General features: G+C 39.0%; 5 protein-coding genes across 7 annotated transcripts in view; 4 read left to right on the forward strand and 1 right to left on the reverse strand.

Moving 5' to 3' along the window:
* The window catches only part of LOC116034207 (tetraspanin-5), an 11,522-nt gene extending 4,929 nt beyond the window's left edge, over positions 1 to 6,593 (forward strand). The window contains exons 6-11 of the mRNA XM_031276760.2: positions 1,823 to 1,870; positions 2,823 to 2,939; positions 3,027 to 3,088; positions 4,492 to 4,544; positions 4,669 to 6,277; positions 6,348 to 6,593. Of these exons, the coding sequence (XP_031132620.1) occupies positions 1,823 to 1,870; positions 2,823 to 2,939; positions 3,027 to 3,088; positions 4,492 to 4,504 (240 nt within the window). The 3' untranslated portion in view covers positions 4,505 to 4,544; positions 4,669 to 6,277; positions 6,348 to 6,593. The remainder of the gene's footprint in view (positions 1 to 1,822; positions 1,871 to 2,822; positions 2,940 to 3,026; positions 3,089 to 4,491; positions 4,545 to 4,668; positions 6,278 to 6,347) is intronic.
* A 3,838-nt stretch (positions 6,594 to 10,431) lies between these two features.
* On the forward strand, positions 10,432 to 23,744 carry LOC116034305 (microsomal triglyceride transfer protein). Its single transcript, XM_031276923.2, has 18 exons — positions 10,432 to 10,702; positions 12,374 to 12,561; positions 12,779 to 12,922; positions 14,947 to 15,054; positions 15,150 to 15,266; positions 15,356 to 15,495; positions 15,578 to 15,728; positions 16,574 to 16,731; positions 16,852 to 17,020; positions 17,738 to 17,845; positions 18,034 to 18,246; positions 18,367 to 18,578; positions 18,753 to 18,850; positions 19,073 to 19,194; positions 19,453 to 19,680; positions 20,355 to 20,479; positions 22,505 to 22,675; positions 22,784 to 23,744. The coding sequence occupies exons 1-18, from the start codon at positions 10,648 to 10,650 to the stop codon at positions 22,929 to 22,931; spliced, it is 2,655 nt and encodes an 884-aa protein (XP_031132783.1). The 5' UTR covers positions 10,432 to 10,647; the 3' UTR covers positions 22,932 to 23,744.
* A 4,239-nt stretch (positions 23,745 to 27,983) lies between these two features.
* LOC116034267 (uncharacterized protein C4orf54-like) lies at positions 27,984 to 40,547 on the reverse strand. The gene is made up of 2 exons (XM_031276861.2): positions 36,124 to 40,547; positions 27,984 to 32,667 (listed from the first exon to the last, which is right to left on the reverse strand). The coding sequence occupies exon 1, from the start codon at positions 40,480 to 40,482 to the stop codon at positions 36,148 to 36,150; it is 4,335 nt and encodes a 1,444-aa protein (XP_031132721.2). The 5' UTR covers positions 40,483 to 40,547; the 3' UTR covers positions 27,984 to 32,667; positions 36,124 to 36,147.
* A 6,564-nt stretch (positions 40,548 to 47,111) lies between these two features.
* Positions 47,112 to 53,361, forward strand: LOC116034268 (leucine-rich repeat LGI family member 2-like). The gene is made up of 8 exons (XM_031276862.2): positions 47,112 to 47,415; positions 47,605 to 47,676; positions 47,916 to 47,987; positions 48,463 to 48,534; positions 48,666 to 48,737; positions 49,358 to 49,527; positions 50,200 to 50,364; positions 50,950 to 53,361. The coding sequence occupies exons 1-8, from the start codon at positions 47,240 to 47,242 to the stop codon at positions 51,783 to 51,785; spliced, it is 1,635 nt and encodes a 544-aa protein (XP_031132722.1). The 5' UTR covers positions 47,112 to 47,239; the 3' UTR covers positions 51,786 to 53,361.
* A 998-nt stretch (positions 53,362 to 54,359) lies between these two features.
* Positions 54,360 to 65,733, forward strand: LOC116034260 (coiled-coil domain-containing protein 149-like). 3 transcript variants are annotated; one of them, XM_031276839.2, is made up of 13 exons: positions 54,360 to 54,586; positions 55,523 to 55,684; positions 55,833 to 55,871; positions 56,885 to 56,992; positions 57,262 to 57,378; positions 59,198 to 59,370; positions 59,866 to 59,938; positions 60,128 to 60,212; positions 62,500 to 62,647; positions 62,760 to 62,836; positions 62,964 to 62,999; positions 64,670 to 64,735; positions 64,833 to 65,733. In XM_031276839.2, the coding sequence occupies exons 1-13, from the start codon at positions 54,536 to 54,538 to the stop codon at positions 65,399 to 65,401; spliced, it is 1,704 nt and encodes a 567-aa protein (XP_031132699.1). In that variant the 5' UTR covers positions 54,360 to 54,535; the 3' UTR covers positions 65,402 to 65,733. The 3 variants fall into 3 exon arrangements, with proteins under 3 accessions (XP_031132699.1, XP_031132701.1, XP_031132700.1); XM_031276840.2 differs by having other exon boundaries at positions 54,361 to 54,586; positions 55,541 to 55,684; XM_031276841.2 differs by lacking the exon at positions 62,964 to 62,999.
* Positions 65,734 to 66,982: the final 1,249 nt, after the last annotated feature.

Consider the following 66,982-nt stretch of genomic DNA (forward strand, 5'->3'; position numbering starts at 1 on the left):
TAATCCACAGCCAATTCATTTCACAACAAGCCTATGGGTGTAATTTGGTGTTTCTGTGTCTTAAAGTTGGAGAGCAAATTGAGTAGGTCACTTTCTAACATGTTGGAACCTTTAGTTTGAGGGAAATTTGTGAGGGTCCTCCCTGTGACTCATTGCTATGTTATCTGCATCCTCCAAAAGGCTGGTAGCCGCTGTCAACTATCATGGCTGGTCTCCAAAATGAACTGGAGGCCTCAGTGTTTAGTCCTATCAGACTCTGCCAGCACAGCAAAGTCTGAAAGTGACTGGTAGGGGTTATCTTGACCAGGGCTTTTTTTTTTTGGCAGAAAAATGCTCAAACTGCTGCTCTCTGTGTAAAACTGGCGTGCTTCACTGTAATGAAAGTTGCACAAGAGTCTCTTTTATTTGCTGACCCAAGGACATGCTGTTCCACCCAGGTCATCCTCTTTGAGAGCAACACTTCATAACAATAAGCATGACTATAAAATATAATAATATTATTATTAATAATAATAATAATAATAATAATAATAATAATAATAATAATAATAATAAGCTTTATTTATACAGCACTTTTCAAAACAAAATTACAAAGGTGGTTAAAACAGGAACAAAACTCATGAAATCAGACAATCACAACAATACAAATTTAAAATGGAAATAAAATCAGGCCCCTGGGTAGCTCACCTGATAGAGCACGCGCCCATATATAGAGGTTCACTCCTCGACGCAGCGGCCACGGGTTTGACTCCGACCTGCGGCCCTATGCTGTATGTCATTCCAGGCTGCACTCTGGCTCCTAGGGGAGCAGCAGTTTAGCAATGTAACTGGGAGCCGAACCCAGCTTTAAAAGTAATCAGTGAAATCTTTCATGATCTGATATGATCTTGTCTTCCAGTGTTTGTTAAACGCAGAGCAGATGTGTTTTGTTCCAGCTGAAAGTGTGAGATGTTTTTTTTGGCTTAACTCTGAATATTCAGTGCATTGCAATAATCTAACCGAGATGAAATAAAAGCATCTGGGACCTTCTCGAGATCAGGCGGACAGAGAAAAGACCTGATTTTTGAATGCTTCTCAGCTTAAATAAACATGATTGAATTACTTTTTTTTTTTTTTCAAATGAAAGGTCATCACCCAGGTTTCTGGCTGCAGATTTAACATTTGTTGACAGGGAGCCAAGATGTTTTTGTAAATTAGGGCTCGACCGGTGAAAATTGTTTCTGATTTGTTTTTATTTAGCTTGAAAAGGTTTTGGGACATCCAGCACTTTACTTTCTGACAGACACGATTTAACAGATGATTGTTGCCTCGTGTTAAATGGGAGTTTAACACATTTCAAAATGAAAACACAAGAGTTCTATGCAGAGGTCTTTTTAGGGCTTTGAGGCAAGTCACAATTTTCCATTCTGCAAGTTAAGTTTCTGCTTGCCTGTTTCATTGGGTTTTACTGGTTCAAAACATTAGTGTTGTCTCACAGCACTCGAGTCCAAATTCCCAATTTCTGTGACCTAAATCCAACTCAAATCCTAGTCTTAAGTCTCAAGTCTATAGCGCTGATCTGTGCAGATTTTTGCAGGTTTAGTTCAGTGGGAGCACTGCTGTCCAATACACATCTAGTTGCCTAATCCACTTCTGTATTACGCTGGACAGCAGTGTTCCTTGGGATATAATGGTACGCCATGTTAACCTCGACAGTGACAAAAATGAGGTGGTTGAAATCAAGCAGCGTTACCGTTTTTACATTTTGCTAGCATATGATCTAAATTTCTTGACTTTACCTTTTGAAAAAAATATATGATCATGAACCATCTTCTCTTCCCAGGAGGATGTCATCAACACTCAGTGTGGCTACGACATCCGAGCAAAAACGGTGAGTGGCTTAACTAGGGCTGTGCTCGATTAAAGAAATTCTTAGTCGACTAACACTCATTCAATTGTATCGACTAATCGATTAGTTGATTTAATCGACAGATCTGTAAATCTGAGTTTCTCTGCAAAGAGTCATGCAAAAGCACCACTTTAATTCTTGTGTTTACCAGAGATGTGCTCGTACGTTTCTTGGAAATAAGTCATTCAGCATGAAAAAAGCATAAAACATGACTAATCGACTAAAGAAATCTAAGTTGACTAAGACCAAAACGACCGATTAGTCGACTAATCGACTAAGAGGGAGCAGCCCTAGGCTTAACAGAAACTTAGATTTATAACAGAGATTGAGACCCTGACCTAAAAGTATAAGCCAGTGCTATAAATCCGTACGAAGAGTAGAAATGGCTCTGGCGTATTTTGCCTCAGGCAGGTTTATTTGGCTACATGAGGTCATCAGGTACTCCACCCTGGGCACAATATTCCTCTTTCAATATGTAACTCCACAGTCTTCCAAATACAGCAGTTGGCTCCCCATCACCACTTTGGACCGTGTGGTATTACTCATGCTAAAGAAATGCACTGGGAATTGAACCCCCTCCCCCATCATTAGCTGTGGCCGTACTCCATAATAGCATAATGTAAGGAAAAGGCTGTTTGTTTTCTTGACTTTAAATTTGAGGAAAGCCAGAGTGAGGTAATTGTTTTTTTGTTTTTAACAAGAGTCGAAAAACAGTGGGCTCACTGTGTGTGTTAACAACCAGGCAAAATTAGTTCTGAGAGATTTTATTGTGAAGGGCTTTTGAGGAGACCACAGAATGAAAAGGAGAATTATGCACTACCGACAGTAACTCTGAGATTTAAAACTTTTAAGAGGATAAACAAAGTAAAAGCCAAAACATTTCATCTGCACTTGATTGTTAGGCTATAAACCTGCTTTTTATATGTTCTGTCAGGACTCTGAGCAGCGGACCTTCATCTATATTAAGGGATGTGTTCCTCAGTTTGAGAAGTGGCTTCAAGAAAACCTGACAGTGGTGGCAGGCATCTTTATAGGGATTGCATTACTACAGGTGAGGAACACTGCGAACGGTTTGGTTTATTATCTCATCTCTGTCGACTTTTAATATACCTAATGTGAAATTTGTTCTTTGTTTTAGATTTTTGGCATCTGTTTAGCACAAAATCTTGTGAGCGACATTGACGCCGTGAGAGAGAGCTGGTAGGTGGCACCTTTGTGTTCATTCAAGCACAATTTCACCTGGTCTGGGAACAATGATGTAACAATAATTAATGGAGTGAAATTGGTAAATAAAATAACTTTTTTACTTTAGCTGCAGAAGTGCAGGAGCCTTAAAATAGCTGGATGGTACATAAATGTGGTACCAACATTAATATTCCCCTCAGGATGGTGTCAAAAGCATCCACATTCATTACTCAGGTAGAAGTATAGATACTATGGTTTAAAAATACTTCTGTAGAAGTTGAAGTATCAACTCAAGCTTTTTACTCAGTAAAAGTGTAAGTAAAAGTAATGTAAGGGGAAAAAATGCCATTAAGGACAAAAGCTTAGGCAGCACCACAGGGGCCTATAGTGCACTACCCCACCTCCACAAAAAAACATTTTTCTAAAGGCCATAACGCCTGGCCAATAAATGCTATTGAAGGGCGGGGCGGGTCTTGGCGTTGCCATAGTGGGATTCGTAATATCGCTATCCGCATGGTGCGATTTATCTGGATAGGTTTTTTTTGTGTGTGTTTTTTTTGAACGATGACAAGCCGGAATGAAAACAAGCCAAACTGAAATAGGAGTAACGAGGCTATTTTTAAAACGTAAGGAGTAGAAAGTACAGATAATTGCGTGAAAATGTAAGGAGTAGAAGTAAAAAGTCTGCTGTAAAATAATTACTCCAGTAAAGTATACATACCCAAAATTTCTATTTAAGTAAGGTAACGAAGTATTTGTACTTTGTTACTTGACACCTCCTGAACTTTTTTATGTACATCATCTCCAGATATCAAAGTTTTAATTTATTTTGTGAAATATCGTAACATCTATTGGATGGATTAGCACAACATTTTGCTACATACATTCATGGTTCTTAGAGGATGAACCCTACTGACTTTTCTTACAGCGCCACATTGAGGTTGGCATTTGTGGTTTTGAGTGCAATGTCCAATACGTTTAGTTTATCACCAAATACCTGCCATCTAATGACATTCCCACCATCCCCAGCTGCACTTTGTGTTTACTGCTAATTAGCAAATGTTAGCATGCTAACATGCTAAACCTAAGAGGTTGAACATAGCTAAAATTAAAAAAGAAAATGTGAGCATGTCAGTGTGCAGACTATAGCATTTAGTCCAAAGTCATTGTGGCTTAAGTACAGCCTTAAGGGTCAAAACTCCAGCGACACTTGTAAGATTCATAACTCCTAATTGTGAGACAGATGCATTTCTTGTGGCCTTCATCAGGGTCCATGCACCTTGCATGCAGGTGAAGTTGTGCCAGATAACGTTCTTTACCTAAACACAGCCTCACAGAACTGCCTTGTCATGCAATTGTCAGTTTTATATCTTCATTTTATTGCATCTGTTCCTAAATCTACCTCTTGTTTTGTGCAGTTTGTTTACCTAAGACCTCCACAGAATCTCCAAAGGCAAGAAGGATGTACCAGGTAAGCACTATTGGATTTCATAATTAATGTTGCGGCATGTAAATATTTGTATTTATATTGATTGATTCTATTGATTTCCCCCTCGTAGATTGCCTTTGCACTGAAATGTTTTTTTTTTCTGCAGGACTCTGCTGTTTGGACGCCACCAACGAAGGGAAATAAATTAATCAGCTAATGCTTCCAGAACAAAGAGTCTCCTTCACATGTAAATAGCAAATGTAGAGTTATTTTTAGACTTATTTGTGGCCCTGTTTCTGAATGAAGCACAACCTCTAAAATGTATTGTAGCTCTCATACAGTACAAAATAAACAAGTGCAATGTAAATGCTTTAGAGTATAAGCAGCTATGATGGTGAAGTGGCTCAAAGTCCCAGTTCAGATTTCTTTAGTTTGTAAACCTGTAAATGAGGAGGGGATAGGGTCATAACTTTTAAACAGGACAGATGATGGTAGATTGGATGTTTTATCAGAGGTAGTGCTTCATTCAGAAAAGAATTGATTTTATATGTCTCACAGCTGCAGTTTTTAACACTGCATGTAAGGGTTGTGTACAAAGATATAAAAGTGATTCTGGAAATGCACTGCATGCCTACTGTCTACTGGTAGGACATTGGCTCCCCTAAATGTATTTCAACAATGTTAAGTATTTTAAAAGTATTTGTAAAATATTGACTATAGTTTAGCGTGAATCGGCTGGTTAGCACTTTGTTGAATGTTTAATGGAATCTACTTAAAGCGACGGAGAATTTTACTTTAGATTAATTTCCATGTGGGACATTATGCTCATATTCTACAGGTACATACAGTTTGTAAGCAGAGTTTTGTGAGGCTAAGGTGGATATAGTAACATGTAGTATCACAACAGGATATGATTGATGCTGTAGGCTTTTCAAAGTTGCAGTTTGTTTGCCAAAAGTTTTGGCAGTGCCATTTAAACAAAAATGTCTAAATATCCTGAAAGAGACCAGAAGATGTGGCATCCAAATCTAAACTCAGCCTTAAGCACTTTATTATTCATATAAGAGTGATTTGTGTCATGTGGATTATTTAAGTCAAGCAGCAGCCACTGGAGGGTGCACTTAAAAGCATGCATCTGTAACTTCATGGGGCTCCATAATGTCAGATCCTTTTTCCAAAAGCAGTTTGACAGAATTTTTTTGATTTTAGCACACTATGCGTGTTGCGCCATTCCTTGCACATTACCTTACTCTCAGTGTTTTTCAGTGATTTTCCAGTCCAGTTTTTCAGTCTTTTAGTTGTTGCCGATGTGTTTCATCAATGGAAGCTGCCTAATTAGATACATTTTGTTTGTTGCGTTAGATATTTTTGATTCGTAAGTTTTCACTGGAAAATTAGGATACAAGCTATTTCCAAAGCACAACATGAACCCATGCTGGTGCTGCTTGGTGGAACTGACCTCAACTGAACATAGAAATGATTTATAGCCTACATACATACATACTTGAAAATGGAGAACACATGCTCTCTCACCAGCATTATTTTAAATGCAAACTTTGGAACTGAGATACAACTTATGTTATGTTTTTCTTTGTAAACATTATCTGAAAGCATATCATTTTGTATCAACCCATAGAGCTGTACAGCATGAAAGTAAAAGCAGCCAATTTATGTATAGGCGGGGTGAACTTGCAGTATGTTACACAGCTTTTCCTTTACAGTCAAATATTCTGCAGCCTTGGTTAATGAACTGAACATCTTTTCAGAAAATATATGTATACTGTATACTATATATATATATATATATATATATATATATATATATATATATATATATATATATAGTGAAAACACATATATTTAAATCTTATAGTAATACAGTAATGGGGTCAAATATCCCTTTTTCCACTAAAAGCTTCATATGATTGTTGACTGATCACACTTTTTCTTACCACTCAGTGCCATATTTGTGAATTATACATACTCCTGATTATAACTTTTGTTTCCTGTGTACTCCTGATTCTTGTAAATAACTGGATCGTGACAAGTTGTAAATATATATCTGAATAAATGTGGGCCTTTGTAAACTTTTGTCTGCGTATACATACTGTATGGTATAGATCTTTGATTGAGTTTGGCCACAGTTCTTAATAAATCTTTATAAACTTTCAAAAATACAGCTTACTCTCAGAGTAAGTGATTATTACAGTTATTGGACTATCTTATTTATGAGAAAATATCAGTTATTGGTCAAAAGAAAACTCCATACCACCATCTAGTGTTTGGAATTAATATGACCAGTCTCAGTGTTGAGCTGCTGCAAGTCAAAGGGAAAAATAAAACAAAATCCATTGCCCCGTCACTGGCAACAAAATAAATCAACATGAGAGCAATTCACTTTTGTCATGCTGTGTGTTTGACATTTGACTTACATTTACTAAGGATTTCTGCAAAGGATCATTATTTCAAATTAATTCCTTTTTAGTTTTTCTGCCTGGCACACTTGACAGCAAATCAAATTGCATCAAGAAGTGATCCTAACTGAAGAGATGGACACTGACATGGTGAAAAAAAAGAACTCAATTGCACATTAGTGTTTGTCATAAACATGACACGACAATAAGTCATGACATCTCTGCTGCATAAGCCTTTTTCACAGTGGACATTTGAACTTGTCATAGAAGGTAAAGCAGAGGTGTCATTAATAACAATAACGATGGCTTTGTTGGGTTCAAGTATTCCAGTAAGTCATGAAAGTGTGACAGTGAGCCTGCATGCACAATACCAGGACCCTGAAACCAAAGCAGCGAAATGGAATTCAGCCATCAAGTCAGAGCGGGGCTTTGTCTCTCTGCTGTTCATGTGTTGTCTCAAACTGTTTTCAGCTCATTAATTGTCATCTGTGGATTAGACTGAGGTGGAGTCATCAGGCCCTATTGCTGTTTTCTCTTAAATTAAACATTCGCAGAGAGAACAACAAAGATTAGTAGGTCACACGCACGCACGCACGCACGCATGCACACACACACACACACACACACACACACACACACACACACACACACACACACACACACACACACACACCTTTCTTTCAACACAACACTTATCATTTGTTATTTAGATACCCAGTTTACATAACGTAAGTGTTTGCTGTGTTATCAGGGATTGATTTCAAATGATCGGACCTTTGGCCAGATGCCTCAGCGTTACTTCCGGCACTTTTCTAGACTCAACAGAGAACAAAAGCAGACTCATTCCTTCTGACGTAATCAACCTTCCTCTTAAACACATTCACAACTCACTCTACCAAAATGCTTTATCAGTGCTAAATATATGTATGTATATATATATATACACACATTTTAATATAACATGTAATAAGTTAACTGTAAACTCAGTACCTTCCTTCGGATCCTTTTATTATCCAGATATTTGATGGGACAGTGACACTTTGATGTGTGTTTCTGACCAAGAATTGTCCAAATCACATCCCTGCTGGAATATGTAATATGTTTTTCCTTCTAACTAAACACTACAGAAGTTGATTTCACTGATTAGCACACAGCCAAGGACACAGGGATAACAACTTTCACATAGTAAATAGATTATCTATTGAGCTCTGACCCCTCTAAGACATTCAGGGTCTCTTTTATTTTATTTTTACATTACAGTACATTTATTTAGCTAACACTTTTATCCAAAGCGACTTACAATACAGGCATTCAATCATGTGGATTTACAACCCAAAAATGGCAAGAATCATGAGACAGCGAAAGCGTTTACTTTGTACACATTACTTCTATTTTAGCTCCCTATTATTGGCCCCTCACTTACTCATAGAACTGATTTAAAATGTTATTGTTAACTTATAAATCCATTCCAAAGTCTCATCCATTCATAGTCTTGCATCAGTGACCTCTTGATCCAATATGTTCTTGTTTGTCACCTGGAGTTTTTAATAGCACCTTTTCTGGATCTTTGCAGTCAGGAACACCTACTTTAATTGAAAAAGGATTTCTACAAGGTGATCATTCTTTGTGCTTTATCATTTCACCTCATTTTTGTATAATTAATGTATGCCTCTTCAATTAACTATTCTTGTTGTTAAATGGTCTACTTTATGTGTACTTTGTATTTCATGCTTTATCTGTTTGAACTATTTTCACAGTCGCTGAAGGAAAAGAAAACATGCTTTGAATTTATTGTATTGTACTGTATGTTATAGTTTTGTACTCTGTATCCATATTCTAATATATTATTATTATTCAATCTGGATTCAGATCCACCTACAGAAACTCCAAACTGGTAACCATCCATCAACAACAGACAAACACTGACACCCACTGGCTGCTCGGTCAAACTCACATTTACTGTAGTGCTGCTGTGCTTTAATCTGAAAGTTTTTTATGTTACAGAGTTCAGTGATGGGAAGTTTAAGTACATTTACTCAAGTACTGTACTTAAGTACACATTTGAGATAACTCACTTCCATTTTATGCTACTTTATAGTTTACTGCACATTGTACATTTCACAATAAATTATTGCACTTCTTACTCCACTACAGTTATCTGACATTTTAACAAGTTTACAAACGCATGCAGCGCTGTGTTAACTGTGTGTGTTGTATCTTATTTACTTATTTATTACATAAGTAGAAGTAAAACTGCTTGTTTACTGTCCTGTGCTGCATCATTGACTAAATATGGATATAGGTGTAAGAACATTTAATCTTCTCACTGTATAATATGTGTATGCCAGTATACTGAGAGCTGTTGAGAACCAGAACTAAATTACTTTGTAGTATGTGTCAACACACATTTGGCCAAAAAAAGTTGATTCAGGTTCAGATTTTGAGCATTATTACTCAACTTTAGTGTAGGATATAAATTAAGGTTTTAATGTGAGGAGACTTTGGACAGAAAGTTTTACCTTTAACTAAAGTGAAGGGGGGGCTGGTGTACTGTAAAATTAAAAAAACAATGTAATAATACAGTGGGATTCCATTTAATCTAAATGAAATCATGAGAAAGTGTGTGAAGTATATTGCTGCTGGTGAAAGTGATGAATGATGCCATTAAGTGGAATTGCCCCTGAAATGCTCCATCCAACCACTCACTCACTCACTCACTCACTCACACACACACACACACACACACACACACACACACACACACACACACACACACACACACACACACACACACACACACACACACACACACACACAATATATATTTCATTAAAGGCAAGGCAAGTGTCTCTCTCTCTCTCTCTCTCTCTCTCTCTGTATGTAGATTAAACATTAAACACCTATTTCTAATATTTTAACTTTACAGACTGAGGTTTCAACTTTTAGGCTATACTTAGCTGTAACTCAGTATAGATTGATGAAGTATGGGATGCATTAATTGGAGAAATCAGCAGTAGGCCTATCCTTACTCAAACAATGAACTCACTGATCTAAACAGATTTGTAAAAATATCACATATTCAGTATTTCACACAGACTGATACCTCTGCTGAAATTTGGCACACTTTTGGGTCCACTGAGATGCTGTAATTTGAGCAGAGGGCTGGTTTCACTGACAGACTGCCCATTTCCTCCAACCAAGACACACAGACAAAGTACTGGCTGTTCATCCCAAGAAGAAATTAGGTGAAAGGTATCCGACATGAGGACGTCTCTCTGCCAACGCTTGGTAAATATAATTTGCATATACATATATATTTTTTTTCTATCAAAATAACTTTATTGATTGTTGACTAGTCAGGGTATGCACATTACCGGAAACCTCAAATCCATACGGCGACTCTTACTTGTCCCTTGATCAATTGAATCAATCAGTTAATCCCATTTCATTTGATTAATCAATCGCATGGCCGCGCGCAGACGCAGATACTGCCCCGCTGTTTTAAAAGGGGTTCCTGTCAAATCTGTGCTCCTCAGGTTAATGATTTGCTGGTTATCTCGTACTTAGTACTTGCGCGTGGAGTTTGGAGTCTGCCCTCCCCTCCGATAAAACTTATTAGGAGAAGCTCGTACTTGCTTTGCCTTTCTTTTTGGCCCTCTAGTGCAGCTTCAGCCGCTGACTCGGTTTTTGTGTCGGTCTTGATTCTCCCGGCTACAGAGAGAGGACACACAATGTTAACTCTAGCTGTGCTCTTGCTTTGTGCAGCCTCCTCTGTCTCAGCTTCAGGTGAGTTGATGTTTCCTTCTTCTTCTGTGAGTAGTGATAGTTAGTGGTAGTGTGATGTTTGGGGCCAACAGACCATTTTAGACGATTATTTAATAAAGGTTGAATTAACTTATTTGGGGCCAGAAAATACCTACTTCATGCTCAGTAAGTAGAAATGTGTCAAAAGTCTTTGTGCTTTGGAGGCTTTTTCTTAGAGGAAAAGTTGGAAATTATGCATGATCTAAGCAGGCCCGCTGTCAGGGGGTGTCAAAGGGCACAGATAGGCCCATGCAAAGATCTATGGTGCTGGATGAGGGGCCCTATTTGGAAAATGTTGTACCCCTGTCCATAATTCCTAACAGCGGGCTTGGATCAAATGTGTAAAGCTCAATTATATTGGGCCACAGAGATTTAAAATGAACTCACAACTTACAATGGGCTCAGTCTCCCATTCATTATAAATGGAGTAGGCTATCTTCACATAGTAGGCCTACTGCTTTGTGACATCACTGACTGATAAGAGGTGAAAGAGTATAGTCAAGAAAGATAAAAACACAACACTACGGAACAAAAAACACATTATTTCTGTTGGTGTTTTGCTTCTGATGTTCCCTAAGAATCTCCGTCAGCTGTTGACAAAAGACCCAGAGTTTTATTTGTTGAATTTCAGCTCCACGTTCCTCAGTGGCCGGTGATGAAATCAAGTACTGACACGTCAGTCTGCCTTCCCTCAGGGCCAAATGTCCTATCTATGTCATATCTCTCAGGTTAAGCACACCTTGTTAAATGGCCGCTGGTTGAATTACCTCAACGCTATGCACAGATATTATTTCTGTTATGGAAACCAAAAATCAAAGAGAGAGCAGTTCTTCTTTGAAAAATACTTTCCTATAAACACAAGTGTATTTGGGAATCTATAACCAGAGCACCTCAGAGGTTATGCGGCCACAAGTGAAAGATAGCTGGAATTAACTGGATAAGACAATGCAACAGCATGTTTGATATTAAATATAACAATACCTTTTTTAAGAGAGGGTTTTAGTAGTCTTTATTATTAAAAATGACCTGAATTATTAGAATTAAAGACATAGAGCTTTCAAGTATTCTAGTTACATTCATAGAAGTAATCTTTATTTGTATTACCGTTGATGGCAAAGCAATTAAAAGTGTGGATTTCTATATTAAATTGATAGCCTATGTATTGCACATATTTGGTAGTTTGATAGTGAGAAGCTCTGAAATCTGAGATTTTTTAAAATGTAAGAAATTACGAAAATGACATTATCCTTCCCACCTTATCCATGTTTGCTCATTGTTTGTTTCCCACTTTTAATTTCTGACCACACAGCCACAGTCACTCACTGCTCACACCTTGTGTTATTACATGAGGATACAGTGACAAACAAATGAAGATGGCTGAATGTCCATGGTGATGGATTGCTATGTCAAGTTTCAGGTTTCTACTAGCTGATATTTATAAGGTACAGACATTAAAATGAAATCAGTGGTTAGGTATGAAAACTGTCTAAAATACTATAGTAGCTTTGGAAAATTTAAAGCATATTTCATGTTTTAAGTCTCCAGTACACTAGCAGACCTGTCTTCACACTGCAATATGATAACAGTCTTATTGCAGATCATTCTCACTTTCTGCACTCGTGCTCAGCAGCTGTGTTTCCTGTGTTTCTTCAGGTGGTGCTGCTGGACCCCGGCTGAACAACAACCAGCTGTACAAATTCAGCTACACCACTGAGGTGCTGGTGGACAGAGCCAAGGGGTCCAAAGAGGGCAGTGCTGGCTACAGGATCTCAAGCGATGTGAACGTCAACCTAGTGTGGAGAGATCCCAGCAGCAAAGACAACCAACTGATTCAACTGGCGGTATGTCTGTCCAGTCACATGTTGAGACAGGACATGATGTCATTTCAAGACTTTTCTTCTTTTCTTACTACAAATACACTTCTGATAAAATTGGTAGTAAAGTCTGCATGCTTCCTTTTTCTTCAGTGTAGCTGGTGGTGTGTTGACAATACATAAAAAATGTTATGCCAAAAAAAATGCAGCCTTTTGCTCAGATTAATTCATCTCTCATTCATAGATCTCAAATGTGAGGATTGACCATGCGACCCACCGATCAGAAAAGAAGAATGTCCTCCATGGATCCACTGCAGAAAGTGTTTTGGGGAAAACAAAACTAGCAGCTCTGACTAAACCTTTTTTGTTGCATCTGAAAAATGGAAAGGTAAGAGCATTCATTCTTTTTTTAGTCTGTGATTTATTAGCAGTTTGCATGCAAAAGTTTCTTTGAGGTTAAACATTATGTGCTACACCACTTATTGCTGGTATTATCTGTACAACCTCATAGTCTATTACTGTAAGAGGTTTGGTAAAAATTAACATAGTTTATAATTACTTTAAATAATAACAGCCGGAAATTGTCCAAAAACAGCAAATCTTATAATATTCAAGAATTTCAGTTTTCGGCTGATTTATGATCTTATATGTAAGAAATGCTTGCATAAGTAATGTTAGAAAGTCAGTAGTGTACTTCCAGCGCTCCACTATTGTTAACTTCAGAGAATTAGTGAGTTTACTTTCATTGTGCTGGAGTGATGATGCTGGCAGGGGAAATACCAGGCGTGCGTGTGTGTGTGGTGTGGTGTGGTGTGGTGTGGTGTGGTGTGTGCAAAGGTCAGCAGTTTAGATGGTCAATGAATGATTTAATAAGCCTGACTTAAAGAGTGGCTCCGGGTTGGTGGATAAGGTTCATGCTGTCGTCTTACTGTCTGTGAGATGTTTGAGTTCAAGCCAAAGTAATTCGCTGTTATCACGTCATAATCACCGTATGCTATTCAATAATGCATACTGGTAATTGCCATCGGAAGAATAACAGCAAGCCGATTGATAGTTATCTCATTTAAAATCTCAGATCCCTTGACACAATGTTTAATGTTTCTTTGGATTACCTGTTGGTCCAAACAGTAAAGGCTTGGGTACTACTTTATAAATAGTTTATAAGTTAAGTAACTAAGGGCTCTATTAATGGTTCATTAATCATTTACAAGTTTTATAGATCATGACTAAAAAGATCCCTTTGACTAATTGTCTTCAAAATCAGTGTATTAACAAATGGATTTGAACATTTATAATTGCATTATTACAAAATAGAAAGGACTTTGGTACAACCTGGCGATCAAGTGTATTTTTATTCATGCTTATAACTGATCTATAAGGCTTTAGTAAATGCTTAATTGCCATTAATAACAGTTGGTAACAACTTATCAACAATTTATTAAGAAGTGGTACCAATATTTCTAGTATGAAGTACAGTCAACATAGAAATGTTTGTTGTTCATATTGGTTTCACACAAGGCCTTCAGTGGTGTATAGCGGTACAATATACTATGTATTATATCCTACTCTGACACAGTTGTGTAAGTGTTGTACAGCAGCTAAACAAAAAGTATGCTTATAGGTAATATGTTTTAGGATGAATAATGTTTCAGTGTGGAGTAAAGAAGGTTGAAGAAGAAGAAGAAGGTTGGACAGTGTGGAACAGGATAGATCAGTGTCTCCCCTGGTCTTATGTTCTTTATACTGATGGCAGGCTGCGGCAGGAAAGATACAGAGTAGCTGTGGACAATCTATTTATGGTGGTCCTAGCTGATATCATGGTTGAGTGCCACAAATAAATTACATACTGTATAGGAGACACTGTTGGATGATGTAATAGGCTGCTTTCTCCACTCATGAGCAGGACACAGAGTCCAATATTGAGCCAGACTGAAACCTCTTGGGAAAACCAAACTGTGTGGTGTGATAAGATATTTCCCAAATTCATTTGACTGAGCTTTGGTTCCATTATTTTAACATGAAATCAGCTACATAAGTAAACATGACTGACTGATATTTCATACTGGTCAGTGATGTGTACTTATGTGTATTGAAGCTATAATTAGAGGTTAAGGTAGACTCTTTTTTTTAAATTTAAAGTGATAATACCAAAGTATTCTGGTTTTGTTTTTGATCTGCACTTCAAAGAATATCTTCTTTCTGCATGCAGTGTAAATAGCATCTGATGTCATGACCATGCATTTGTGTACTCTTAGTGTTTGTGCAAAGACAAACTGACACCTTGAAAGCCCTTGTGAGATGCAGCACGTACAGCACTGTGGGTCGCCTCCCTCTTTATGTGCTGGACAAAATGCCTCGGTATCCCTTGTTCAAAAGCATGAAATTTGGTTTGACATGTTGCTTTCTTTCTAGGCAAAAGCATTTTATTCCTACTGGGCCGAACCTGCAACCATCAAGAACCTAAAAAGAGGGCTGGCCAGCCTACTGCAAGTACAGCTCAACACTGGGAAAGTTATAGAGGTAAATGGCATGCTAATGCTCCCATTACATTTATTAATGCTTTTCATATTTAATTAAATGTAGCTAATGTGAACAAACCTAATGTCTGGGCACAGAATGACGTGTCTGGAAGGTGCACAGTCGAGTACAAGGCAGTAAAAGGTCAAGTGACGAGAACCAAGATCCTGGAGACGTGTAAGACGGCGGAGACTGGATTCACCACACACAGTCAGGTATGTCAGTATCAAGACAAGCTCAGCGTACTAAAATATGAACATTACTGAATCACTAATGAATCACACCTCGATGTGTCAACCTTCAGGTGTTGGGTGTGAGCAGGAAGTCCAGTTCTGTAACAACGTTCACACTTGAAGATGGTTTCATCCACTCGGCCGTGGCTGAAGAAACACACTCACTGGCTGTTAACGCCCGCAGATCTGCTGCAGCTACTGTCGTGTCCAGGTAAATGCCTTAACAAAGAATTAACGTGTGCTGCCATTTCTAATATGGGCACGTATTCAATTTTCAATTTCTTGCTTCCCAGGCAAACCTTCACATTTGTAGGGACAGAGGCTGGACCGCTGGAGGCCGCTGGGAAAGACGTGGCTGGGGTTGTCAAGTCAATCGATGCCAAACTGGCAGCTGTTGGTATCGTTGCGGAGAAGGTCAAATCCCAGTGCAAGGGCTGTCCATCAGTGAGTACCTGTTGACTTTCACGCAACACAGTTTTACTTTTACAAACACATTTTAACCACGCTCTATAAATGGCAATGTTGGTCCCCCACTTTGATTCAGACTGAAATATTAGCATTTAATAGATTGCAATTTTGTACAGACATTCATGATCCCCAGAGGGTGTATCCTAATGACTTTGTTGATCCCAAGTTTTCCTCTAGCTCCACCATGAGGTTGAAATGTATGGTTTTGAGTCAAATGACTCAACAACTATTGGATGGATTACCATTAAATTTGGTGCAGACATTCATGACCCACTCAGGATGAATCCTAATTAACTTAGCAAAACACTAGGATGGTGAACATGGTAATGATTATACCTGCTAAACATTAGCATATTAGCACTCTTATTGTGAGCATGTTGTCATGCTAGTGTTAGCTTTTAGCATGTACTGCAAACTTACAGAGCTGCTAGCATTGCTTCCAAATAAGTTTTGTTAAAATCTGTATGATCATCTGACTGCTTGTTTCCTGCCCTGTTTGACCTCTTATGGCGCTGTCGCTGCATTTCCAGATATCAGGAATCAAAGACTAATGACAGGAACAATGAACCAAACTACAAAAATAAAACTGAAGTTGTAACAAACTGGAATTGTTGTTTTCTTCTTTATTGGAGTTCCCATTATTATGGACCATGTGCTACTGTAAAGATCAGTAACTGGTACGATTCATATATGACCATTATTACAAAATGACCTGAATAACACAGTAATAGTAAATAGATACTGTATGTTATTGTAGTGTAATAAATAGACTGAGGACGGTCTCTCTTCTAATCCCCTGTGCCCTGTCTTTTCCCTCTTAGCTTTTTGAACATTGGCAGACTCAACAGAAGCAGCTGGAGCCAGCGAGCCTGTCGAAAGCCACGGCTCCTCGCAGCTTCCTGGCCCTCCTCCAGAGCATTAGGAAGGCGTCCAAGGGCGAGATCCTCACAGTGCTGAAGAGTGCCAGCAAGACATCTCTGTAAACAGACTCTAGTCTTACATCTTAATTTGCTTACTGACTCCATCACTCTGTTGTTTCTTTCAGTTAGTCTAACTTTATAAACTCACCATCAGTGTGTTTTGCCTTCTTTCTCCTCAGACCTCAGGTGGTGGATGCTGTGACCTCCTCTCAAACAGATGCATCTCTGGATGCCATGCTCGAATTCCTTAACTTCACCGATGCCAAAGGGTTGGTTCTGCAGGAGAGGTTTCTCTACGCATGTGGCTTTGCGTCACATCCCAACGAGAGAATGCTCCAGGTTCTGCTGGTGAGCGTCATGTTGTCAATAACAGAATTGGAATCTTTTCTTGCTTATGAAAGGAAAGAATAAGACCTGCTGCTGTCATCTAGTACATCAGTGAAGAAGAAAAGGTGTGCTTCACCTGCACAGAATTTCGTCTGCTTTTTTTTTACCAGTGGAGCACAGACTTTTTTCTGAATGGAAACAAACACATTACCTAGCAATGGTATCTTCAAAAAATGCTTTATATATAATATATTGCTTATTACTACTATATTAAATGATATGTCTTCAAATTTTTAAACTTTAGTCTTAAAGAACCAGTGTGTAGGATTTAGGGGGATCTATTGGCAGAAATGAAATATAATATTCATAATTATGTTTTCATTACCTAAAACTAAAGAATTGTTGTGCTTCCGTTAGGTTAGAATGATCTCTTTATATTTACATAGGTGGAGTTTGCCGTATTTCACTGCCATGTTTCTACAGTAGCCTAGAACAGACAAACCAAACACTGGCTCTAGAGAGGGCCTTTTGCTTTTGTGTTTTAACATTACCTGAAGACCACCGTAGGTTCTACTACACACTTGGAAAGGGAGGGGTATTCAGTTGGTTGCAATTTGCAACCTCACTGCTAGATGCCACTTAATTCTCCTCACTACTCCTTTATCAATAAGTCTTTATACAATTCAATGCCAATTTAATGTTTTCGGTTAATTTTAATGAGAATTGTTTCCTTTTCAGGATATTTCAAAGGGAAAGATTGGCAGCACAGACATTAAAGAGTCAGTGGTGATCATAATGGGAGCCCTGGTCCATAAGCTGTGTCAGAAAGGAGGATGCAACTTACCGGTGAGCTTCTAAGAAGATGACAAATTACATGTTAAACAGAAATGTAGTGCCTATTTTAAAGTAAAACTGATGTCACATTGTCTGTTTACAGTCCTGAAATTTCCTTTGTGTAATACTCTGGAATCTAAACCAAATTTGAATGAATCTAAGAGCGGAGTGTTGATATCTGCTGTGTATTTACCTCTCAGACAGTGGTACAGGTGAAGAAGCTGATTTTAGACGGTCCTGGCAGCACACAGGTAGAGTCCGAGGTCCAGATGTATCTTCTGGCTCTGAAGAACTCTCTGCTTCCCGAGGCCATTCCCATCTTTACCAAATATGCAGAGTCAGAGGTGGGAGCTTACAGCACCATCGCCCTCACTGCCCTACAGAGATATAATGTCAATCTCATGACTGATGCGGTAAGCCATAATGTACATAATACTTCATTTGAACTGATGTTTATGTGTGTTACTGCTACAGTATGTTGAGCTAATCAGCATATAACAGATACTAAAACCAAATATGTATCTCATTTTTAGGTGAAGCAGACAGTGAACAGGGTTTACCACCAGAATCGACGAGTCTATGAGAAAAACGTGAGAGCTGCCGCTGCTGACGTCATCCTCAGTAGCAACCCCTCATACATGGAGGTCAAGAATCTGCTTCTCTCTATTGGACACCTGCCTCATGAAATGAACAAGTACATGTTGTCCAAGATCCAGGACATCCTCCACTTCCAGATGCCTGCCAGGTGTGTTATGGGACATCCAATGGACCAAAAACCAAAAAATACAACTTTTTTATAGAGGTTTCTGAGCTAAACACGAACATAAAAAGAGATTTTTGTGTGAAAACATAACATAGCAAGATTTTACCGATACATATTGCTGCCATTTATTGTATATTATATATGCATTCTTTTCAGTAAAGTTTTGCGACAGGCTATGAAGGACATGGTTTCCTGTAACTACGACCGTTTTGCAAAAGTTGGGTCATCGTCTGCTTTCTCAGGATTCATGGCACGTAAGTAATCCATCCTCATCTCTAAGATGATTTAGAATCTGAGATGAAATGAAGAAAAATGTTAATGTTAATAGAATTCAAGAGTGACAAAAAAATGTCATGAGTCAACCAAGTAAAATATTGACCTTTTAGGGTAGTTGCACATTTATGCTTATTTGGCTCCTCAAAACTCATCATTTTGAGTCTGGCAGTTATTTGCATTTTAAAACTCCCCTCCAACAGAATCTGCTGATGTGACCTCCACATACAGTTTGGACATCCTGTATTCAGGCTCTGGGATCATGAGGAGAAGCAACATGAATATCTATGGTGCAAGTAAAGGAGCAATGCTACATGGACTACAGGTATAACACCACATAATGAAACTAAATTGCAGTAATATACGAAACAAGCTTAGCAGAAACAGGAACAGGGATCTATTTTTTTATATATATATATATTTTTTTTACCAAAACAAATAAACTTGCCTTGCCTTTAATGAAATATATTGTGTGTGTGTGTGTGTGTGTGTGTGTGTGTGTGTGTGTGTGTATGAAAGATCTGTATGGATAATTATCAAATTGCTGATTTAAAATAATGTGGATATTCTTCCTCTCTTCCAGGTGGCAATTGAGGCCCAGGGTCTGGAGTCACTGATTGCTGCCACACCTGACGAGGGAGAGGGGGACCTGGAGTCGTTTGCTGGGATGTCAGCTCTGCTCTTCGACGTCCAGCTGCGGCCCGTCACCTTCTTCAAGGGTTACAGTGACCTCATGTCCAAAATGTTCTCCATGACCGGGGATCCTATTAATGTAGTGAAGGGTCTCATCCTGCTGACGGATCATTCTGAGGTAAGCAGCTACAACTGTGTCTTCCCATCAGTGCTTGTTTACATGCAGTATGGTTATGCACCAGAGCGACAACCAGTAGTAATGAGTCATGCATGCAACAAGTAGTCCTTGGTAAATCAAATATGAAGTTTATCAAAGAGAACAGGACCTAACAACTGGTATTTGATGCCCAGTGATAAGCTACACAATGCTCTCAAGAAATCTTTATTCTCTTTCAAAACGGTCTCTCGGAGAAAACGACAGCAGAGGTTTAGGTGTAACTGTAACCAAGTCTTTTTAGTTTCCTAAAGTTATTAATGTACATTAAGTAGCAAGACGGTCTTTTTGGGTCATTTTGGAAGGCACTGGCCCACAACCTATTTTGTCATGTAGGTATCAGGACTTGTTTACTTGGTCAGATGTGTACAGTATGTGTACACAGGCACATATGACTCAAGTTAATAACTTCAGTTGTCGAGCGTGGTGATGTGAGTGTAAACAGGGTCTAAATGTGTACAGCTGACACAAGTATGTGGCATTTCTTATGCCTCATGCTGTGGCTACTTTAAAAGTGCTTTTACAGTCTTTTAAACATATGATCTATGATTAAAATAATCTCAATTATCAGGGGAGTCAGACATAACTGAGTCTTCCATTTTGTTGTTTTTCTTTCCCGCTCATGTTCGGCCCTCCAGGTGATCCAGCTGCAGTCCGGTCTGAAGGCGAGTGCAGAGTTCCAAGCAGGGTTAGCTATTGACATCTCTGGAGGCATGGAGATCAGTCTGTGGTACAGGGAGTCCAAGACCAGCGTCAACAACAGGTACAGTCCAGAGTCAACCCAATAAAACGACTGTGGTAGATGTTTTTGTTCTGCAGCCGAATTGGGGCGTCAGCTTAGCTTTTTCATGATGTTGTGTACCGTGTTTATATGTCACAACCTCAAGTACAGACTTAGAATGATAAATTATCTCACTGAGTATGTTTGAAGTGTTGTGTGTACAGTATGATGTAATACACTTGCAGGGCTAAGGCCTTTGTGATAGACAAGACAATTCTTAGAAACAACCTTTGTGGCTGAAAGGAGAGTTGTTTAAGAGGTTCGAGCCAGTGTCACCACACTGCAAATAGTTTTCTGTTGATGTTGGATTCATGTGATCTTTACATGGTCTATAAGTGTTGTCTGATTCATTTGTTCCACCGGCACGTTGGACACGCTCCAGTATTGTGCCTCATGTCTGTCTCAACTGTAGGTTTGTGTGGATATAACGTCAGTTCTGTCTGGTTCTCTATTTTTAAATATTACAGTCAACGCACAACAGTAGCTGCAGAAAATAAAGCACATCATCATGCTGGTCAGTTAGCTTGCAGCATCAGGTGATGCAATGCCACTAATTTTTAACATTAAAATACAGTGCGATTTTCCTGTGCGAGTCAGAGCTGTATATGCACCTCAGCACTTTTAAGTACTGACCACATTTTGTCCATAACTGTCTTCAAAACTAAAACTCAAGAACCAAGTGTTTGGTCAGATTCTTCATCCTGTTCACTTGTATTATGGTCAGATATTCCCTGATTTAATGTATTTTAAGATTATTTTGCTAAATGGACAAAGTTCTTTGCAGAAAAAAATATATACAGCAACATTTAAAAAAAATCCAGAATGAAACTTGGGTTTTGTACTGGCACTGCATCAAATGTTAAGCAACACTGTGCCCTAGTGCCTTCATAGTTATGCCTGCATTCATGATTATAAATTTCCATCGGAATAACTTACAAAATGAGGTGATTTTGATGCTGTGGGATTGATACTTTTGGAACAGCATTCTGAGAAATGAAAATATGGTTTAAGACAGAAAAAAGAAATATATTTCTGTTTTGGGATTTCTTCCCACTTTTCGACCACTGTTAAAGGTCACATCTTGAATTTGAACTTCAGGATGATTTGACCCGTGTGTGCAGCGGAAGGGCAGAGGCAGGTGAATGGATCAGCATAGTTGTACCTCTTCCACTCTGATAATAGACTGGCAGGCTATCTATAGAAACAGAACAAACCACACTGGCATCTTTGCACGTCTCCACTCCACGGGCAAAGTTACAGACGTTGGATGTTCAACTGGCACTGACACGCTTTGATATGAAAAATAAGGGGGGGGGGGGTTGTTGCTTTACATGGTAGTTAAACTCTACTTGTGTTAGTGTCTGAGATATAGTGGACTTTTGGTTACACTTTACTTGAAGGTATCTACATAAGAGTGACATGACACTGTCATGAATGTGTCATAAACATTATAAACAAAGCATAAACGTTTATGACATAACACTTCTTTTAGTAAGTGTCATTTGGTTTTTGTCATGACAAGTTAGGGTTAGGGTTAGAGTTAGAGTTATGGTTAGGGTTCATGTGTCATGACTGTGTCATGACCGTGTCATGACCGTGTCATGTGTTCATGACCGTGTCATGTCACTCTTATGTAGATACCTTCAAGTAAAGTGTTACCGGACTTTTAAACCACTAATACAAACTGTATGATACAAATACATATTCACAAACGAGGACCATAAGCCACAGGATTTGGGACAAGGCTAAAGAAAAGAATCGTTTCTGATTGGCTGGAAGCTGTCTGTTAGAATATTTCAGAACACCTGACACTGAAATCGAAGTTTCGAACACCACTACAAAACGGCAAACTATTTCCGTTTCGAACACAGCTAGTATGTTAAACTACAGGTAACCATAGCAACAGTTGGTTTGTTTTTACATTATGCTTACTAGTTGAGTGGTAACTGCTGGTTAAACAAAGGTTTAAAAACACATTTTCACTTGGTTTTCCCTTTATGGTTTCAGGGGAGCGTTAGTGCTTACTGGCAATGTTACAGTGGACATGGACTTTATGAGAGCGGGCGTTGAGGTCAGCTTTGAAATGGAGGCATCGCTGGACTTTATCACCACTGTCCAGTTTTCCAATTATCCATTCCTGGTATGCATGCAGATGGACAAAACTACCTTCCCCTTCAGGTATTGTGACACCCCTGTACATAAAAATAATTCAGTACTCTTTGGGGTTTTATTGTTGAATCATCTTATACAAAAACTTATTTTCTATTTTTGATGTTCTGCTTTCAGTGAATACCTGACCAAGTATGAGAGCGTGCCGTCAGGAAAGAGCGCTGTGTCGCATAAGAGCAGGAAGCAGCTCGTTCCCGGCTCTGAATTCCCTCTTCACCAGGAGAACTCAAACATGTGCAAGAAGGTTTTCGACTCCAGCTGGTAGAAGAGATATCATGAACTATCCAGGAGCAAATATTATTACTCAAAGAGGGTTTAATACATTCAGGGACAGCTATCACACCTCAGCCTCATGCAGTTAAGGTACCCAAGAGAGAAAATGGTGAGTGTATTTGTTTTTTAACAGCACATGCAATGTTTACATTCCTGTGAATATTTAAGTCATTTTAATTTCGACATTTTGTTTAAAATCAGGAATTCTTGCATTGTCTTTTTATGGATTTCCACGAAAATGTATTTATGATGGGCACACACAGGATGTATGTCTTATTTGGGTAATACTCAGCATGAATAGTACCACTGTAATTATCCCAACACAGTTTTAGTAAAAATGTACATGTAAATATCACACTGGAGACAGTGGATTAACTGTCCCCCATGAATAGAAACGCTCCTTTCTGTTAACATTCCTTTGTTTTTTGATTAAATGTTTGGAGTAATTTATTGTTTTATGTCACTGTTCACACACTTGAAATAACTTATTTAGCAAAATAATATCCATTAATTCCATTTTTTATGATCATGTTGGTGATTTATTTAATTGTTCCTACAGAGACGATGTGTGTGCGTCGTCTTTACTTTGTACTTTGAAGATTCGAGGTGAAACTGGAATCTCCGAAAGTGAAAACATCAACACTTGAATATATTTGTTTGTACTTGGCTGTAATTGCTCTATTTGTCTGAAAACATTTGGGTAGTTTTAACTTTTGAGCTACTCTGAATTTGTGTTTCCATATTCTGGGATCAGTCTGTTAGATTTGTTGGCTAACAATAAATGTGCAGTGGAAACACACACACACACACACACACCTTTTGACTTGGCTTATGGATTTAGATACAGCTAAATATGTATGAATTGTACAATATGTAGGCCTAGATTAACCCGCTGTTCCAAAAATGGGATTATAAAGTTTGAAAGACGCTATCAGGATAGCTCGGTCTCTGCTGCTGTGATATTGACCCATGTAGGCCTAAGTCCCCCAAATTTATGGTAGTAGGCCTTGTTGTGTAGCGTAGCCAGAGCGTCAAAGATAGGCAGGGAGATTTCTTGAATTCCAAACAGTGCAGATTTATTTATTTACAGGGTGCCAGGTGCCAGCACGTATAAATCATGGAAAATACAAAAGTTGAAACTAACAAAAGAAAACTGGAGCAAAACAACACAATCTACTTGACAAAATGAGACAAGCATGCAATTCTAGCAGCACAACTTCTCATCTATAGGCTGTACCAAAAAGTCACTGAAGCACGTGTTTGTATCAGCACAGCTTCCCTCTCCCTAAAGGCTGTTTTATGCTTCTGCGGCAACTCCACGCTGTAGCTACGCCGTCGCTCCTACGCTGTTGTGACCCTTCAATCATGAAACTCTGCCATTTCCGACAAAAGAGAGAGAGCCAGTTTATGTTATGTTAGCAAGCAAACTTTAGCAGAACTGCCCACAAAGTACTGCTTGCTGGCGCAGTGCTAATTTCAAAACGTTACTGACATATAGACACTTTACAAACGGATAACCCCGTCATTGTAACAAAATATGTCTGAGTTTATTTGCAAAGCTTATGTCAGTGAACTAGCATGTTGCTACTCCCCACAGTAGGCTGCTTGAAACACCGACTATCAGCACACAGAACAAGTTGACCAATCACAGTCCTTGTGGTCTGCGTCGCCTCGACGTGAAGTTACACATTTTTGGAGGTGCGCGTCGAGCTACGGCGGAGGGCTCTGAGAGGGGTTCACGTCGACGCAGAGGGGTCTGCGGGGGTACACCGTCAATTTGACGCATAAGCATAAAACAGCCTTAAGCAGCAAAATGCCACTGCCTTTATAGGTCTCTCAATCATCCCTGGACTGCACCACTATCTTTCAGTGGTGAGTCTACCAAACATTTCTAACTTCACCAAAATCTGGACAAAGCTAGACACAGTTTGCACTCATTTACACAATATAGAAAACTCTACAAGGGTTGTAATTTATATCAATTACCCCTTAAATGTCTTAACCAAACACCAAAATTAATTACAGAGAAAACCCCCTTGGCTTGGTTTTGTCTAATGATGTCACTGATGACATCATCATTACCATAAATATGCTGTTCATGCCACATGGGAATAACAGGGACCACCCCCCGATTACGTTGTTTTTCCGACTGCCAACGTTCACATGGTTGGGATGTGTGTTCTTCTTCTTCTTCTGTTATATTGGCGTTTGGCATAACAACTTGTTGCATGACTGCCACCAACGGTTGGCCGTAGCCTAGAGCATCAGGTGTGTGAAAACATGGAGGCCACAATAACAAAAGATTTGCTGCTGTTTTCTTATACGAGCATAGAAACAGCACATGGACAGGTGTTTGTTTGTGTTATCTGCAAGACAACGGACGGGAAAGGACATGGATAACGTTTTATTTTTTTATATATGGGCCTATTTATGAATAATTTGAAACATGATATGTTTCTTGGCAGAGGCATTTGTCCACAATAAACAGTTTATTGTCATTGAAATATGTTCAGTAAACCAAAGTCGCCTACATCAAACGTCAGTTGTCAACAACGCGTCACCAACTGGGAAACTCGGTTAGCAAAATCTAGCCCGAGTTTCCCACCTCCGATTCCCACAGGAAGTGACGTGAATGGTGACGTTTTCACTGGGAAAAATGTTTTTTCGATGTCTATGAACGCAGCACAACACCATGCAGCTGGGCGGCTCCTCCCCAAACATTTCTGCACAGTGGACCAAACAAAACAACAAAGAAAAGATAAGTATGAAGAAGAAGCAATTAACTGTTCAAACCTGCAACTTAATAAATCTAACTGAAACTAAACAGTAGTTGTGTGTGAAATAAATACCATTTAAAATAACTAGAGCAATGTGTAAAATAAATATGGACAAATGTACATAAGCACAAGGGACAAGTGATGAGTGCATCACCTACTTGGTCACAGGCCTACTTAACAAAATTGCAAGAGTATTCATCAATTACAGTGCTCATGGTAACTGGATAATATTTTGCCTAAAGCCTCAAAGACCAACTGGTGCTCCTGGGATTTATTCTATCTGGCCCTTGGTTCACTGTGTGTAAAGTTTGGGATATTTGATTAAACACAAATGTATTTAGGTATTTGCACCATGTAAGTAAGCATAATACCACAACACAAGGCCTTAACATTAGGTTGAAATAAAGGACCTACCTTAAAGCCTCAATTTGAGTACTTTAGTAGCGCATATTTGCTAATGCATTAGAAACTAGAAATGCTCTCGAGACTGCAGACATCTGCCAAGGCCATGCCCTATCTCGGAATGTTAATGAAAGGTAAAAATAATGTGTTCATCCGCTCCGTGATTCGCATCCGCTCCAAAATGTAATGGGTTCTTCCTTGGCCCATGCTACACCCTTCCACCAAGTTTCATGAACATCAGGCCAGTAGTTTTCCTGTAATCCTGCTGACAGACAGACCAAACCAAACCGGAAACATCATGTCCTTGGTGGAGGTAATTAAGTAGGCTAAATCACCACAAAGTACTTGCCACATAGTAAACCAGGGGTTTTTGGGGGCTCTAAAAGTCAGGCAGTTTTCCCACACTTTGAGCTAATTAGCTAATGTTAGCATGCTAACTAACTAAGTTGCTAACTAAGATGAGTAACATGGTAAACATATCTGCTAAACATCAGCATGATAAGACTGTCACTGTAAGCATGCTGACATTTAGCAAAAGGCACTGCTATGCCTGAGTAAGACCCTTACAGAGCCACTAGCGTAGCCCTCTTAGAAACCAGTTATCCCAGTGTAGAAGTTCTAGCATTGCCTGTTGGTTTCAAGTGAGAATTTACGTATCTGGCGATTAGATCTTTTTAAGATGGAAAACTCATAAATTTGAACCTATATAGATTACAGCGGATTTTGTAAGGTTTTCCACATTAGCATGTGTTTTTGTTTGCTGTACTCTTTTACATAAACCAATAGCCCTCATTTGTGTTGATAGTTATGTCCAAGGAGACAAAATGTACCTAAATGTAACACACTTGGTGATCCAGGTGAGGCAATAAATCTTGACTTTTCTTGTGTCACAGCTGTGACATCAGAGCCCCTCTTGGCATTCAAATACAACAACTGGGCCTTAATGTAGATTCTTTAGAAACCACAGGGAGCAGCTGGGGGCAAACCAGTGTCTGCCAGTCTCGCTGCATCCACGGCAACCGAGTAAACACAGCAGCAAACTGTCAGGTTAAACTTAAGCCTCGGCCCGGGTGATGTTTCAGTGTTACCAGAAAGCTAACCTTGCACGCCCGCAAATGCCAAAAGTGTTGGCATAAATCTGTTCGATTCCCTTTGACCCTTGTCATTTATTTATTTTTTGTAGGTTTTTATTGGTGAAACTTGATCAGCCGTGTATCAAACTGCAGAGGGCCATGATAAAATGTAAATATGGTCAAGAAAATAAAACAGAATAAAAATGTGTGCATGCTCAGAAACTATCTATCTATCAAAAAGTCAAAGTATACAACATGTTAGAGGAAGAAGATTGTTCATTTTAAAAATGTAAGTCGTCCAGACTTTTAGCTTTACTGAGAGACAACATAGTGTGGTTTTTAATTTATTTTCTTGTGGTAAATTCAATCAATTTATATACTATTTTGATACTACTTTCTTATAAATCACCATTCATAAAGGGTTTATAATTTGCAACTACAATTGCATTATTAATGATTAATAAATCATATATTCATATCAGTGGCTTATAATACATTAATACATGTTTTTTAATCATTACTAAAGCCATTAGTTACAACTCCTAAACCCTTAAAAAGAGTGCCTCATTAGAAAGTATAACTCTTTTTTTTTTTTTTTTTTACTATTCTTAACATCCCTTTGAGCTGTAACACAAACAAAAAGAGTGATTTGAATACATGTTTACTTTTAATTTCTCTAACAAAGACTTCATGTGGGATTTTCTTTAGTGGTCACGTTAGGTTCAGACAGCAGCAAAATGTGTTTCATTCAACCACAACTTGACCTAAATTCATGGACACAAACATGTTGAGTAGCTTGATTTTGAATTTATTGCAAACATATGAAGGCTTGTCAGTCTACATTACACTCATTCATCATATTCATTACTTTTCAAGATGTAGGTGCAAACACAGCAGCACTCACTTCTCCTTTTAAGGCATCTCTCCGCTGTCATCCTGACCTCTGTCTTCTTCTGGGGCAGTCACAGTTGACATCAGGCATATAATATATGCAATACCACATGACAGAACGACCATTAAGGCATTTCATTCAAATATGTGCCCTTTTTCTATGAACATTCATAAATACACTTATCTCAGACCATCTCACCTTTGGTTAACTCTCTTTCTTCATACAAAAGCAAACTTTGATACAGTCAGTTTCATATATGTTACCTCAAAATCAGCAGTTTGCTGAGGGACATCTGGAAGAATGTTTTAAAACAAATTATAGTATCTATGTTACAGTGCATCTTTGGGCAAAATTCATCAGAAACCATTAACAATGTTCCATTTTACAATTAACAAGTCCATATAGTACTCCTGCTATCACCAATGTTCACAGCCATTTGTTGCTGTCAGTGTTGGTGACAAAAGAGTGATAAGTGCATTAAGTACATTATTACTCACAGATAAAGGTCTTAAAAGAAACTATTAACTTAAGTTTTATGTTTATGACAACATTAAAATAGCTGGTTTACTGGAGCTTATACATTATAATTTAGTTTTTATTTATGTTAATCTTCACAGGGTTTCAAAAAGATATGTAAATGTGCTTTAATTAATAATCTGAAATGAGAGAAATATGTGTTTTGGATAACTTGCTGATGAAACATAATTTTACTGGCACGAGGTAGTATCATATCTCACAATTTTCACTTGTTCATATTTGGATATCTGGCAAAATGTCTGGCTAAACCTTTTTTTAAAGTCATTTCTTTACAAAAGATTCATAATTTCTCAATACATTTTTTTGTTTGCACTGCTCACAACTGCCTTAGGGGCACATTAATTTAAAATTATAATTCAAATATTAAGTTTAGTACAATGGGTTATTAATTAAATATACAAATGTTAAGTCACATTTCACCTCAAAATGCATTAAATGTTGTTACATCAAGTTGTTTCAAAGAGTAGACCATGTCCAATCTACTGCACAGTCAGCAAGTCTTTCAAATCACGGCATGAATTCATAATACTTAAAATGAAATCAACTCATATGGTAATTTTAACATGTATTTTACAGAATTACGGTACATAGACTGACCAGCAGCTCCAAATACCTTCAATGTGTGTTTAGATTTGAAACATTAAAAATAGCAGTCAACAGTTTGCATTAATCCTACATGGGATGCTGGTATAAATGATGCACAATGATCTATGATGCCCCACTGCATATTCAAAAGGAAACAGAACACATGAAAACATGACCTAAGAACTTCACTATACAGAAAGCAGTAATAAGGACGTCATCAGTTGGTGTGTCTTTTTAATGAAAACCTCAATTCATACACATTTGAACTAAAAAGGTCAAGGGGGTTAAAAAAGAAAAACTGACATTGCTGTGTGTAAAGTGTAAAGACACACCCAACACATGTGCAGTCTGTACGCTCCTGTCTACAGTGAAGTAACATGACTCCTTGTTGTATGCTCACAGAATACTGAAATGTCGTACATAACTGCCAGCCACGAACACGGACACATTCAGATATACACACACCAACTCCCACCACATTACACAAAACTGTAAAATATACCAACACCAATAGAGGATGTTATCCCCTAAATGTCTCAGCTGGCTCTGACTCATTAGGCCCAACACTACTTAGGAAATACTGACCTAAGTACATTGTTAAACCAGAGTCCCAGCTCTGCTTCATCTGAGCAAAACACTTGGTGTGTTCCTCTTTTTTTCTCTATCTAACATACAAGGAGCGTGCTTTTAAAATATAAACATACACCACGTCATACAGCATGTCAGTTGTAAAGGTATTAGCAGCATTTTGTAAGTCATGAGACAGAGGTTACACATACATTAAGTAGAATATGAGCCACGCACTCCTAAAAACATGGAAATGTTATTGTGAATGTGGAAAATTTGTGTTGGAGAGTAATACAATGATACATAACAATGTCAGATATTTACCATTTACTTGGTATATCTTTAAAAATATATTATTTTGAAATAAAATAATTGAACTTGGGGTGATTCAGCATAACCCCTTAATCTGCATTTTCTTTTAAATTCAGTGCAGACAAATGGTCCCTGTCCTCAGAAAACTATTATTATAGGTTGTATTCACCATAAGTAATTATCGTATTGTGTGAAATAAAGCAAGACTATGTAACTTTTAAATACCAATGGCCACTGTGGCCACAACAGCAAGCAGGATAATGGCATATTTAATTCCCCATCATTTCCCAAGATGTGATAGTGTTCTGTAAATTGTTTTCCATCCATAGGCATCCAGGAGGAATCTAAATCAGATGCCCGAAGAACCTTAGCTTACTCTTTTCAACATGAAAGAGCAGCGGTCCTACTCCAAGGTCTTCCAGATGTCTAAGCTTGTCACCCTCTCTGAGGGTGCGCCCAACCAACCTGCAAAGGGAACTAATTTTTGTGGCTTCACGCTGCCATTTCATTCTTTCAGTAATTACCCAAAACTAATGATTACAAGTGAGGGTTGGAACATAGATCAACTGATGAGATAGAGAGCAACGCCATCAGGGTCAGCTATCTCTTCACAACAACAGTCTTTTACAGCGTCTGCATTACTGCTGGCGTGGCACCAATCTGTCAGTCTCTGACTCCATCTTACCCTTACTTGTGTTAAAGACCCCAATATATTGAAGTACTTTACTTCGAGCAGTGCCACACACAAAACTCAAAGGAGCAATTCACCATTTCCTGGCAGAGTAACATGGCATCAGACTTGGAAGTACTGACCCTTGTGCCTACTACTGTACACCTGGCCACAAACCATCTCAGTGCACGCTGGAAGTCACAGTCTGATTAAGCTAGCAGAACCACATTATCCACAAACACTCCACATCTTGGAAATTATGCCTAGAATTAAAAAAAACAATGGCCCAGTACCCTATACTCCCGCAGTACCCAACACAAGATACAGTACCTCGAGGGAAACAGTCACAAGCCTTCTCCAAATACACGAAAGTTAACTTGATGGGCAAGCTCCCATCACCTCTCTTGTGTCTTTGCAAGGGTAAAGAGTCAATCCACTGTTCTACAACCAGGACGGAATCGGCATTGCTTCTTCTTGAAACTTAGGTTTGGTCGGAGCCTCTTTTCCAGTAACCTGACGAGCCAGATAGTTTGTTACACAGAACTGTCTGAGAAGCCGTCATGGAAACTGTTTGGAAAAGGGCAGGCCCTTTCAAAAAATAGCTGGCAGTTGATTTGATGAACGCATGCCATTGTTGTTTTCATATCTTGTGATATCGCAAGAATTCAGCTACTGTGCAAGGTATCCTCTTTGGTGCCATGGTATAATTTTTCCCAGGAACGTTGAGTATTGTGATACCCTAATAGTTGGAGCACATCCTCTGGTCCCCTTTTTAAAAAATGGGAACCACCCCCCACTTCTGCCAGTCCACAACCACTAACCCTGACCGTTAAACGACATTGCGGAGGCATGTCGGTAGCATCAAGACAGCCCCACAATGTCCAGAGCTTTCAGCATCTGGAGCATGTGGAGCTTTTTTACTACCTCAGTGATCTCAGTTTTTGCATCTGTGACCACAGAAGCTCCAGTCCTCCTGTCCTCCTGATACATGTCTGCTGCCTCAGGAATCCCTTTTGTCAAACAAGCCTGAAAAGACCCATTTCTGAGTTTAACAGCCTCCTTCGCCACTGGCAGGTTCTTTGGTTGCAGCACAACAAGCACAGGCGACCTTTTGGCCACAACTCCATGCAGTCCCTTCTGCAATGGAGGCTTTGAACATACAGTAGCCCACTCTTGATTCAATTTCCCAAGCTTGGACATTTAGGGATTATTTTAGTTGCAGTACCTTGTTGGGCCGCTGGAATAAACTGGCAGCAAGGCTTTGTGGTAAAACCAATGAAACGTTAATCCATGACATCCTAAAATAGAGTGTAACAGTAGCACAACTGGAGACATAATGTCAGTAAACTGACTCAGTAATGTCAGTTACACAGTAATATCTATCAAGTTTGCCGACATTAGCTACTGTAACATGGTCAAACCAAAACAAGAGAGGTTGTAGCTATTTGTAAAATAAAGATGTTTTTCTTTTCAAAAGTTACATAGACTCGCTTTAAAGACATGGTAACATTAAATTCATAATAATAAAATAGTGGCTTAGCAAATAATGACTAACACTAAACTGTAATAAAATGCCTGCTTTGTTTCCTTTTGAATAGACATGTTGCAGGGCCCAAACAGCATTTCAAAAGTTCTAGACAGCAGCTGAATGGAAAGTATTACAAAGCAGCTTCATATAGCAACATGGCAGAGCATCAGCCCGAGGACATGGCTTAATGCGTTTACCCTACAAAGTGCTGCAATGCATAGGGATTACAGTAATGTCTGCTGCAAGGATAAACAACACAACAGAGTGGGGATAAAAATATTGTTGTTGGTGAAAGTTGTCCTCTGGAGTAGATCACAGGTGGGTGGGGTGAAAACTACCTACTACCACTTACGGTGAATGAAGGCCAATTCTTCGGTGGAGATGTCTGGAGGTGACATAAAAGAAGACATAAAATGGGTGTTAAACTCTGATGTATGCAATGAAAAAAGCTGGGATTTTAGAGGAGAAAAACTGATTTAGTTTTTGTCTAGTTTATGATAGAAGTCATTGTCCTAAGGCATTGTAATATGACTTTTTAGCCTGTAGTTCCTGGTTCTGAATCAGCTGACCAGATTCAGTCAAATCACTGCCAGGGGCACGCTGCTCGATTTGTTTACGTAAGAGTGCTGGAGGTCGACAGCGCTCTCCACCTCCTTCTCCCCATTTAGGAAAAAGCAGAAGGGGAGGGGGCTATTAAAAGTTGACCCCATCTCAGCCCCGCAGACTCGCTTCCAAGCTGGAGCTGCAGCAGCATCTGATCTCTCCAAGCAGCTGTCCTCTTCCTGTATCAGCACAACAAATACTTTACATTGCCTGACCTTTTCCTCCTGCATCACTATCCCAGCCATGCCCCCGCGTCCCTCCTCCGACTAACACCCCCACACACGCACGCACGCACGCACGCACGCACGCACACACGCACGCACGCACGCACACCTTCTGTTCCTCTTCGCACCACTATTCAACCCCATGCTAGGCCCCTGCCTGCCACGCATCCAGCTGACATGTATCCTTCATGCACTTTCAGTTGTATTATTGCTCTGACACATTAGCTGAGAATGGACTGTGACTTGTTGTAAGTGTGTATATATACTGTGTATGAGAAACTGAGAATTAATGTTTTTGGGCTACAGCATTTAACGGTGTAAAGAGAGACGGAATTACTCTTTGTGTCCGTCTTTCTGTATTTCCTTCTATATTTCTGCATTTCTGCCTGCTTGTCCATTTAGAAAAATGTCATCACCAGCTGGATGGATTATTGAAGTTGTCTCCTGTCAGACCTTACCTTAAAATGTCTACTGGATAGCAAGTATGAAACAGGAAAATTGAGGACATTATTACTATTTTCAAATCTTTACACTGCTTTGCACTGCTGCAAAGTATGCTCCCTTGTCTTTAACTGCCTAGAGTCAGGACCAAACAATGGCAAAGCAACATTATTAATACTTCACACCGACAGGGCCAACCTCTAAATACCTTTCCTATCCGTTTGAATGATTTATTTTCTTAACCCCACTTCTATTTTAATCAATTCTATTATCCTTCTCGTTGTCTTTAAAATGTTTTTTGATTGTTTATAAAGTTTTGATTATAGAACACATTTTAATAATAACGCATGTCATAGTGAGAAAAGCACAGGTGTAATTCTGTGATAAAATAATAATGGTTGTATTTCACATTGGTGTTTCAGTTACTTGCACTATGCATGCAGTTCACAGCTTACTGGCACACTCAATTACTTTTATTTGTCACACCTGTGCCTTTTCTGCTGTGACGAGTCGAAATGTCTGCTGTGAGAAAGGAATAATAACTGGCTCGCTCTACATTGTCCCTTACATACTAAATGTGGTAAGTGTGTTGTGTGTGTGTAATACATTTTTAAACAGGATGTTAGTATTTAACTTAGCTCTACTTGAGACAGCTAAAGGATTTGAAAAATTGAATTTTTATTTCCAAGCAAGCTTAGTAAATGTGATATATGTAAATGTTTTGCTAATGGTAAGCATTGCATACTAACAAGCTAGCATTAAGCCCAAATCACAGCAGAGGTACACACTGCAGCTAAAGGTCAAGCTAGAGCTGATGGATATTCAGCTAACCCTGAAAAAGTAAAGCTTATAGATGAGCTTGACATGTCTGACATGTACCAAAGTGAACACTTCTTCTACATGCAGAATGTTTTGGTTTTATTTACTGAGGTTTTGAGATTTCTAACACTAATACTTATGCTACTAAGTCAGTGCAAGTAAAGTTGAATTGTATTCAAATTGGGGTACGAGAAACAATTTCCTGGCCACTCAAGATAATCAAGAGACCTCGCTATGCTATGCTAAGTATGTAAGTCAGTCAGACAAAGTTCTAAAATAAATCTATTGAAGATTGTGGAATATACTAATCTATAAACCTTTACAAAAAAACTAAAACTGTCTGCTACATACATAGGTAAGTGGACATTTTAGTTTTTCCTTATTTGTGTGAACTGAACTTTTAAGCTACATGTTTAGCTTATTCTTTATAAAATGCAAAAAAGGAACGAACACATTTATGAACTGTAACATTATCCAAGTAATTAAAGCATTTCTAACACTGATTAAGAAAAGCCTGATGTAAGGTGTCACTGACTTGAATACTTTCCTGTGACACTTTCCAACCCTGAGAATAAAGCATGTAAACAAACTTGTCTCACACTATTCAAATAGCCCGACGATGTGTAATGCAGAGAAAAGGGAACTCAACCGACTTGCTCCAGGCTGAGGCTGAAAATCCCAGCATGCCCAGTGGAGTCAGGTTACCTGTCATGAAGCTACTGCATGTCTATTAACACAGACATGCCACTGCTGAAGCAGCCGAGTTGGACTGCTGCTTTAGCAACATTTACAACCAAAAAATGGAAAAAAAACTCATGTAGTACATGTGATGACTGTGTGAGTGTTACACTGCACTGTACAATGAGAGCCCTTGGTTCAGCTTCAACCTTGAAACACCAAACCATATAAATCTCACTGTCAAATTAGTGAATGGATAACTTATTAAGATGAGCGGAACGTGACCAATTACAAGAATAGGCTCATTGCTGTAATTGAGTCGCTTTTTGACCTTATGAGCACGGCCCTAAAAACTATGGATCTCAAAAATGTCCATTTTTGATAAATGTTTACCTTTATGACATTTTTATTTTTTTATTTTTTTTTTTTTCATTATTACAATGGCCAATTTCCTCAATCCCTGTAAATAGCATTTTATCTTATTTTAATTTGACAAAATAATCTTAGCTCAAGGTTCCCTTTCCACATGCTAGCAGACGCTATCCGCTGATGAAGATCAGTGAGACACAGATGAAAGCTCTGGAAAAAGACCAAAGCTAGGCTATGGTCTTTTATGGTTATATGCAACCAACTAAGTCAGAGATGTCTTCAAATGAGACTACTTTTTAAGTTATCGTAGCTTTGCATACAAGTAAACATACTTCTACTTCAGCAATATGAGACAAATATTAAGAAATATTTAAACTGAGTAACATTACAACTTTGAGCGATAATACATTTACTTAGTACATTCTCCTCCCCTCTGTGCTATATGATGAATGTGACTGAATTGCACACCTGCATTACCATATAGCACACACAACTGTTTTTGCGCATTTAACCTTATGGATTTAATGGGTTCCGTAAAGTTGACAGTAAGCGTGTGTGCAACATTTAAAAAAATACACATTTTATCTGGTTTCAATCAGATGTATTAAAATGTTAAATAAATAAAATCACATTTACATTCACTTACAGACACAAAGAAGAATGGTAGTAGGAGTCAAGGGGACATATGTGAATATGTGCTAACTTACATGTATGATGAGATGTTGCCTTGGTCACCGATGCTCCACTACAAAGCTCATTGTTGTTCCATCAAAGGAGGGCGGTGCGATGATTCTTGGACCTTGTTGCGTTGTGATGCTGATAACTGGCTTCCTGTCAGAGGTCGTTGCACCTCCTCTGGTGCTCACATGTCCTAAACTTACAGGAAGCTGCAGTGGTCCTTGTGGAGCCTCACCTTTTGCACTGTAATACACATTCTCTGCGCCTGCTGCATTCGTTTCCGGCTTAGGGCTTCTGGCGTTTTTTACCTTTTCTCCACCTGCATCCTCAGAGTGACACGGTGACTGTGGCAACACCACCTGGGCTGATAGAGTGGGCGAGGGGATGAAGCCTGGGTAGATCATGTAGGTGGGGGCGTACGCTCCTGGGCTCAGGGCCAGGGGGGACAAAGAGACAGGCACAGGGGTGACAGGTGCCACAGGAGAATGGGGCATGGGTACATCCACATACTGGCCTGTCTCAGGGTCGAATAGTCTCTTTGTGGCGGCATGTATGGGCGTGTCAACCAGGTAATAATGGCCTGTTGTGGGGTCCAAAAGCATCTTGCGCTGGGTTTGTGGGACTGCCTCTCCAGTAGAAGGTGTAGGTGACACAGTCGGGACAGATGGAGAGAAACACAACACCTGCTGCTGTGCTTGAGGCCCTGTTGTTGGCCCCGAGTGGTAGATGCTTGAAGCTGGGTACTCCATGATTAACGGAGATCTTTTTTGCTCAGGTGTCTTCCTGTCACCTGTTTTGATTTGGCTATTGTTTGAACTCACCTCCCTCAAAACAGGCTCTTGATTCAGCAGTTTGATTTCATTTGTGTACCCCAGCCCCGGTATGGTTAAATAGTTCTCAGAGTCTGAGCAGGCCTGTGTGACAGTGGGATTAGTGGGAATGATTTTGACCTTTCCCGGCTCCACCTGGCCGTGTTTTGGGGGCTCTATTTTCACCGACAGTGGAGCCACTGGTGTCTTAGAGCTTTTCATAGTCGATGATGTTTGCAGCACAGAGCTTTGTGGAATAGGGTTACTATCTGAACGAATGCTGACACGTGCCTTATTGCCAAAATGAAGGACATGTTTGTTACTAAATGTTTTACTGTGCTGTGATTGTGTTTGAAACGTGTCATGGTTATATGGAACATGTATGATATTCAGAGCTCCTTTATCTTCCTGTGACTGAGGAATCCTGTCAGTGTTTGCTGTCTCAAGCTCCTCTGCCCCCTGCTCCTCACTGGCAATAAGCGACAACACATGGCTATCTGTGATTGGTTGTGGAGCATGAGTTTTACGCTTCCATTCATTTCTATCAAAAACATAAAGCTGCTCCATTGTTTTGACTGCAGCTTTAAGCTTCTCTAACGCGGCCTGTTTTGGTATTTTGGGCTCATTTCTCCTTTCAGCCGTCTCACATGCAAACTTTTCCTGCCTCTGTTTTGTCAGTTTGGTTTCAATATTTGGCTGAATTTCTGACTGGTCAGGGAGAAGCTGCTTTGATACAACAATTGGCACCCTACTGGCTGTGCAATGTGATGGTGTATTTTCACTTTGAGATGTTTTAGATGAGATGCTTGCCTCTGCTTGTGTCTGTAACACCTCAGCTGTCTGTTGTTTAACATTTGTTTTTACAGAGTGACATTTAATCACAATAGGAGATGGTGATACATGCTTAACTGGCTCCTTTGTGGCCTCAAGTTTATCAGCTGCTGTGGAACATTTACTCTCACTACTTTCCAATGAAACAAAGCGATATGAACTTTTTACCAATTTACGGACATCTCTGACCTGATATATTGGTGTTTGAAACTTGCATTTGGTGTCTCTTATGTCTCTAACTGTGAAGTTTGGGATTTTATCTGAAGCAGACAAAACGTGGCATTTGGCTTCACCTGCTGCTCTGAATGTGTTCACAGTGTTGAAACTTAGTTTAGGGGTTAACAGGTTGGCAATATTCAGTGTACAGCCTTTATCTTCCTTCACACTCCTCAGGCATATTTTTATCTCAGGGGTTTTTCCCTCCTTCTCGTTTTCTTCTTTGCCTACTATGTTTCCATTATTGCCCGTTTGAAACTCTTTTACGCATTTCTGTGGGCCAGCAGGTCCGCCTGTGACAGGTGCACAGCTTTGCAAGTCTTTGGTAAAATCCTTCTCTTTTGAAAGGAGCTGGCAGCTTGGAACAAAAAGCAGTCTTGTCAGCATGCTGCTGGTGTCTAATCCTTTTGCTGTGGTCTGCGTGTCAGTTACAGATGTGGGTTCATTTACAGGTTCTGGCTCATCTTGTTTCAGTAAATTAAATGCACTACTTTGACTGTGGCTGAGAGATGCTTTTGGAGGCTCCTGTTGTCCCTTTTCTGAATCATCTTTGTTGCTTTTCTGCTCCTCTGCAGACTCACAGTAACCGGGTCTGCTGCCCACCAGGCATTGATCATCAGCAGAATTATAACCTGAACCTGATTCTGATGTCTGTCTTCGTAAGCCCCTTCCTTGACTACTGTCTTTCATCCCATCTTGATCTTTGAGGTGAAAAGTCGGGGAGAGAGCTGGGTATGTGTCACAAATTTCACCCCTCTCCATTTTGCGCTCCTGTTCAAACTGCATCTTTTTGGAAATGACATTTTTCAGTAGACTTGATGCAAAAACTGCTCTTTTGTGTGTATCCTCCATGCTATCTGTGTGATCACATTGCATTTCACACCCTGACCTGGCCAACACAGCCCCAGTAACCTTATTGGATTGTGCTTTCTTGGAGCATTTTGGACGTCTGGCGCCTTCAGGCGCTTCAACATTATAGCGGAAATTCAGCGTGACTCCATGCTGCTTTGACTTAACAGGATCTTTCAGTTCGATCTTTTTGCTAGAAGAGGAAGATTGTTGAGAAGATGTTCTCTTGTGTAGTGCGTACATTTTGGTTTGTGGAGCCTTCATGCCGGTAATTGACCTACCATGCTTCTTACTCTCCACAGTCTTATTCATTTCCCAAGTTGCGCTAGAAGTCTTGTGCGCAATTACGCTCCGCTCTCTTCCCCGCGATATGTTTCCATAATTCCAGTCCACATAAGCTGACCACTTATTTAGCCCATACTCAGACATAGAGGACTCACTAGAGGTACTAAGATTAATGGCATCGAAGTATGGACATGCCAAGCTCCGGAAAGACTTGGCGGTTAAATTACGCACCTCTTTGTCAGCGTCGTCCAGCTCACTGATGGAGCTGGACGCTCCGCTGGAATACTCATTAATATCTTTCCGTCTTAGTTTGGATGCAAGGTGCTGACGGCCCGGAGCAGGGATGAAGTATTGGGCTCTGTCGCACAAGGGCCCCACTCTGGAGCCAGAGCTCACAAAAGAGACGTGGCTCCCATCTCCAAAGTGTTTTGTGTACCCACAGGTGCTGTTATCAAAGAAATTGACAGGTTCATTTACCGCCCTGGAGGATGCTTTTATTGATAAATGAATTTTCCCCGCATTAGCTTCTCCGCTGTAGCTTTTGCACACGCTTTCATCTGAGCTGGCACATTTGTCCGAGTCACAAAGATCACTGTCCTCCTGCTCGGTGCTGACAACTGCTCCACCAAGATTAGCCTGCACTTTCGCCTGGCTCCTGCCCTCAAGTATCAAAGTCCCCCCCTGCGTTTCATCGCTTTCAAAAGACGCGTAATCCACAAAGGAATACACCAGGTTGTCGTCTTCAAGATCCCAACAGGTTCCTCTCCCCAGGTCGTAATCTACGTCGTGATCGAGCTCGGTCAGCTGGATTTCGTGCGTGGTGATATAGTGAGACTCGTCCTCCACGGTGTCGGAGCCGCAGTGGTCGGACATCACCGCACTGGCACCATCATCAGACTCCGTCTTGCTGTTCAGATACATGTCCGTGTATTGGAGCTCATCACTCTCACTGCATACATGTTCACTGCAGTCACTCGGGTCGAGCTCGGCCTGGCGCTGCTTCTCATTCTCCAAGTCCTGATCGGTGTTGGGACGTTTGGTCAAAGTTTCCAAAGGAGGCTCACCCGAAACAGGCCCGGGGAAGGTGGCCTGCTTGTCCTCTAACTGCTCTTCAACAAAGTACTTTGAAATCATTTTACCCTCCTCGTCATGCTCCCCCTGCTTTGAACTATCGCATTTGATAACAGACAGCTGGTTTCCCTCGCCAGTGAAAGAAACTTTCACTGTTTTTGCGCCGTCCGGTTTCATGTCCAGGTCCACATAGTTGGACTCGTCGCTTTTTGTCTCTTTGGCGTGGCCCTTACTGCGCGTGTTGTCCTTATGCTTGTCCTCTGGGAGCAGCTTCCTGTGAAGTAGGGTGTCATCTCGGTAAGTGAGAGTTTCCTCCGCTGCTTCCATTTGGACCGGTCTTACCGTCAGGTGGTCCTCGTTTACGATGTTATCCCGACACAGGACGGAAAACTCTGCATGCTGGAGGAACGAGGAGGGTGGACAGCGAGGACGGTGAGAGAGAGAGAGAGAGAGAGAGAGAGAGAGAGAGAGAGAGAGAGAGAGAGAGATATGGGGGGGAGTCCCAAGGAAAATCCCACGATGATTTCTGGTGTAAATCTCAGTGTGGGGAGGCTGCAAGGGCGTAATTTTGAGTTCAACAATGTGTGGGGGGGGGGCGATCTCCACTTTCAAACATTTCATTTTCTGCATTCTGGACAATTTTTCTGCAACTATTTGTGCCTTTTCTGCATCAAGTTATGGCGCACATGTCTTTGTTTATGTAAAGGAATTTATAATAGGTTTTTGGGGTGGGTTGCACTGGCCAGTTTGGATTATTGGGGAGGTTGTAACCCCCCATCCCCCCTGTAAATTACGCCTATTGGAGGCTGTGTACCATTTTCAAACGTGAACATGAAGCACAGGCCTTGTGAAGAAGAAAAATGCCAAGATTCAGCACCTTTCCTGGAGGAACAGCTCCCCTCTCCTTCAGAATTTCTTAAGCACATTGTCTGATACATTTGCATTTCTCTAAACATTGCAGGAAGGAATCACCACACGGGTTTATAATATTTCAGTTGTCCCCTCATATATAACTTTATATAAAGTGCTTGTTGTGAATGGACATTGACAGCGACAGACATGAGTTTATTCAGCTGGGTTTAGTATAATTGGCATAACTACTGTCCTTTTGTCACAGTTCCTTAGACATGGCCGCATTGTCCCAAAAGCAGTAATAAAGGGAAATAAGATTGAGGTGGCATTGATGCACTGACTGAAGAATTTAAACTTCTTGAGTGAGTCACGGCCTTTTGCAGGACATAGTGTTGTGCTGCACAGTATATAAAATGGTGTGGTGATTGCTCCTATTGTTGTGTTTCAGTAAATGTGCTTAAGGAATTGTGTAAACTGTAATGTAACTCAGATACTCTTTTACACATGTAAAGGGGAGTTGTGCTTTTTTTTAAATACAGTAAAAATGAAGGTAAACATAAAGAGTACTAATAATATATGTGGACCAGAGAATGCCGTCAGTGCTCTGCCCCTCTCACTGAAACAGCTGCCTTTCCTTGATGGAGAAAAATGTTCCCCACCAGCTGGTGCCAGTCAGCTAAAAGAATTTACTACAAGTTCATGCTGTCGTCTGTAGATCTAGTTTGAGATTTGTGTCAGTCGACTCTAATCCTCCCCCACCACTGGGACTCATGGGACATTAGACAAATGTAAATGAAGGACTGGGCGAAAAATAATTTTAGATTAGATCGCTATCAGGGACAATGCTGAATAATGTTATCTTGCACAGTAATGATCTATTTATTAGAGCTCTAAGTGTTGAAGACACAAGTGTTGTTTCTGGATGGGGCCCTAGTTTGGTGGTATGCAGCAGGAAGGGGTTGGGCGAACAGTTGCTCCATGTGGAGGGCACACTGACAGTAATATCAAGGACAGAGGCCACCAGTATAAAGCCTTTGTCACCCTCAAATCCCACGTTTACCCTCAGAGTCATTCATGTGGTGCAGCCTCTTAGAAGCAATCTGTTTTACCAGAACATTTACTCAAGTACTGTGCTTAAGTACCATTTTATGGTACTTGTAAAAATGAATATACAGTACATGTATGTAGTAGAACTTTGTTTTTTCTTTTTCCCTCTCCGATTAATCATCTTACAACCTCTCAAAATGATCTTGTGAGCCTTTGGAGGGGCCCCTAGGTTGGGAACCACAGGACTAAAATACTCAACTGTATACAGCATGAAGTAGTTAAAACTAGCTCCACCTCCACCAGCTACAACAGTAAAATGCTGCATACATGTTGATGCATCAGTATCTGCAATATGATGTGCTGTACTTATTTATGACATGGATGGGATAGACTGTAAAATGAATTGCCCCTTGGGGATTAATACAGTTTTCTGTATATGTATCTACTGAATAATATATCTCTCTCTAGGGCCATTTTTCTGCAGAACAGGTACTTTCATTTTGAAACCACATTTTGATGATAATACTTTACTTAAGTATACATTTAATCCAGGCCTTTTTCTTGTAATGGAGTATATTTCCATTAGTGTAATTGTACTTCTTCTTAAAGGGGACATATATATATATATATAAACTCACTTTTTTAGAATATACTCAGATGGGGGTGCATCTGAGTATTTCCACCCATGGCTTGAGGACTACTATTGCAAAGGTGCATGTTTTTCTTGCAAACCAATCAGAGCAGACTGGGCTTTTTCTGGAGGGGGAGGCCCTAAAACAGAGCTAAAACGTATATTCAGACAGACAGTATGAGAAAAATGATTTTTAAACATGTAAACATGTTCTAGTAGAAACCCAAAATACAAGAATGAACCTGAAAATGAGCATAATATGTCTCCTTTAAGCCTGTTATCTTTTGCCTTGCAATGACAAACCGTTATTAAATGAAATAACAGTGCTTGAATACTGTTAAATTGTTTACTCAGTTTGCATTTGGACTTCTCCGTCGAATGTTTCAGTTTTGATAATGATAAAAGAAATGCAAATTAACGATAATTCTATATATAAATATCCATTCAATTATTGTACAACCACCTCCCTTATACTTAATAAAAGTCAGTGCTATTACAAATTTGATTTTCTCTTTCTGTGCCAAAATATTAACACACAGGTTTAACTGACCTCACAAAGCTGTTAAATTTAGGCAGCTATTTAAAATAGGGACACCGCTCACGCAAGCATGTTGAGATCAGTTTCTTACAGTGGCTACATTAAAACAGCAGGTGTTAAATCATGAGCACCATTAATCAACGCCATGATCTGTCCGCGTGAAGACCTTTTGAACCCTTGCTCCCATCAGATGTTGGTACAGAATACACAATATATACCTCCTCTAAAAATAACCATTTGAGTCTGAAGGATAAGTTGAACAGTAACACAGCAAATCTTCCAGCGTTAACAAGTGTTGATTTTACAGTGACAGATTTTGAGAGTTGACAAGCGTTGGTCAGACAGTTGTTTATCCACTCACAGAGCAGACGTGGGTCTATGGGCTGCTTGTAAGCGTTTGAAAAACTGATAGGTGTGTACTTAAGGAGCCTGGAGTCTGCCACTGAAGTAGTTGTAGATTTCTACGGTAATTATAAAAAAGTTAAAATTAGTCTAGCAGCAGAAGCAGGAGCTCTGATTGGCTAGTCTCCTAACAACGATTAAGAGCTGACCAGATGGCACACATCCTTAAATTAAAGTGAATACGTGATGGAAAGTGTAAATGACCTCATGCTTGCAGCCAAATATTTTTTAAACCCAAAATTTTATTTTACATTCTAAAATGATACACAGACATCAAGAACATTTCCATATGATGGAATGGTGCAGCCTTAAAAATGGTGAGGAGGATTTCACTCAAACATATCACACACATCATAGCTTTGATAAATGGGGAGTTGGAACAAGTTAAAATATATATCAAATGCTATCAGACTGTGGGGATTATATTTTTTCCAAATCTTAAAGCTACTTATCAAAACTGTATGTCAAGGTGTTAAAAAATGATCTTTTTACTTTATTACAGTGATGAGAAAAAAAGACTAAATTTGAAATATGTTAGATTACTCTGGATTTTGTAAAATACTTGACTTGTTGAATATAATGCATAATTCCAGTATGATATGTTTGTGTTTCGTGTGGGATCGTGCCTTCTGCAGCTCCTGAGTGGGAACTGGAGACGTTTGAGAGCTTGAACACCTGCTGTGAAGCAGTCACCAGCAGCCAGACACCGCACTTCTCCAGGTTACCCCTCCCAGCCCTCAAGGGTTTTATGGTTCAAAGGGTCAAAGGTCGTCTTTGGATTTGAAAGTGTCATATGTGAGCTGTTTTACTGGATGTAAGGGATTAGAGAGTTACCCTAAACCACCGATAATGACAATTCACTTAAGGAGGACAAATGATCACTGTGAGTATTTAGGTCACTTTTACTGACCTACTGGTGAAAGATTCAGCAGGTTGACCAATTTATAAATATTGCAAATTTAAAGAAGCAACACATTCATATCAAAATATGGCCTAAAGAGTATGATTGAGGAAAACCTGCCATATTGTTTCATGTTAAGTAAAGTCCATTTTATTTATATAGCCCAAAATAAATCACAAATTTGCCTCAAATGTTTTTACTAACTGTACAGCATACACCACCCTCTGAATTTGTAAAACTCAGATTATTCAAACTACTACTGCCATTTTTCTTTTTAACAAGGCACCTTCAAGGGTTTATATGGTGTAAGGGATGGTTTATCAGTTAATAAGTAATTTACCAAGCGTTTATAGATTATTAATACCATCTGGACCAACGTCCTCAAATTAGCAACTTATTAACATTTAGAACTGCAAAATTATTAGAAAGTTAGAAAAAAAATCTGTGAATTTTAATTAATACATTACAGAGATTTATTTTACATTATTACTAAACACCACCTATAATAAGCCTTATTGGTATCAATTTACTTTGGAAGAGTTAAAAGCACAGCATCCTTCTTGATACTGCCATCAGATGGCACCAAAGTGAAAAATCTTAGGGCTTTAAGAGAATATCTGTGCTGTAGCTGAACATAAAGTATCTGCAAATATACAGAGTAAACATTACGGTACAATAAAATGTATTATTCAAGTTTTCAAGTCCCTTAACTTATGTTACATATTGTGAGCTGTGTTTGGTCCACAGTCATTATTTGCTTCTTTAGAGTATCATAACTTCTATACACTTCAGAATCCGTTTAGTTCATTTTTAAACTTGTCCAAAGTAATTCATGGTGATATTTTTTTTTATCTGTGTAAAGATGTTTGATAGCAAGGAGTCTTGTTTCATTTGACACAAGACCAAGTTCATTAAGTTGTACAGACATCCAAAACATGAGCAAAATGTCATAATTTGGTGATGGTTGTCTAGTAAGAAATAGCATGAGCTGCTTGCTGTGGCGTCCTCTGGTTTCAGCTTGCACGTGTCCCGAGTGTTTCAGGGATACTCTAGCCTAAAAACAGCAATGCTAGATGCAGAGCTGTCATGAATTATGCCAGCAATGGCAGACATGTACGGTTGCCCCCTTCTGGCAATGGGTATTTGGTTTCACTCATGCTCATTAACTAGTGGTCCTCCAGCAAAGGTCAGCACCTTGTTAGGCCCTGCTTGGACAACTAACAACCCTATTGTATACTTCTTTCTATGAAAAATTGTACTATTTAGAGCAAAGATAATGTAGTTCATTTTATAGCTTTAGGATTATGATTGTGGATTGCAAATCCAAAGAATCAAGTGAAACAAAGTGTATCCCACTGTGTCTTCATCATTTGTTTTCACACTATTTAACAATCATATATTATTTATTGTTTTATCATTTTTATACTTTATTGACATACATCTACTACATTAAACATGTAATTGCTTGAATAACCATCAGTTTATCACACATTAATAACAGTTGCAATAGTACATATAGGCTACTAACACTAAAAATGAAAATAACTCTAAGAAAATAACCAGAAAAGGGCCTTCTTGTATGTTTTAGCAATGTGTATGCTATGTCAGTGTGTATGTGTTATATGTATGTTCTGCTTTTATTAGCCATCACAGCACATCACATATGTTGTGTTTAGAGAAGAGGTGTACGTTAATGTATGCGTGTGTGTGTGTGTGTGTGTGTGTGTGTGTGTGTGTGGAAGAGAGCAATAAACCTACCACACAGAAAGTAACAAAAGAAAAATTACATAAACCAGGTGGAATGAATGAGCTAAAACCAATACATAGATTACACCTGGGAATGTCTCATTTTTTCTACAAACAAAACAGAAGAGATTTTAAAATAATAGTTCAAACAAATAATATCACATAAAAACTACACAACACAGCAGATAACTTGTTTTCCTTTGTCAACCAATCTGTAACTTGTTCAGACTTTAGTTAGCATCAGCTACCCTCTAGTGGTATAACCATGTAACAGCACACATGGACCACCACTACACCACAGTGTGTGTGGAGGGTTGGAGTTGGCCCAGAGTAGAGCTCTTAACTCAGACAGGCATCAGGAATATCTATCCCAATCAAACTGAGCTGGAAAACCGACAGGAAACTGTAGCTTAGAGGATGTTTTGGGGCACAGGCACTAGGGAGAACAATGATTATATAATGTATGGCCTATATAGTTTGCATTACTTTTTAATGGATTTTCCTCTTTAAGGGACTTTCTGTGCTAATGAAGATACGTGTTCTGGTATGCAGAATGTATTACGGTATATAGTGCACGTAAATAATGCTCTCCATGGTGCTGAAATAACCCCTTCAGATCATGTTCGGGCTTTTATATCGTTCTTTGTGGTGCATTGATTTCCCCACCTTGAATATCACTTTAAAAATGATGTTTTTGTGCAATACTTCATATAATAACTATATATGTGTATATATATATATATACACTCACATTTTTTTGAGTAATTCTACTCAATAATTGTTATTACTGACGACTCGGCGTTTTTCCGAAACTGAAGCAGCCTTCCGGGATGCAGCTGCAGCCGTATCAGCCTGTGTCAGGGTTTTCCACTAGTGCTGCATTTTGATGTCGGCCAGGCGGTTAAAAGCTGCTGCTAGCACCACCGACCACGGCCTCGTTTACCACTATTAATGTTCAAGAAGCAACATGTTATCTATTCAGCAGTGGCTACTTGCCGGTTTTGCGCTTCTGTGTATTTATGGAGCAGTTGAACCTAAACGGAATTTCAGATGTCCTTCAGGATGCTCCTGCACCAAGGAGACCATCATCTGCGTCGGTACTTTACAGATCCCACGGACTATACCGAATGAGATCAACTCACTGTGAGTAACACGTCGTAGCCTGATTATCTCTTTAGTAAAGCACAAGGCAACCAATGTTGCGCTCAAGGAGACAATTTGCTTGCTGTTCTGTGCTATCCTGCAGAGTTGGCTCTTGGCGTGTCTGGTACAGAGTTCTAAAATGTCCCAAGCCGAGTAAGACTTTGATTTGTATGTGTTATCTTCCAACAGGAGCATGGTCAATGGGTCTATTTCTGAAATCACAGAGGGAATGTTTTCACTAATGCCCTCTCTTCAGCTGTTGTAAGTGCAATTTTGTCAAGTGATACTGTCATTGATTTATTGATGATTAGTAATTGACATTTTGTAGGCCCACAGTGCAACACACACAAACACAACAAGTAGATAGATTATTAATATTGCTTACTTGTTCTGTCTTTCTGTATGGTGGTTAGGCTATTTGTAGTTAAAAAAGGACAAGTTTTAGCAAAAGTTTTAATTTTCAGTTTACTCAGTTGTTTGGGTTTGTTTTTCCTTTACAGACTGCTAAATGCAAATTCTTTGACAACAATCAAAGATGATGCTTTCTCTGGTCTTCCACACCTAGAATATTTGTGAGTATTAGTTCACAAACTGCTTTCTTAATGTAACATGTCAAATGAAATCTTGTTTTTTGTTTATTTTTTTTGATTTTCTTTATTAATTCATATCCACAATTGATGCATAGGATGCATAACCGTTATTTTGGATATACCACATAATATTTAAAAATTATTATATGGGTCTGCATTACATCATGCTGTATTTTGTATAACTGAAATAACTGCAATGTACATATATATATATATATATATATATATATATATATATATATATATATATATATATATATATATATATATATATATATTCCTCAATTCACCCATCTCAATCTCCAAAACCCTCCATAATATTCTGACACGTGTATTGACATCTACACATTTATCCATTTACTGTAACATGATGTAAAATATGACATTATGCATTACCTTATATCTTTTACACAAATTTTGCTTTGATTAAACCTCTATTTTATGACTCATTGAACAGATTTATTGAAGGGAACAAGATTGAAACAATCACCAAAAATGCCTTTCGTGGTCTGCGAGATTTGACTCATCTGTAAGTCTGCTATCATTCTCTCTACCACCAATCATGCAGCCTCTGCAGCAGCAACACCTTACTATTACAGAGAAAGACTAAAGAAATAACAGTAATGTACATTTTCTGGCCTCTCTGTGTCTCTGGTTTAGATCGCTTGCCAATAACAAGATGAGGTTTCTGCCAAGAGATCTGTTTTTTGACTTAGATTCATTGCTGGAACTGTGAGTAAGCAGTTGTGTCAGCAGTGTGTGTGTGTGTGTGTGTGTGCGTGTGTGTGTGTGTGTGTGTGCGTTCCTAAGTGAAGATGAGTCAGGCTGGGTTTTGTGTTTGGTAGCATTTAACCCCAAGAATGATATGGATAGCACAAATATTACGTTTCCGTCATCGTTCTCCTCTATAGTGCATTTTTATTATCTTTTAAAATACACTTTAGTAACAAATTGTCTTTACAATGATGCAAAAGTGCTTGTCGGTGAACAACTGAAAGAACAACCTATTTGTAACATAAACTGTAGCTAAAATGATTGTTGATGTTATGTATAAAACAATCACCCAGTGTCAGTTAAGAAATTCTACAATTCTTCATCATCAAGCTAAACCAAATAGCCTACTGTATATTCTTGTTCCTGAAAAGTTTAGTTTGGAAGAAGCAAGGTTTTTATTTGTATGATGTCACACAGGGACTTATATAGAATCATTTTAAATGACTTACTGCACATGTCATGAGTTTTTTTTTGGTATTTCAACCATCTGTCTTTTCCTCTAATGAATCTAAAAAATAATATATATATTTATTGTTCAGTTAATGTGTCAAAGCTGGCTTTGTCATGTCATACATTAGGGATCTGCGAGGCAACTCTTTCCAGTGTATTTGTGAGAACAAGTGGCTGATGACGTGGCTGAAAAACACAAATGCCACAGTATCAGATGTCTTCTGCGCAGGCCCCAGTGACATGAAGGGCAAGCGCCTCAATGACCTGCCTATTCTACCGGGCAAGTGTATCTCCACAGGTAAAATTACAAGTACTCTATTAAAGGCAATTATGAATAGTCAGGCACAGCTGAAGATGCAATGTTGAAAAAAAGAAAAGAAAGAAAGATAAAAAGAAAGAAAGAAAGAAATCAATACAACTGTTAAATAATTCAACAGGACACGCACTAAAAAACAAACAAGCAGACTCTAGGCCTGTTAACATGTGTGCCTCTAAAAACACTCTCTCTCTTTCACGCAACACACGCACGCACGCACGCACGCACGCACGCACTCACACACACACACACACACACACACACACACACACACACACACACACACACACACACATCCACAGCTATGCCAGAGTCACATTACTTTAATTTCTGTGCTTATTTAATAATCATGGGCAGAACTATTATCAATGCAATGTGGACAGACAAGGCAATTGTAAACTGACATAAGAACACTTCAAATCATTGCATAACACTGACTTATACTACTACATACTACAAAACTACAATACTAGTATTAGAAAGTATGCTATATTAAAATATATAACCAAATATTAACCTATTTTAAACCAAGAATATGATTTTGATGACTCTACACAGTGTCATCCAGAAGCTTTTCACAGCATAAAAAAAGTAATCAAGGCAGTGAGGTTCTAAATATCGACTAGCAGTTTCTGTTTTTGTCTGCATCTCCAGACTTTGTGCGTCATCAGTCCATTCCTATCCAGTCTATGTCAGCGGACATCTTCTCCCTTAAAGAGGACATCTACGTGGCGATGGCTGCCCCCAACTCCAACAGCTGTGTGGTCATGGAGTGGGATCACGTTGAAATGAATTTCAGGAAATTTGACAATATAACAGGTTTGACAACACCCACCCAAAGTATTTTTTTTCAAAGAATGAGTCTGGTGATATATTGTATTTTTCTTATAGTCAGACAATCTCGTGAAAAGGCTAAAACCCACGATGAATTAATCCTATAAACAAGTATTGCCTGATACAGCTTGTTCCTTTTTATCATATTAACAACACATGTTGCTCCGGGTGACATGTTACTTAATTACAATGAACATACACTGTTGTTTATTTTAAGTTGATCCCACAAACACCATCCTGGTGCTGTAAATAGTGTCAAGAGCCCCAAATATATATTAAAGTGCGGTTGAATATAGTCCCCAACAAATAGTCCCCATCCTGTTTGAGAAACATTTGCTAAAAACTACAGTGCCCAGCTGCCCAGCAATTAGCGTATGTATTACTAACTCATTGTTGGTTTTGGTCTTTTCACAGGAATTGTTGATAATAACAAAAATAAAATATATTTTAAGGTTATTTTGAGAGATTAATTTAACACTTAAATTATTGTTTTAGTGTCAGTTAATTATCGATTTCAATGTCATTGTCTGTGTTGTATTACTACCACTTACATCTTTTCTATCCTCACAGGGAAGTCTGTTGTTGGATGCAAGTCGGTTTTGATTGAGAACCATGTCTTGATAATTGTTACCCAGCTCTTTGGTGGCTCCCATATTTATAAGTTTGACGATCGACAGAACAAGTTCACAAAATTTCAAACTATTGAGGTCTTCAACATCTCCAAGCCAAATGATATTGAGGTCTTCCAAATGGACAGTGAGTGGTACTTTGTGATCGTGGACAGCTCCAAGGCAGGTATGTCTACTCTGTACAAGTGGATGGACAAACCAGACCGCAATGAAACTGGTTTCTATTCCTACCAGTTTCTCCACGAGTGGTTTCGTGATACAGATGCTGAGTTTGTCCAGTTGGACGGGAAGTCCTACCTCATCTTCACTAGCCGCTCTCAGTCACCTGTCATCTACCTTTGGAACAAGAGCACCCAGAAGTTCATATTTCATGGTGAAATCCCAAATGTCGACGACGTGGTGGCAGTCAAAGCTTTCCGGGTGGAGGATGAGTTGTATCTGGCCATGACTTGCTACATCGGTGACTCCAAAGTCCTCAAGTGGACCAATAAGCAGTTCACTGAGGTGCTAGCTCTGCCTTCTCGGGGAGCGATGATCCTCCAACCTTTCACCTTCACAGACAGGCACTACCTTGCTCTTGGCAGCGATTATTCTTTCACACAAATCTACCTCTGGGATACGGAGACCAAAACATTCCACAAGTTCAAGGACATTTATGTGCAGTCGCCCCGTTCTTTTACAGTAGTGACCACTGACCGGAGGAATTTCATCTTCTCCTCCAGCTTCAAGGGCAAATCAATGGTTTTTGAGAATATTATTGTAGATTTAAGCTTATAATGCCTTGCAAAATAATGACTAATTGATCAATATTTGCGTGTATGCTACAAAGGAGTGCAAATGCTGTATATCTTCCTTATGCAACTAGATATATCTTTTTTGGTTCGAGACAAACCTCTTTGCAAATTTCTGCAACACATATGCATTTCTAGCAGTTATGGAGGCTGACAGAAATATAAAAAAATGTCAATCTTTGAAATCAAAACAGAAAAAAACATAATGTTATGTCATACTAGATATTATCTTAAAATGTGTTATTTATGGTAATTCTGTCCAGCAAGCAATGGCCGAGCCAAATGGTGTCCATTCTGGCCATGGCTATAGCCTGGCCCCCCCACACAGGTGGTAAGAAACCTATCCATCAAAGGTTATAAAAAAGTTCAAAGCCATTATATATGATTCCTAATGGGGCACATGCTAAGTTGGTGCTCATTTAAAAGTGAGAAGCCTGAAATAGTTACAATTTGGCCTGTGGTGCTGTATCACGGTGCACAGAACAAAACACTGATTTCTGTGCCCCCTCAAAGTAAACACTCTTGGTATGCTCGAAAAGCTGTTTTAAGCTCTTCCAAACAGCTACACTTGAAAGCAGGGTGAAAAACCTACTGTCATTGAGAGGGGCGAGATGCAATTATTGTTTAAAAATAGGGATGATGGCACACACTTTCACTTTTCATGGTCTCCTGGAAGGTATTCATGGTGTTGCACTCAATTGTACATACTAAAAGAAGTAAAACTGAAAAAGAGCGCTCTAACCCTCTTTCTTTCTCACTTCCTCACACAGTGGGAGGACTGTGCTTGTTGGTTTCGGAAAATTACAGAAATTGTTGAATGTAGCTCAAAAAATTTAGAAGTTGGAAAGGTGTGTGTGTCAAAAGGTACCCTATGCACTACATTCAGTGGGTGAAGTGATTTGTTTGAGACAACTGGAACAACTTATCCCAGTAACTAACTGGCATGGCTAATGATTTAAACGTGCATGAAACAGGTTTTCTTCAAAATATTTTCCCTCAAAATACAGCTGAATGTATTAGCTAAATATTATGAGCTTAAGCCTAACTGCACAGCATTTATAACAAGCTGCAGTATTAACAGAGTGCCTGATTGGTGTCAGAACTAAATATAATTCACTCCTGATTCCTATGCAAAATGTATAATACTGAGTGTTGCTCTGAATTACAATCACAAGGTTAATTGTGTGCTGCTATGTGACTTGAAATGACATGTACATGGTCTTAAGACACAAATGTGTGCTCTTTTCTTTACTAATCTTTTGATATTTTCCATGTATTGTACAGATTTAACTACAGTCTGTTTGGCTTGGAATATAAATATTTTTCACACATATAACAATGGCATGATGTGCAAATTGGACCATGGTCTTGATTGACTGTCATACATATGAATTGAATTCGCAAAATGCTAACAAGATCTAGCATAAGCAATATGTTTTTGTTTGCATTTTAGATTTCTTGGGGGGGGAAATACATTATTGCCCTTCTATGTATACTCATGTCCTACCTAGCAATGATGTATATTATTGTGTGAATGCATTAAAAGAAAATATAACCACATGCATTGTATTCATCTGTTTCACTCTGTCCTCCATTCTTGGCAGATGCACAGCCTGTGAAAAATGTGTCCATAAAGCAAAGACAAAGTGCCTCAGACAGCATGTTTGAAATTGATAGTGCTGTCAGCATCTGGCGTCTGAGACAGCATTTTCTTTTAACGGCAGCAACAGAGGACAAATGATGAAATCATATGGTTTATTTAAGAACAGACACGTTGTGTCATCATCATCTGTTATTATTGTCATTCAGTGTTGAGGGGTGATGTGATTGATGCCATTTTAAAAGAGATAAACTTTTATCAAATCTCTCCCCATCTGATCCCCAGACTCTGTTGAGTCGTTCTGTGCTGAGCACTGCTGCCAAGTAGCCTGTTTTCTGTCCTTTATGTACTATCAACAGCTATTTACTGAACAACAGATACAAACACACAAACAGAATTATTTACAGGTGTTCATAATTGCAGTTTCATGATTTATTAAACGTCTAGTTTGCATGAGAGTCAGTTGACTCCGAACCTTAAAACACAACATTTTATACAACTACCACATTTATTGTTGGTCAATCTGTTAATTTAGAAACAATGCAATATATGCAGTATATATATATATATATATATATATATATATATATATATATATATATATATATATATATATATATATATATATACACACATGAAATTGTTTTTAAAAAATCAAAATCATTTTACAACTCACCTCACTTTGACGTTATTTTATCCTGCATTTTTTCATAGTATGGCAGGTCAAACATTGGTTAATGACCTTGGAAACAGCAGACAAGCAGGTAAAATCATAAATGTATATGATTGATCATATGATCATATTAATATGATTACACATGGCATATTGTCCTATTAATTTCAAATAGGCTAATTCTTTTTTTGAACAATTTAGGTCTCCGTATACATCCATGACTGAGATACGTTACCAGGCTGTGCTTAGTTCCCAATTTTACATTTACGGGGGTTTCCAAATGCGTCGTGACGCTTCTCTGACGTCGGGAGGGGACGGAAGTGATGCAGCTCGTGTGTTCCTCGATCAGCTAATCCGTGTTGATGATGCAAATGTTCACTTAAATCTGATCACAACATGGTGATGCTTGATTGAAAACTACCTTGCGTCATTATTCAGATTTGTTTTCCTGCCGAGCGGAGAGATGGATCCGTCCCGGAGGAGCGAGAGCGACTGGCAGGCGCTGGTCAACGAGGTGAGACGACTCGAAAGACGCAGAGAGAGAATATACACTCTCTATCCACTCATGTTTGTACACCATGCTATAACATTCGCGTAAATCGGTGACGTTTCACACTCTTTAAATGCTGTGTGTCGCCTCCTGTTAGCAGCCACATACAGTTAAAGAGGTTGTTTAAATAAAACTGAGTAAAGAGGATTAAATCTCAGCAGCTTTGGTTTCTCTCAGCCTGTGGATAAGGAAGTAGGCTAGATATTTGCACTTGCAGAGCCCGGTGCCATACAAAGATGATGAGATGAAGCCTACAGTAAAACTATATGTACCTGACTGCAGGTGTATTGGCTTTTTACTGGTTATCAGACTACTCTGTCACAATTAATACATTTAGACGACAGCTCTTGATGAATGTATGATCACCCTCATGTCCATGTTTTACACAGATTCAGCATAATGTAGTAACAGCAAATAATACTTATGACTGACATTACTGTTCTATTTTGGGATATTTTTTGTTATATTACTCTGAAGCATGATTGAAAACTTTGCTGTACAAATTATACGCCATATTTTCACTGACAATTGACAACAGCCCTGACAACTGATTAATCAGGTATTTATTTTATTAAGCAAAAATGCCAGTTTCTCAAATGTGAAGATCTGCTGCTTCCCTCTGTTTCATATGATTGCAAATAGAATATATTTGGATTCTGGGAAATTGTGTTGGGCATTTTTCACTATGTTCCGACATCTAATAGGCAATTGTAATAAAACAATGTAACCGACAGAATAATCAGTAATAAAAATAATCATTATTTGCAGGGCTCCTAAAAAGGTAATTTCCCTACCTTAACAGATGCCATGATAGAACCTACCAAGCCAGTATTCAATATTCACAAAACACTGTCTTTAACTTTTTTCTCTCTCTTGTGAAACACTTGTTCTCACATGCAGTTCCTCATTTGTAAGCAGAAGTTGGAGAGTAAGAAAGAAGCTCTTCTGATTCTGTCGAAGGAGCTGGACACCTGCCAGCAGGAGAGGGATCAGTACAAACTGATGGCCAACCAGCTGCGTGAGCGACACCAAGGACTCAAGAAGAAGTACAGAGAACTTATTGTAAGTAGAACTAGTACAGTCGGAAAGATGCATCATGAGCTTTACAATAGGCAGAAAAATGGAGATCAAAAATGGCTGTTGTCCACTATTAAATGTTGGAGATGTTGCATTTAATGACAGTTTCCCTTGTTGTTTTTACAACCAATAGGATGGAGATCCCTCTCTGCCTCCTGAGAAAAGGAATCAAGTAAGTGATGTCAACCTGCAGATGTTCTTTGTGCATCGCTGTTAGGCCTGCACGATCCTGGGAAAAATATGAATCACGATTTTTTTAGCTTAGAATTGATATCATGATTCTCTGCCACGATTTTTTTCTCATGAAGTGTAATGTTTATTGCACACATGAAACATGACAAAACAAAACAAATTGGCAGTACCAAACATGGATTTTCTTTGGCACCTATAGCACATTGCGCACCACCACAAGCCTGTAAACATAGAGGCTTCAATAAATGAAGACAATAAAGTACATACTGGCCATTTAAGTACAGTAGGCTAACAAAAATAGTGACATATAACACATTGATCTAAATATGGCCCTGATACAGGCTCTATCTGAACTCCTTGAACATGTATTTACATAATTAAAACATGTTAATGTCAAATGCTTTCAATAAATTAATTGAAGGAGAAAAAAGAAAAAGAAAAAAAAATTCAAAGTCATTTAAAAATGAAATCGCGAACAGGGGTGAATCGAGATCGCGATTTTATAACGACTTATGCAGGCCTAATCGCTGTCTTACAAAAATGTATAATGTGGTAAATAATATGTTAGAAAGGGCTCCTTAATACTGCATTTTGCAGCAGAAGTAAGTATACTTAAATACCCAGAATTCAGTTATGTGCACACTGTGTGTGTGTGTGTGTGTTTATGGACGAGTCTGGTCTTTTAAGTTGTAAGTTAAAATATTCACAGGGGAAAATAATCACAGCTGTCTCCAGGTGGACCAACTCTGCTTTGTACACAGTTTAGTAATACATACCAACAGTATTTATTGAATCACTGACTGCAGCCAGAGTTTATAACAACCCTATCATTTAATTTGGGCAAGAAGGACACATTTACCAGGGTGATTGGGATGCTCTTCACAACTGCTGCCCCCTTTATCATTTCAGGTTAAGGGATGAGGGAATAATTACAAACAAATCTTGTTCTGTTTAGCTTTAAATGTCAATAATGTACGTTCATGTCTTCTTTAGGTGAATTTAGCTCAGCTACTGAGAGACTCCAGAGAAAAAAGCAGTCAACTTTCTGAGGAGGTGAAGGAGCTAAAACAACGACTGGTGGAAGCTCAAGGTGATAACAAGGTACCATGACATGCTGTGAGCTACACTGAAAGTTGCAATACAATAGGTTATAATGTATGTTTATTCATCTTTGTGTTTCTTGAATATATCTCCAACGTAACATTACCTATTATTAGTTTTGGTTGTCATGAAATGAATTAATCTGATTTAAGTGAGTAGCGTTCAAGTGTATCTAAATGCAACGAAATACGTTTATCAGATGAAATAAAGCAGAATCACATACTGTAAAACTGTGCAGAAAATGTGACTGTGTGTCTCCGTCGCAACAGCTTTTACGAATGACCATTACCAAACAGAGGCTGGGAGACGAGGAGGTTGGCGCTCGACACTTCCCTGCTCATGAACGAGAGGATCTGGTCAAACAGTTAGAAAGAGCCGGAAAGCAGGTGAGAACAAGGGGCTGACTGTCTGCTGCTTTCTCTCTTTTGTTTAGAAAAATTCAGGTGACTTTCATTTAATGGCTTGTAGTTGACAGCATTCCATCAACATATAGGCCTACAGAAAATACTAATACCATGCTGTAAAAACACTCAAATAAAAGTCTTGGATTGAAAATATTACTTAAGTAAAAGAATGTAAGTATAATGAGGAAAATGTCCTAAAAGTATTAAAAGTAGTCATTGCAAAAAAAGAAGTAATAAACCCTCAAAATTATTGAAAATGAATTAAATAATTGGAAAGAAAAGCAGCAAATCCTCACATTTGAGAAGCTGGAACCATTAAATGTTTAGCATTTTTGCTTGAAAAATTACCAATACTTTCAACAAAGAGTCAGTATTTCTTCTGAACAGACACTATGCAAGTACCGGAGGCTCTCTCAAAGGCACAAGTGCACAACTTCATATATCTATGACAGATTTATTATATATATATATATAGATAAATAAATAGATGGATAGATAGATAGATAGATAGATAGATAGATAGGAAATTCAATTTAACTAATAAGGAACGTTTTAGATATCTTCAGTTAAAGAGCTGGATTACAGATAACTTTGATTTGAACTATAATAGGTCTATTGAACCCTCAGCTACTCAGATGCTATTCCTAAACCCAGGAGAAAACAAGAAATTAATAGGGAAAGTGTACAGACACCTTATAGAAGCACAGGCAGATAATTATTCTCTCCAAAAAATATATGAAGGTTGGAACAAAGAACTTAAAATAAATAACTCTGATATAACCTGGAAAGATTGCCTAAATATAACCAACACCATTACCACCAATGATAATCTGCGTCTCATACAATACAAGCTCATGACAAGGATATACTACGCTAAATCAAAAATAAATAAATTTGATGCCTCTATCACCCCTGTTTGTGTAAAATGTGGCACACATAAGGAGACAATAATACACGCTTTCTGGGAATTTGAGAAGATCTGTAAGGGTTGGGTATAGATCCAAAAATGGATGACCAAGACCTGTAAAATTAAAATCGATTTCACAGTCTTGAGCAGTATCTTCCAAAATACAGACAAGCTAAAATACTCCATTGGATGGATGGTCCTTTTCTCCTCCTTGCTATATAAAAAATTAATCTTACAGTATTGGAAGGATACAGAGGCCCCATCGTTACAACAATGGAAGGGACTAATGAAATACTATTTAAGTATAGAAAAATCAATGTTTGAAGACCGGAATAAAAGGCAACAATTCAACAAGGTGTGTCAGGACATATATGAAGCATTGTAAATGTAATGGCTAAAAAATAGGAACTAGGTATGGTGACTGAGAGCTGGAAACCAAGTGGGTGTGTGTGTGCGTGGGGACGGGTGGGTGGAAGTGTGTGGATTTGTGTGTCAAAATGATTGTTGGTGTGTGTTTGGGTTTGTGTGTCAAAAATGTGGAGTAGAAGAATATTAATACCAGTAGGAAATGTATTCTGTTTGAAGTATGAAATTACACAGTATGCTGATATATGTATTGCATCTTGATGGAAATAATAAAAATAATTATAAAAAAAAGATAGATAGATAGATAGATAGAAATATTTATAAGAAGATATGATAATAATGGAAAAGTGTGCCAAATATTGCGTAAAAGTGCGTTTTCTGGAGACGAGTGAAACATGATACAACTACTGTGATGGTTTTCTTCAATTAGTCAAAAATATAGAGAAATATGAGTTGAGAGATGAAATATTCTATGCGTAGCATTAATCCAAGTTTCTGTACTTACACAGTGTGTTTTGTGTTTTGTAGAACGAGGTACTGGAGCACAGCGTTAAGTCGCTCACAGACGAGCTTCAGGACGTACGAGCAGAGCGCGACGTGTTTCAGCAGAAAGCTCACCGTCTTAATATGGAAATGAACCACATTTTGGGCAACGATGAGATACGCATTTTAGACATAGATGCACTCTGCATGGAGAACAGGTTTGTTACTCTTTTTTTAAAGATATTTTATTGTTTCCTCGCTGTTAGAAATAACAGAGTATCTGCAGCAATTAGTCCACAGTTAAAAAAAACCAAAAACAATCTCTTAAGTTTTGCATTAGTCTAGCATCCTGTTGAAACACTACTACTACTACTTGACTAGTTCAATATATATATGTATATATATATATATATATACCTACATATACAGGGTTTCAAAAAATCAAAAAGTCTAAAATTTCAAAATCTAAAATTATATATAAGCTAAATAAACATAACATAATATATATATATATATATATATATATATATATATATATATATATATATATATATATATATATATATATATATATAATGTATATTTAGCTGTAAAATAAATGAGATTACAACATAATGATATTTGGATTTTGCTGAGTCAGTAAACAGATTGATGATAGAACTGATGAGGTTTAATGATTTAATAATGGGATTTGGATGAAAATAATCTTTCAGGTATTTGCATGAACGCTTCTGTCAACGTCAAGAGGAAATCAATTTGCTCAAAACAAACCTGGTGAAGTACAAGGTAGCTACATTTTTATTTCTTCAATATTTTACTCCTACAGTTATATTTTAAATATGTTGAATTGTTTCTTAATCCAACGAGCGAGAGCGAACTTTTTGCAAATGTTAAAAAAGTGGATTTATTAAAGTTTTTTTCTTCTCTCAGAAACACAACCCTCTAATGCTTAGTAATGGTTTTCACTGATTTCAGAGTGCCCTGGACTGTAGGAAAACCTCTAAAATCTGTGGGAAACCCAACAGCAGTGCACTGACTGGGGTGCTCTCTGCTAAACAAGGTCAGAAGGATAATTTATTAAAAAAAAATCACACTGCAGTATGTGCAATGTCACAAAATGTAAACAAGGAAAAGACGTTTTTATAAATCCTTATATCGTAGACAGCATATGGTGTGTGTGTGTGTGTAAGGGATGTCGTTATCGGCCGATATTCAGTAAAAATACGCAATCAGGGGATGGGCATTAATGCTTTCTAGTCACCGATTTAGCACATAATGTGGAACCAAAGTCCACAAGCACGAGTTTCACCCGGACACTTATATAAGCTGTTTGGCGTAAGCAACATGTATACTGAAGTTGGTACAACAAGCGGATTGCCGTGCTAGTCAGCCACTATGGAGAACGCAAATGAAACGGTGGATTGTGCGCTTGCGATTTACAGTGACTTACAAAGATACATAACAGCTACAAGTGTATGCACTATACAGGATTTACCCTATTATACTTTATCGACAGGAATTGATAGGTCAAACAGCAAACAGCCACCCACAAATAGTCTATAAACAAAGCATCAGGCTATCTTTAAAATTTCACATGAACAACGGTTAAAGTTACTCAGGCTACCGGAGAATACCATAATTCCTCCGTTCAATTAGGCCTAAGCGACACACCCCAAGCTTCCATTCTTACCCGTTTTGCCAGTGTTAGCATTTGAACAAAGTGCTGTGTGTCCACAATGTGTGCAGACTGTAGTTACAGTATTGCCTGAGGCCTTTTGGAGGAGCAACACTTAGATTTTAGTTTGTGATCTCCCTGCAAGGGAAACGGTCTCTAACATGTTCTGTTTGAGCTTCAACTTTACTCTGCAAACAAAAGTGTATTGGGAGTTGCACCTGGAATTGCCTCCAGTCGGAAAATAAACAACAAGAACTTTACTATTAAAATGTGAAAAGGTGAAGTGAAAAACATGCAGCTGTTACTTGCATCTATTCTGAATAAAACCAAAGGATGCAGCCAATGGCCAAGTGTGACTTTGCTCAAGATGCAAAGGCGTTATACTGTCAGCTATTCCATCAATAGATAATCTCTCTCAAGGGTTAAAGACGACACAAGGGTTAACAAACAGCCATGTATATGGGCTCTTCCAGTCTCTCCACTGCTGGCTGTCCCAATTTAACGGGAGAGAGGAGCAAGAGGGGTTAGGATCGTGACTGGCCTCTGACGAGCTGTTACCACCACCATCTTCAGCCAGAGAGGACATTATTTCTTCAGCTTCTTCTTGAGTTGTCACCCCGGCGGGAGGTGTGCTAACAGGGCTTGCAGCAGGTGAATCGGTTGTGCTATTAACGTCATCGCTACACAATTTCTTAGTAAAACCAAAATCACTTAAACTGCCTTGTTTTCTTTTTGCCATAGCTATATGATGCTAACTGCAGAATGGATTTCAAGGACTTTGCGCGCCGATTAATGGCCTCCAACGTTTATATTTTTTCTATGAATCTTTGAGTTAACATGTACTAAACATGAATTGAATTTGCACCGCAGCGCCGCCACGCCTTGATGCTCATGACAAGAATAGCATATATAGTTCTCTTTATTGAAGTGAATTAGGTTTATATCGCCGTCATGCATGAATGAATGATATTTTTGCAATTTTACACATAACAATCCACGATTATCACATTACACAAAACTGAAATTGCACGTCAAAATGACACACTGTTCATATTTTTAGAACCCCCCCCCCCCAAAAAAAACAAAAAAAAACGGGATGAACAAATACTGAAGCTATTTGCAATTAATAGGCACTTGAAGACGCATTGGAGCAAGGCAAGTTTGTGAAGCTGACAGCGGAGAATGAAAGAAAAAAGGCAGATAGTCAGATGGTATAATTACATTGCATATTTAAGTTGTCCTTTTAGATTTACTGTAAGATAACGTTGCTTGCTGCATTGCTCCTTGGGAGTTCTTGGTACTGCTCTGTTTTTTGAACAGACTCGAGAAAATGTGAAGTTGTTGTCACAAATTTTGGTACGGGGGCGCCATCTTGTGAGGACGTGCTCTGTTTACCTGTGACCGTTTTTTTTTTCTTCCCTTACCGTAAGATTTGACCGTTTTCAAACAACCTTTTAGCCTAACCAAACGAGGTAAGCAGGTAACTACTGAAGCAGGCACAGTTGCGTCGTCACAAGATGGCGCTCCCCGAACCAAAATTCAGCCGTTTATCGGCCGTTTATAGGCCGTTTATTCAACGTTTATCGGCCTTTATCGGCCAATTGGTGGCAAAAAAATGTGACCTGTGCCTCTAGTGCCTGTGCTTTAACTGTGACTAACGATGTGTGTGCAGTGAAGGAATTGTTACTGTCTGAAGAAAACGGTTGCAGTTTGCCGGTGACTCCTCAGTCCATCTCAGACCTTAAGTCACTCGCCACAGCTCTGCTGGAAACCATCCACGAGAAGAACATGGTGATTCAGCACCAACGCCAAATCAACAAGTACTCAATCTCATACTTCACACTCTGTACACACTCTAATTTGTTCATATCAACAACTTGGATGCCAGACAAAACATGTGAATTTCCTTGTTTTTGTGCCTTTTGTCTTTAGGATTCTTGGAAATCGAGTAGCAGAACTGGAGAAGAAACTAAAAACATTAGAAATGTCTGGAATATGGAGCCTGCCAGGTGAACATAAGTCTTTTAATTATCCTGAGACTATTGTGTTTCATTGAAGCTTGTATTCTTCTCACTGTTTACAATAATTTACATTCCTTATCCTTTCTTCTTTCCTTTTGCTTCTTGCTACCTGGAGGCCTGACTTATAATGTGTCTCTGGGAATATCTGGAAGTATGTTCCTTTTCGCTTCCTTCTAACTACGTTCAACCTATGAACTTCATCTTCTTCCATTTCTTCTCTTATCTACCCAAATGACATTTACTCATTTCTATTTCTATACAGAGTTTTAAGTAGTAACATACAGACAGTGGTGGAAGTACTCAGATACTTTACTTAAGTAAAAATAGCAAATAAAAGTGTATAAATACTCTTTTACAAGTAAAAGTACTACATATAGGTAGAAAGTGCTGCTGTAGTGCCGTTCCAGTAATTCCCCGGCTGCAATGACAGCGCAAATGGCGGAAGACCTTGAAACGCTGACCAATCAGAGCAGGGATGGGGGGGTTTAAGACGGGCTCAGACTACAGTAGTTTTGGGATGATTTATCCCCAATTCATTGTCCGATAATCAGCGGAGAAATCTGGTCCAGGACCTGGGTTGGTACCAAAGTTTGGCCCAAATTATCTGATAATGTGAACGGTTTACAGAGCCAAGCTTAAACCTCCAAAACTGTTCACAGCCGCATTGAGGCTGACCCAATAATTTCAAACATGTTTGATATTTAGGAGTTCAAATCTGTATGATTAAGTCAGTACTTTCACAATAGCCAATGAGTCCCGCAGCAGCTGACGGTGTTGCCAAGCAACAGTAAACAGGAGAGGGAAACGTGTTCTCGCTGAAAAACCAAGCACAGATAACCCGTGTTAACCGCGTCTCCCTTTTTAATTCACACTCATTTTGCCTCCGCGTTTCTTTTTTGTCACTGCAAAGCATTATTAACGTTACAGCTAGTTGTCGCACCACGTCAGTCTTGATTTTGTTGTACATCTGCTTCCCCATGGGATCACGTGAGAGAGATCACGTGAGGTGGTGCATTGATAATTTTAATAATATCCTGTAGTGTGTGATGCGCCATCATGTTCAAATTCTGTATCTGTGAAGATTGTCCTTATGTGTGTTGCAACCTGATTTCACAATCAGTTAGGATTTTAATTAGGGGTGGGACAAAAATATCAAAAGGCAATATATCGTTGTCCTTCGTTACGATACGCTGGCGCCAAATGTCGATATTTTAATTAATAAAATAAGGCGCTCTAAATAGATGTCCCTGCTCCCAGCGTTGCTACTTCATGGCTCCTCAAGGTGGTGCTCAACACACGAATGAGGGAAACTCGAACACAAGTTAAGGTTTTCAACAGGATGGCGGACAGCAGTTTGAGGAAATTGTGCTGTTTTCTAACAGTTTGGACTGGTATAGTGATATTATGGGTATCATGATCCATGTATCGTGTATCTTATGGTATCGTGAGGTACACTGTGATATCCACTCCTAATTTTAATACTCCTGTTGTCTAAGCTTGGCTTTAAAGAGACAGGTGCTAAAACCGAGCGTTTCAGACAGAGGGTGAAATAATGTTTTTTGAACATTAAAGCATGTAAACAGTAGAAATGAAAATTAAAAATGAAATGGAAATGAGCATTATATGGGACCTTTCATGTTGCAGTTGGTAAAGGTGGGGCTTATTTTTATTATACTGTACATATTGTACAAGTATCTTCAAATTGTACATAAGTAGGGTGCTTAAGTAAATGCACTTAGTTACTTTCACCAGGGTAGACAGATGACTGAATTTCTACTGCTTTTATAAAGGTTTACACTGAATTATGTTCTGTCATAATAGGAGGAAAAGACACTATCATCCTGCATACTCAACAGGCTGACTCAGCAGAGCCTCATGGACAGGAAGGTGAATATTCGATGTGACTTATACTTCTGTCCATGTATGCCATCTATTGTTCTGTGTGTAGGTGAGATTATATTTCTTATATCTTCTATTCTTACAGGTGATGAAGGCTCAGAAAACATATCTGTCGATCAGCAGAGCTCCACAGAAGTCCCAATCCAAGAGAGTGGACCACCAGCTGTGTCAGGCCGTCAAGAGGACCTTCCTGAGGAGACCCCATCCAGCGAGGAGACGTGCCCGCTGAACATCTCGTACCAGTCAGCTGAGGAAGAGCCAGTCAGCCCTCAGACAGAAACACCAGACAGTGAAGAGTGTCATGAAAGTGGTCAATCACAGGTACCAACTGATTTAACTGATTTAACGAGTCACCCGTCAAAAGAAGAGAAGTGTATGAGTGATTCTTCTCCCACACACCATCCTTCAGACCTCTGCCATTTACAGCAAACCTTAGAGAACTCTGACCCCACAGGAGAAGGAGAGAATGACTCCGATGAATGCACAGAAGGGGTGGAAACTGTTGAAACCGAGGAAAAAATCAAAAGCACAATATCCAGTGCTGCCACTGCAATTTTTGACGAAGGGCAGGCCGACTTCCAGACAAACCAGGAGAAAGAGCTTTCAGATGGGACAGATGCTTGTGTTAGTCAGGAAATATCAAGTCTTTCATGAGCCGCTCACATGTTGCAGAGCATCGGGAGAAATCCTCAGCAGTGTTTCCTCTAGGGTTTTTTTCAGCAGGGGGGGAAAGGGTTAGGGTTAACAGAAAGTTTGCTGATCCCGGACCGCCCTGACTCCCTGCCAGATCAGCAAACTTTCTGTTACTGCTGTTACACAGGTTAGACCCACTGACCACCAGCATGCTGTGCTGGCTAAATTCAAGTTGCTATAGCCGCTAACTGAAGTTCCGTCTCCGGAGCTGCCACCCACTCTCCTCCCAGCAAAGTAATCTCCTAGCGGCGGGGAGGGAGGCACAGGGGCCGCTGGGTGCGCTAGCTAGCAAAATCTTGTCTCACTTGTGGTCTGATAAACAGTGAATTCATCAAATTCAGTGCCCTATAACACTATTTTCCAGGCTACTATAGCTGTAATGTTTCGCAGTGGGACCCACTTGAGCGCAGTTTCCATGGGAGCGGACTTTGAGTGTGATTGACGTCCTATCTCTGTTCCAGTTGCTCATCCTCACAGTGGAGAGAGTGTGGACAACCGTTCGTTTTGAGTTCAGTAGAGCAGACGGCTCAGCAGAGTCGTATAATTGCAACTTCATGACATTTCATAAAATTCTGAAACAGCGGCCATAATAATTTTGCAGCGGCGGGCCTAGGTAACACTGCTCAGAAACATAAGGACGAGTGATGCATTCGTAATATGATGTTACTTTATTTATTTTTATGAATAATGAAAACATTTGGAGAAAGTGACACTACTGTTGATAATAGATGCCTTGGGTTAAAACAGCGGTCCCCCTAAGTATTATTCCACAGCAGGGACGTGCACAGACATTTTGGGGGCCGGAGGCTCAAGTAAAAAATGAAAAAAACCAATTATTGCGACACTACATGAAGGATTTTCTCATTAATATAACCCTGTCAAAGTAGTAAGCAATAAGAGTAAAGCTAAAATAAATCTTAGCGTTTGCCCTAACTGTCCGTAACTGATTATCTAATTCCTGCTTTCATTTGATCCATTTTGAGTCTCATACATGGCCCAAAGAATGTCAAAATCTGAACATAACACCCGAATGTGAATGCCCAACAGTAATATACTGCTACAACATCCTTCACTCTACTGGGATTGTTTTTCCACAAAATTTTTGAACAAACATTGGCAGAGATTTGCTCCCATTCAGCCAGAAGAGCATTAGGTTGGGCAAAAAAGCCTGGCTCGTAGTCCAGTTAATCCAGGAGGTGTTGGATGGGTTTGAGGTCAGAACTCTGTGTACGTCATTCAAGTTCTTCCACACCATTGTCATGTTGACACAGGAAAGGGTTAATCCCAAACTGTTTGCCACAAAGTTTGAAGCTTTACATTGTGTATGTATCAGAGGTGTAGTGTAGAGAAACTGTGATTTTATGGTGATTAAAAAGTAGAAAAAGGGCTGTGGAATGAGGCTGATATGGCTATCATGCTACAAAGGTGTGATGATTTAGATTTATTTTTTTTGCCTATGACAGAATTTGTGTGACTGAGTTTGAATTTAACAGTGAAGGAGAATGTAATTTGAAAACGGTTTCTACTCTGATTCAGGTTTCA

This window comes from Sander lucioperca, chromosome 4 (genome assembly GCF_008315115.2).
Source record: "Sander lucioperca isolate FBNREF2018 chromosome 4, SLUC_FBN_1.2, whole genome shotgun sequence".
In the NCBI taxonomy this organism is placed as follows: Eukaryota; Metazoa; Chordata; class Actinopteri; order Perciformes; family Percidae; genus Sander; species Sander lucioperca.

What these genes read in the sequence shown, in the direction of transcription:
- LOC116034267 (XM_031276861.2), bottom strand. Translation starts at nt 40,482, where the DNA reads ATGGAAGCAGCGGAGGAAACTCTCACTTACCGAGATGACACCCTACTT.
- LOC116034260 (XM_031276839.2), top strand. Translation starts at nt 54,536, where the DNA reads ATGGATCCGTCCCGGAGGAGCGAGAGCGACTGGCAGGCGCTGGTCAAC. An exon ending in GGCAGGCGCTGGTCAACGAG is followed by an intron (nt 54,587 to 55,522) that starts GTGAGACGACTC and finishes TCTCACATGCAG; the next exon opens with TTCCTCATTTGTAAGCAGAA. An exon ending in GTCTCTGGGAATATCTGGAA is followed by an intron (nt 63,000 to 64,669) that starts GTATGTTCCTTT and finishes CTGTCATAATAG; the next exon opens with GAGGAAAAGACACTATCATC.
- LOC116034268 (XM_031276862.2), top strand. Translation starts at nt 47,240, where the DNA reads ATGTTATCTATTCAGCAGTGGCTACTTGCCGGTTTTGCGCTTCTGTGT. An exon ending in CCGAATGAGATCAACTCACT is followed by an intron (nt 47,416 to 47,604) that starts GTGAGTAACACG and finishes ATCTTCCAACAG; the next exon opens with GAGCATGGTCAATGGGTCTA. An exon ending in GGGCAAGTGTATCTCCACAG is followed by an intron (nt 49,528 to 50,199) that starts GTAAAATTACAA and finishes CTGCATCTCCAG; the next exon opens with ACTTTGTGCGTCATCAGTCC.
- LOC116034305 (XM_031276923.2), top strand. Translation starts at nt 10,648, where the DNA reads ATGTTAACTCTAGCTGTGCTCTTGCTTTGTGCAGCCTCCTCTGTCTCA. An exon ending in TGCATCTGAAAAATGGAAAG is followed by an intron (nt 12,923 to 14,946) that starts GTAAGAGCATTC and finishes CTTTCTTTCTAG; the next exon opens with GCAAAAGCATTTTATTCCTA. An exon ending in CACTTCCAGATGCCTGCCAG is followed by an intron (nt 18,579 to 18,752) that starts GTGTGTTATGGG and finishes CATTCTTTTCAG; the next exon opens with TAAAGTTTTGCGACAGGCTA.